The sequence below is a fragment of the Mytilus trossulus genome, chromosome 1 (genome assembly GCF_036588685.1).
Source record: "Mytilus trossulus isolate FHL-02 chromosome 1, PNRI_Mtr1.1.1.hap1, whole genome shotgun sequence".
NCBI lineage: Eukaryota > Metazoa > Mollusca > Bivalvia > Mytilida > Mytilidae > Mytilus > Mytilus trossulus.
Genome location: NC_086373.1, coordinates 33,190,952 through 33,263,040, shown reverse-complemented (window position 1 = coordinate 33,263,040; position 72,089 = coordinate 33,190,952). Strand labels below are relative to the sequence as shown.

At 31.5% G+C, this 72,089-nt stretch overlaps 2 protein-coding genes across 3 annotated transcripts; one reads left to right on the top strand and one right to left on the bottom strand.

Moving 5' to 3' along the window:
• Positions 1-13,800: 13,800 nt before the first annotated feature.
• On the top strand, positions 13,801-52,591 carry LOC134722108 (collagen alpha-1(III) chain-like). 2 transcript variants are annotated; one of them, XM_063585622.1, is made up of 40 exons: positions 13,801-14,020; positions 14,177-14,335; positions 14,662-14,721; positions 18,634-18,696; positions 19,582-19,723; positions 20,092-20,320; positions 21,225-21,395; positions 21,962-22,039; positions 22,646-22,675; positions 23,666-23,734; positions 24,930-25,028; positions 25,537-25,644; positions 26,132-26,185; positions 26,545-26,616; positions 26,755-26,814; positions 26,990-27,034; positions 29,562-29,615; positions 29,830-29,883; positions 31,109-31,156; positions 31,608-31,661; positions 32,218-32,262; positions 32,630-32,683; positions 32,874-32,918; positions 33,182-33,235; positions 35,279-35,332; positions 35,770-35,829; positions 36,019-36,072; positions 36,244-36,342; positions 38,635-38,688; positions 41,658-41,711; positions 44,793-44,855; positions 46,245-46,316; positions 46,681-46,716; positions 47,993-48,052; positions 48,279-48,311; positions 48,705-48,851; positions 49,280-49,334; positions 49,664-49,765; positions 50,543-50,710; positions 50,934-52,591. In XM_063585622.1, exons 3-40 carry the CDS (start codon positions 14,667-14,669, stop codon positions 51,140-51,142), a joined length of 3,003 nt encoding a protein of 1,000 aa, XP_063441692.1. In that variant the 5' UTR covers positions 13,801-14,020; positions 14,177-14,335; positions 14,662-14,666; the 3' UTR covers positions 51,143-52,591. The 2 variants fall into 2 exon arrangements, with proteins under 2 accessions (XP_063441692.1, XP_063441702.1); XM_063585632.1 differs by lacking the exons at positions 13,801-14,020; positions 14,177-14,335; positions 14,662-14,721; ... (4 more) ...; positions 21,962-22,039; positions 22,646-22,675 and adding an exon at positions 22,704-22,768 and having other exon boundaries at positions 23,652-23,734.
• Positions 52,592-57,887: 5,296 nt separating this feature from the next.
• On the bottom strand, positions 57,888-68,298 carry LOC134707572 (large ribosomal subunit protein uL13m-like). Its single transcript, XM_063567470.1, has 7 exons — positions 68,179-68,298; positions 61,372-61,495; positions 60,991-61,084; positions 60,340-60,400; positions 59,376-59,462; positions 58,675-58,796; positions 57,888-58,058 (listed from the first exon to the last, which is right to left on the bottom strand). The coding sequence occupies exons 1-7, from the start codon at positions 68,197-68,199 to the stop codon at positions 57,995-57,997; spliced, it is 573 nt and encodes a 190-aa protein (XP_063423540.1). The 5' UTR covers positions 68,200-68,298; the 3' UTR covers positions 57,888-57,994.
• Positions 68,299-72,089: the final 3,791 nt, after the last annotated feature.

The window sequence follows — 72,089 nt, the reverse complement described above, 5'->3', positions numbered from 1 at the left end:
TCGGGATCACCTATTTCAAAAACAACATTGTAATTGTTACATACAAGCTGTCAGAATTGCTGATACCTACAGCATTTTTCTTGTTTTGATACACCTCGGCTAACATATCTGAAAAACCTTCAAATTCCTCTGATAAAAGATAAGAAACTTACAGAAGTTTATCCATCACAGCAGATGTAACACCAAAGATGTGAAATTAGCGAACTTATTTTCTCAACAATATTGAATTTATGTAATACTTAACCTACATAGGTATTTTACATTTATACATTGTTGTGTTTCGTTATCTTTTTCATTTACTATTATTAGTATATTGAAAGTAAGTTTTTTTTGTTGGTCGTAGTTACAGTCGCCAAAACTATATCGTCATGTTCGCTGATACTATTTGTAAACATGGTAAAAATAATGTATATATACGTTTTGCTGTCTATATATTTCATAGTATTTTCTACTACTGGTATCAATGTGCAGTTTGATCTAATGTTTAGTCAAAATGATTATACATGATATTACATATAGCATGAAAATGACACCTTATAAATTTCGTGCATCGGTAGTGCATTGTTGGACTTACCATGTAAGTAATGCAGCTGCTCAAGTCGAAACATTTGAAAGCTATTAGCTAGGATGTATAAATACGAAGACACGTTATTAGCTATTTTACCGAACAGGGACTTAAAAAAAATAGGTAACTTCATTCTTTGATCATATTTTTGCCTGAGAGCGTTGGAACCCTAGTTTCTGACAACTTTCTTAACACGCGAAAGCTGGGATGGATAAATACGAAGCCACGCTATCGGCAATTTAACCGAAAAGGAACTTTAAAGAATAGTCAACTTCATTTAAGTTGAATTTTGCTTTGAGGGCGATGAAACATTGGTTTCTGAATAATTTCGTAATCTATTGGCGGGCAATTTTAGAAAATAGGTTTAAAATTATGTCAGTAGCGAAGCATCGACTACTGATATCATCAGGACTTGTAGTCTACCAGCAGTGGTATCGACTCATTGCTAGTAAATGAAAACAACACTTTATCTATACACTTTGTGCGTACGAAGCGCTGTTCTTGGTATACATTAAACAGGAGCGCTCAAATCAAAAGATGTGGAAGCTATGAGTGTATAAATAAGTGGCAATGTTATAAGCTTCATGACCAAAAGGGACTTTTACAAGAGGAAACCGGCTTCATCTGACTAAGAGAGAATACAGACATAACGGTCGGTCATTACATAAATCCTTTTCGGCAATATTATAGTATTTTAAAACCTGTCAGTCAGATTGTTGTTATATCTTTTTTAAACATGTATGTTTTTGTCAAGTTCTCAAAACCGTATGAATTTGACTAGACAAATGAACCAATCATGTTAACAGAATGTCATTTTTAAAAGCTCACATTTCCTTTGAAATCTGGCTTTATAAATAAAAATGTGTTATTTTCGATAACATTCGTGCATGGTCGCAGGTCCTGATAAAATTATCCTTTTACCTTGCGAATATGATCTAAAGTTCACGTTTTGCATGTGTGCTTTTATAAGAACTTTTACTGAATATAAGTCAACTAACATGCACATCTACTTTCGACATTACTTCCATACATCAGTAGTTTTACACAACTTTGATTCATCACCAAGAGTGGCCGTAAAATATAGAAATATGGTCATGTTGGTCTTCTTTCGATCGGCAGTAAAATCTCTGGAAAGTAGGACATCCGTATGGTTGTACAAAATGTATAAGTACGCAGCCACGTCGAGTCAGAACGCGGACGTTAAACCCGATGCCTCTTGTAGAGTTTCACGCTCTCTGCACGTTAAGAACCCTTGCAACAAGTCTTTGAGCGATGCATGGGTTGCCTGTTGGAAGCAAATTTGCTGGCTGTATCCAATATACCATAAATTTCACTAACCTTAATTCCGGACGGCCTCTGATACAGGACTTACCTATCAGATAAATTGGTTATTTGTTGTCGTCCCAAACAAGCATGAAATAATTGCCACTGAACCTTAATCAAACACCAGTCAAATCAATCACAACTTTGATTCAAAATCTCATTAACAATCTGCAATCTACAAACAGCCGAGAAACAAGACAACTTAATGAACATATGCATTGCCAATATATTTTTCCATTCTGAAATATGACATAAAATGAGTGTAAACTAAAGACTAATATTATAAGTTATATGGTTCGCTACTGACCCCCTACGGATCCATAGAGGGTTAGTAAAATCCATAGGGGGTGAGGCCGGAGGCCGAGTCCCCTATGAATTTTATTCACCCTCTATGGATCCGTAGGGGGTCAGTAGCGAACCATATAACTTATATTATCGGACCGCAGATGAATTATCACGTTTTGTAAAATCCATAGGGGTCGAGGCCGGAGTCCGAGTCCCCTATGTATTTTATTCACCCTCTATGGATCCGTAGGGGGTCAGTAGTTAACCGTATAACGAATTTTTCGGACGCTGGACTTTTTCTGCGGCCTTTTGTTGAAAAATAAACAATGAAACACAACAACATTAATAGATGACGTCGCCATTAACGCGTCATGAACCCCATATGAAACTTACTAACCCCATACGGTCTCATAGGGGGTCACCACGTGATGCCGTTTAACCAATCAAAACGTGATAATTCATCTGCGGTCCGATAATATAAGTTATATGGTTCGCTACTGACCCCCTACGGATCCATAGAGGGTTAGTAAAATCCATAGGGGGTGAGGCCGGAGGCCGAGTCCCCTATGAATTTTATTCACCCTCTATGGATCCGTAGGGGGTCAGTAGTTAACCGTATAACGAATTTATCGGACGCTGGAGTTTTTTTGCGGCGTTTTGTTGAAAAATAAACAATGAAACACAACAACATTAATAGATGACGTCGCCATTAACGCGTCATGAACCCCATATGAAACTTACTAACCCCATACGGTCTCATAGGGGGTCACCACGTGACGGCGTTTAACCAATCACAACGTGATAATTCATCTGTGGTCCGATAAAAATGATAGGATTTTCAAACAGACATATACGTCATATTGTAGAATACAGTTTTTCTCTCAATACATATCTCTTTTCCAGAGGGTATCTAAGCACATTGCACGTTTCGGTTTGAAGCCTCCTAATAAAGGTCTTTTTCTTTTAGATTAGGGTAAAGATTTGGGTGCTTGAATCAGTCTAATGGTTGTATGTATGGATAAGGTTTGTGATAGGCTTATGTTATAGCCTCAAAAAGGACTCAAAGAGCAATTCAAATATTCTGCCATGAATAAAAAATTATAATTGACGCCCGTTATTTTGTTGGGCTCATGTTGCTACATTTCTAGTTATCTATGTAGCATTTTGCGAACATTTTCGTCGTTCTTCGTTCTTCGCTTTTTGCGATGGCGTTGTCAGTCATTGGAATTGTGAGTTTTGATTGTCCCTTTGGATTATTCTGCATCTTAAAGTCCCTTAAAAAAGAGATGAAAAGATATAATATATAAAAAAGAGGCATACTTGTTGCCAGTTTTATTCCATCTCGACTTCATTTTGTGGTATAACGTTTCTTTTTTGTTAAACTGTTCAAAAAGGACAAACGGATGTGATACAAGCTTTTTTTTTAAATTTTAGATGTATTATTTGTAATGATTTTTGCGTGTGCAATGACATTGAAGGAGGGGGGGTGTTGTTGACAACATATATATAGCGAACTGGACTTTGGTCAAATAATATCATAACCGAAACTAAGGGACCAACCTGAAACAGATGTACTGACAGAAATTAAATAGTTATCATTCCAGTTAATATCTTTGTAAAAAATATTGAATTTTCTGCTTAGTTAAACTCATAATTAGATATGCAATATGGATCATTTGATAATGACAAATATTTAAAATGTTCAATTCATAAGAAATGCCAATATGAAATACAGGTCAAAGAACTAAACACCCTGCTTTGTTCAATCGAAGATGTCTTCTGCTCAAACCTTTGATGTCTACAAAACTAACCATTTCAACACCGTACGACAATAATTAATTATTGCAGACAGAAGCTCATTAATTACAGGTACTCAATTACGGTTAATTAGATTCAATTATCTCATATCATAATTAAAAGATAAACATGATTAATCAGGCGTGATAGTTTGGTCTCAGACGTGTGTAACCCAGACCAACCAGATATCGTTGACTCGTATACTATTTTATTCCCGCACACAAACCTTAAATTTCATATAAAGATATGTCCATATTTGATTTCTAGATCGTCCCTGGGAATTCACGTACTTTCTTAATCGATATTGTTGGCAATCACTGAATTCAATGTTTAAAAAGTCACAAAATATCTGTTTTTATTCGTTCACTCTTATGCGAAGTGACAAGGCGTAAAAGGAATCGCAATTTTAAATCTTTTTCACAGATGTATGTTATCATAAGGAGACCACGTACCTTAAGAACCTACAACCCGTAAAACTGCGGTCACCAATATATTCAAATATTTGTTACAATTGGTGTTGCATGTGATCAACAAACACCCTTTGTAAATTATAGACCTAAATAGTCTGATATCTAAATATGCACATATTGTTTTCAAATAAAGGCAAAGATATTAACAGTATTTAAAGAGAAATATGAAATATGCACATAAGATATTTCCTGTCTTTCGAATGTGATATATATCAAAGTTTTTAATCTCTATTGGCAAGAATTTTACTTGCGTGAGAAGAAAATATAAATTATCATACATTTGAAGAAGATAATCTTTTAAAAAAATATAATCAGACAGAAAATAAATCCCTCATATGATATACAATGATATAATATAATAAAGTAAAATACATCAAATTGAATAAGTCAACATAAAACTTGTAACAAAACATCTTTGTCTATACAATATATGATAATATCTAGAAGACAAAAACATGGAATGACCTATATCTAGTTTTACATTTTGAATTTGTGATATTTTTATATCTGTTACCAAATTGATAGAAGTTTGAAAATGGATCATCCCATACGAGTAGCATGATTTCACTCAAGACCAGACATCTACTGATAAACATCAATGATGCAAACTTAAATTTCATATGACATATCATGCTAACACATAAATCTCTCCAAACTTCCGCTTATTTGAATTTCAGCATCTAAGGGCGAATCTTCATACCTTATTGAAGTTTTTTTCAATGAAAGTGACACTTTTGAAATTCCATGTGTTTGCCGCGCTTTTTTTTATATACCATTAATCAGAAACTTAGCATGCTCACACATAAACTGTCTTCAAAATTCCGCTTGTTTTGATTTCAGCATTTTGAGGTAAAACTTCCAAGCTTATATATACGAAGTTTTTTTCAGTTGAAATATCACTTAAGAAACTGTGTACGTTTGCCGCGCATTTTTTGGTATACCTTCATCAGAAACACAAACATTGCTAAGCCATGGATGTATAAATACGTAGCAACGTTTGGAGCCATATAGGTGAATTTATATTATATTCATACCTTTTTTCTTTGTTTTTCCTTATCAATTTGAGTTTGGTATGATGATTTTTCGTTTTCATACGCCTTAAACATTTGTCACAAAGCGACAGAGACATCAACTGTATAATTTGTGCTCAGGTATTGTGGTTCAGGTATTCATTAACATACACATTTTCCTCGAATTTTCCGTTTATTTTGCAGTATATAGTTTACATGATGTTCTATCTTTGTGATATTAGTGTAATTGGATTGTAAAAAAATTTTGTTATGTAATTTTTCATTAGCACTAGAGTTCATAGATCAAATTTTGATTACAGTAAAGCATAAATAACTCTTATCAGAAGAAGATATGCGACTTGCTGATATGATAACAGTCTGCTTAAACCCCAAGTCATAGTTCCTATCAACAAGGTATAATATGCAAGCTTCGTTGCAGTATTCCAATTGGCTAAATTGTCATATTAGATGCATTCAATAAAATAGTAATCGAAGAACAAAGGGTTAATTGAGCATACAGTTGCATTTTAAAAATGGTGTATGCACAAATGTAGACGGAATTTTGCCATTGTTTTATGTTGCCATTGTTGTGTATCACACATTATAAATTCTTTGTTGGATTCGTGCTGTTGACAGCGAGTAACGAATCTGTACAACACACGAAGATTAAAATAAATAGATTTTAAACTCGCTGCATTTTGATTAATGTAACCGTGATGAGTCAAAAGCCTGTTGTTCATTGTTTGTTGTTTGTTGGTGTGGTTGGTTTCTCGTTTTTTTATATAGATGAGAGTTGTTTCCCTGTTTTAATTGTTTTACACTATAGTCATTTCGGAGCCATTTATGGCGGCTTGCTGTTCGGTGTGAGCCAAGGCTTCGTGTTGAAGACTGTGCTTTGACATATAATTGTTTTCTTTTATACACTGTGACTATGATGGAAAGTTGTCCCATTGGCTCTCATACCACCTCTTCTTATTTATATGATGGGTTTTTTATAAGGTTCTCTGTTAAAACATAAGTATGCAGGCAACTAGATGTCTTTTGCCTATTTGAATCTCTTTGTTGCTGATCAACTGATGGTTTTTTTCAACATTCCTTTTTATTTATATTCTGAAATCTATAATACATTTGTCATACAGGATTGCAATTTAGATTTATCAAAATTGACTGTACTTTTACACTAAGTGGTTGTATAGTTAGACAAGTATTATGTCCCTAAATTGGCTATAATATAAGGGTTTATGTATCTAGCGGATGTATAAAATAATTAGGAGGTAAATCAGATGTTATCGCGCCATAATTACGTCTATGTGATACACTTAAACACGGTCATTGATGCTTCAGTATTGTCACCAAGACATAAAATAACGCAATGAACAAATCAATTTAAAAAGGCGATAATTTGTCAAATTGATCATAACAAATAGCGTGAAATATAAGAAATTGGCCAACAAATTAGTCGAGTTATCAATACATGAAATACTACCCTAATGACCTACTCATACCAGTCTGTCCTGTCTCGTATTCAATAAACATTAACCGTTTGAAGATATCATTACAATCGTTTAATGTTTTAAAACAATCTAATGGCAGGACTAAATGGTATGAATTACTGATAACTAGTCACCATAGCCCCACTCCACCCTTGTGGACGAACTATTAGACAGTACCTTGGACCAGACAGTGCGTACATCGGATTCTTCTGAAGTACTATAGTGTTATCGACGGCCTTGTTCATAGACGTAACTACACCGCCCCTTTAATTCGCTGTTACTATTACACAACCCATTTAACGTAAGACTATATACCCATAACCGAATTTGTAAGAACAATATACTGAAACCATGTAGAAGTTAGTGAAACACTATATATTTATCTTGGCTGAACGGCTTCATGTTAGACATCTGCTTTCAGCTTTACTCTTTTATATTTAGTCATCTGGATTAATTGGTAAATAATATAAATAAATAGTTACATTTTTAAGTATTTCTTCTAAAGCAAAGTGCAATTTTGCACGCTAAGCAGCATGTTTCACGGGTAATATATGTCACCTTTTGCTAATAAATACTTATCATTTTAATGTGATACTCAGACAGAATTTCTCTTAAATCAAATGACTTATAGGAACTAAAATAAGAATTTTGAAACAAAATATAAACTTGATATTGGAAGACCAGAATATGATGCTTCTATCGTTTTCCTCAACAGACATAGGTCTGATTGTGAACACAAAGATTAAACTATCATTTCACATTCTTTTAGATACTTATACTTTTTGTAATTTGATGTTCAGGGATTGGAAGGACAATGTGAATTGTGTGGCCTTGGAAAGATTAAAAACAAAAGTTTAAGCCTGATGACAATGAAATTACTCTGACTGCTATATACATTAAAGAAGACGTGAGTAATACGTCAAAACTAAAAACATAAAAAATAATCGAATTCTTATGAATTTAATTGCTATTTTATTAAAAATTTAAAAAAAAACCATGAACAATTTGTATCAATTATGTCGACCACTTGTATTTCTGTGGTTTCATGAATATAAAATGTTTTGGTATACCCCGTAAGTAATATTGTTCTCTAGAAATCATTGCAATGGTAATAAACCAAACAGGCAAATAGTAGTAAACGATGTTATGCTGTCTGAATGTTTTTCTCCGTCATCCGTTTCCCCTTATTCCCGCCCGTGCCTTCACGTGTAAACATGCATGTTCAAGTTGGTTGTCAGCAACGTAGTTAGATTTATGGTTATTTCAGTAAATGATGATCTCGATCATGCTAAATATTGAAAGTCCCTTTCTAGTTGAACAAAATATTTACAGTTGAATTGCATTGAATTATCACCCATCGCAGTCAATTGCAAGGCGACGGTGATATGTGACAGTAATTCAAGTTCTCGGCTTTAAAGAATCATGTTTTGAACTCTTTTTTTGATTTTGTTTTGCCTGAACGTAAATAAGCCATTAATGCTTGTATTTCGGTCAATGATATTTCTAATTGAAATTTGCTATAATAAATGCACTGAACAACAAGACACATTTTACCACATAACCGAACGTACGCAATTCTATGATTGTACCAAAAACCAACAATGATAAGATCTACTTCATTCAGCTTTTCCTGAAAGAATTGCAACCTGAGTACGGCTACATTATTTTATTAACTGGCAAATCACAATTAAATCGTTTAAAAGCATGCACGTACCTAACTTTAATGCCTCACCGACTGTGGTGCCGATCCTTGGTAGTTCTAAAATATGATATCTGTTTCTAAAATATGTTTTTACAGACTGATATTCTTGAGGTCGGCATTTTTGTAAACCGAATACAGATAAAATTTTGCTCTTCAAACCAAATTTTTACTGACACATTTTCAACCTGATTTTAAGTACAGGTTCAGTTAAATGATACACAAAAACAATTATTAACAACCAAAATGTACCGTTTGAATCTGACAATTAAATGTTTTATTTTGTTTTTCATTTAATTTTTCTAGATGGTTAGTTCGGTGACTTTAGATCATGCTGATTCTTCTTTAATTATTCGTCATTTACTCTATAAACGACCGTTTTTGGAAAATACCATATCATTTTAACATTTGAAATAAGTAGTTGCCCTGTGATGGGTAGTATGCAGATGAAATTGTAAACTGTTCCAAATGGTTTACATGCAGTCTTTTACTGGTAACACTCAAACAATAAGATTGAGAAGGCCCATTGGTAACCTTCGGCTGTTGTCTACTCTGTGGTCGGGTTGTAGTCTCTGTGACATATTCTCCATTTCCAATTTTAATACTAGTACATGTTTTTGAACATCAGTTTTGTCGTTATATATCTATGATATTTTATCTCATACAATAAAAGCGGACAGACGAAAACGAACTTAAGATATAAGAACTATTCAGATAGTTGTAGATGGTTATATACATAGTTGTAGCCCGCCCCAATGTCACGTGCTCCGAAAGCAGGATTTTTGTATCTGCGCTGCAGACCTATTGGTGGCTTGGGTGTTTTCTGCTATTATGTCGAACGGTTGTTATCTTTGAAACATTTCCCGTTTCCATTCTCTATTCTATTCCATTGACCAAATATTGCTTCCATTGTGTGTTTACTGCTTTTATGTCGGGTTAACATGTTCAGTTTCCATTTTCTATTATAAATTTTTGACCAAAAATTGTTTGTTTTATGTCTGTAAATTTACCATATTATCAACTAAACAAGACACTCACAATTATCAGAAACTCTACCAAACTTCGAACAATGAGAATTTTGAAATAATTAAAACAAATAAACATAATCCTAATCTGCATTGCACTATGCCCTTATACAAAATTATTAGATTTCAACATGGGCGACCATGAAGATATGAAAAGACAATTTCCAGTCAATCGAATTTTTAACAATATCTTGATCTAAAAATATTTCTATTTGTGCTATATGACAGATCTTGTCAAAAACCTAACAATGTGTAAATTTGTAGAAAAGGGTTTTGATGGAACGGATGATTAAAAATACATGTCATTTTTAAAGTAATGTAGATAGCATAGGTCAAACAAGTTTGAGGTCGTTACAAAAAGAAATGTTCAAATCAGTTAACCCATCAGATAGTATTTTTTTTGTAAATGTTAGAAAGGGTCTTACCTCACAACAATCAAACATTGCCCCCTATCTTGATTGACACAATGTCTGCAAGAAATTATATAGACTAATTTAATCAGAAATAGAAAAGTATGTCAATATTAATTAGAATAGAACAACTAGACAATCAAAGATTCAAGATAACCAATATTTCGAAATAACTTATTTAAAACAAAGCAATGGTAACCGTATTGCATAACTATAATTTTATATATGTTTATAGATTGCGAGCACATTTTCAACGTAGTTAGTTGAACCTATGTCAATAAATCAATTTGTCTATGCACCATTCCAACAATCAGACGAGACTAAGCAAGCTGACAAAATAAAAACCATCAGATAGTATTTTTTTGTTAATGTTAGAAAGGGTCTTACCTCCCAACAATCAAACAGTGCCCATATCTTATTGACATAATGTCTACAAGAAATAGAAAAGTATGTCAATATTAATTAGAATAGAACAATAAGGCAATCAAAGATTTAAGATATTTCCAATATTTTGAAATAACTGTGTGTAAAACAAGGCAATGGTATTGCATAAATACATATATATACCTATTCTGACATCGAACTCGGACCTTTTTATATTCTACATTGGCTAGAGTTATAGGGAGTTGGTTGAGATTTAACAAAACATGTTTAACCCCTCCGCATTTACGCCTAACCAAAGCCAGGAGCCTCTGGCCTTTTTAGCTCACCTTGCCCGAAGGGCCAAGTGAGCTTTTCTCATCACTTGGCGTCCGTCGTCCGTCGCCGTCGTCGTCCGTCGTCGTTAACTTTTACAAAAATCTTCTCCTCTGAAACTACTGGGCCAAATTAAACCACACTTGGCCACAATGATCATTAGGGTATCTAGTTTAAAAAATGTGTGGCGTGACCCGCCAAACCAACCAAGATGGCCGCATGGCTAAAAATAGAAAATAGGGGTAAAACGCAGTGTTTGGCTTATACCAAAGAATTTAGAGCAAATCTGACAATGGTTAAAATTGTTTGTCAGGTCAAGATCTATCTGCCCTGAAATTTTCAGATGAATCAGAGATTCCGTTGTTGGGTTGCTGCCCCTGAATTGGTAATTTTAAGGAAATTTTGCTGTTTTGGGTTATTATTTTGAATATTATTATAGATAGAGATAAACTGTAAACAGCAATAATGTTCAGCAAAGTAAGATTTACAAATAAGTCAACATGACCAAAATGGTCAATTGACCCCCTAAGGAGTTATTGTCCTTTATTGTCAATTTTAAACAATTTTCATAAAATTTGTAAATTTTTACTACCGGTAACTTTTTCCACAGAAACTACTGGGCCAAGTTCATTATAGATAGTGATAATTGTAAGCAGCAAGAATGTTCAGTAAAGTAAGATGTACAAACTCATCACCATCACCAAAACACAATTTTGTCATGAATCCATCTGCTTCCTTTGTTTAATATTCACATAAACCAAGGTGAGCGACACAGGCTCTTTAGAGCCTCTAGTTTAGTCTTGTTCGATTTTTGTTAATTTTGTTTCATTAATATGTTTCAGAGTTTAGTGTTACATCTATATCACTGAAGTAGCACACATTTTAGTTAAGGAGCAAGCTAAAGCCCGCTTCCGGATGCGGATTTTTTTCTCGCTGTGTTAAAGACTCATTGATGGCCTTCGGTTGTTTTTACGTTGTAAGTGGCAACAATTCAGTATTCATACCCAAGCTTCGAATACTGTTTACTGTATATTTCAGACTTTGATTTTTTTTTTCGGTTAATTTTTCTCAGCTTTTAAAGACTTTGCACCTGTTTTCACGTAAAATGTATGCTGTCCGTTTGATATAGTTTTGTTATTTGTCTCGTTGGTGTTTTATTGACTTTATCAATTTATTTATTTTATAACACGAGACTGAGCAAGCTGACAAATCGAAACCATCCATTTAGACTTAAACGAAAATATATACTTGTCTTTACTCCTAAGGTGTAATACCACCATTGATTTTTTTCCTATTAGTCTTTGTTAAATGCACTTTTAAAAACATGTTCAGATTATTCTTTGTTTCAAAAAAAGAAATACCACAGAAGAGTAGAGTTTATCCTCCCAGTCCTACAGACAACATTTTACATAACATTTCATTGCAATGTTGAAGGCCGTACGTTGATATACAGTTGTTAATTTCTGTGTAATTTGGTCTCTTGTGGAGAATTGTCTCATTTGCAATTATACCACATCTTCTTTGTTTTTACATTTATAAGTAACCATGTTACTTCAAGATTCAAAACATTTCTTAGAAACAAAATAATATATAAAATTGTAAAATTCAAGAGAATATGTTTTTTCGATCTCATTTCGTAAAATGATAAAATTTGGTAGTTCGCAAAACAATCGACCGGGATAAAAAGCACGGAGTTTGAATATCAACGAAAAGGGGAGTATTTGGCTGGACTCGCAGAAAAAAAACCTTCATTTTGTCGTGAAAAGACATTCAAATAGTTATTGCAAACGGGTTCTATTTCGTGCAAGACGTGATGGTATCACACCTATAGTTTTGGTGGGATTCATGTTGTTTATTCTTTAGATATAGGAAGATGTGGTGTGAGTGCCAATGAGACAACTCTCCATCCAAATAACAATTTAAAAATTAAACCATTATAGGTTAAAGTACGGCCTTCAACACGGAGCCTTGGCTCACACCGAACAACAAGCTATAAAGGGCCCCAAAATTACTAGTGTAAAACCATTCAAACGGGAAAACCAACGGTTAGTTTTCTTTGTTGTGTCATGTGTACTATTGTTTGTCTGTTTGTCTTTTTCATTTTAAGCATTTGCGTTGTCAGTTTATTTTCGATTTTTGAGTTTGACTCTCCCTTTGGTATCTTTCGTCCCTCTTTTACTTCCTATGCAACCCCGTGTAGACGACAACTTAAATCGGACTATTTTCAATGAGTACCCAGAAACGCTGTCGCGAAAGGTCACAATTGTACCCTTCAGAGTTGTTGCAAGGGTCTTTTCGTTCTAAAAATGTGAAAAATCTCTTCCACGTCGTAACGTAAAATATCTAAGTAAAACTAACAAGATGTGTCTTTGTTTGACGTATTTTTAATTTTCTCGGGGGCGTTGGTGGTCAGTAGATCAGATTTATTTTTGTAATTACTGTTATCTTTTTTGCGTATTATCTATGGAATAAAGATGTCTATTAAATTTCAAGCATATATTCATAAAAACATTATCTCTCACGAAGCTGTTTGAGAGATGTTTGCTTTAAGTGCATACTTAACTGCATATAAATAACGAGAGTTCTTCTGTATACATGACGGTTCTAGATCTGCGAGTATCGCTTCACTGATTCCTAATGTATGAATATTTTTTGTTGTAAATGTGCAAATTGCTTGTTTCAATAAAAAAAACCGAGAACATCGTAATTGTGTTGGGATAAGGAGGGTTAGGAAAATAAGTTTTTAGAGATAATAAGCGTTAATTAAGATGTATCTGAGGTTTATAGGAAGATGATACGAAGAGGTTTGTGCACATTTTGATGACAACGTAGACATAAGTGTATGTTTCAGTGCTTGTCAATTAAATAATCATTCATCAAACAGAAAATTTCCGGCTAGCTCTGCAGTCAACATGCTTAAGATGTTGACCTAACTAAAAGTATGTTTATGTTATTACGCTATTCTACGTATTTATACTGGAAAACACATCTAACGCAAAAATAAAACTGTCTGCAACTTCAAAAGAGTGTACAACTTTGGCTTGTAAACTTATTAGATTGATGGGTATTTTACCATACAATCCTTGTAACATTGTCTGCCGATATATATTAATACTAAACGGGGACATTATGTTACGATTAGTCAATGGATTTTAATAGAACGTAGCCAAAGCTTAAATTTCAAAGGTTGTCTGTGTCATCTGTAATATCTTCAACAAGGATCAATGTTTGAACTTCTCAATTTCGAGTAAGTCATCCATGCTGCTTCGAGTTACTTTTTTTCATAATTATTGAAGCTTGATTTTTCTTGACTTTGATTTAATATTGTCCAATCAGCGTACAAAGTTATGTTACCCATAGTTATAAATAGTACAATTAGAATTAAATGCTACCTCTTTTGCAGAATAGGTGACAAGGGTTTGTGACATGGAATTGTGAGCGTTGTGGATCTACTTGTGGAGAGATAGTTTGCTTGTGCTTAAAGTGGTATTATCAAACTTTGATTCATAGGATTAATTCACATGCTATTTTGAGGGGAAATCTTAAATATTCAAATAAAAAGGTAAGAAGAAACTAATTTACAATGTACACAAACAGAAGAAAAGAGACATTGTACCTATTCGGAATTCTCTAATATTGTTAAACTTATTTGATTAGCTCGATATTTCTCTTTTTAAGATCAGAGTTTGAACATTATCAATTTTATTTTATTTTATAGATTCTAATATTACTTTGATAGTTTTAAATTACGGGTTTCATTTATTAAAATTTTTTTTTTTTGTATTTTAAACACTTACTAATTATATGTTTGTAAACTGTAACTTTGAATTGGGAAATTGTTTGCGTGAGATCAAGTAGAAGTTAAAAGGGTTTTTATTTCACTTACAGACCAAATGGATACCCACCTGTGTAGGGGAAGTCACCTCCTGGTCCTAGTTCTTTGTATAGGTAAGTACAATTAGGTTGTCGTGTTCATTTCAATTAACTATAGCCAAAACCTTGCGTAGAAAAGCGGAAAATTTAACTTGAAGGATATCTATTTTATCCGATTGTTCGGTGTTTAGTTTTCTCAATGAGTTTGATTTTTCACACTTGTTGAAATATTTAACTGTTGAAACGAAAAACATAATAGTTAAAATGATATTATATTTGTTAAAACGTTTAGGTTGTCAATAGCTTTCAATTTTATAGTCCATTATATGGGAAATGACAGCTTGTTACTTCTCGTTAAATTGTATCGCTGTCACTTAATATGATTTGGTGTTGGAAACTTTACTTAAATATTTGTTACTTCTGATACCAGTCTAGACGCAGTGTTGAAATTAGTATTTTTATTCTTTCGGTTTATATTTCAAAAAGATATGATTTGTAACTTTGCATACAAGTTCAAACTTTTATATTTTGTTTTAATAACATTCGACATAGAAGTGATAACATTCATTAACAAGAAAAACACATGTTCTATGAATAAGATGGGTAGAACAGATTGAAATCTCAAGAGTTTTGTCTAGAGCATTGATAACATAGACGCACGCTGTCTAATATGATTGTTAGAATGATTTGATACGTTCGCTCCCAGTATGAACTTTCAATAGACATAGCCATTATGTTTATGAGAGTGAGAAGTGTGCCTACAATCGGCGCGGACAGCTGCAATTGTTTAAATTCTTTTCTATACTAAAGAGTGCAGAACTTTTTTTTTTCGCGTTTTTTGGTTTTCACTTCTTCTTGATTTTGTATCCCTATCTTAATCGGCGCGGACAGCTGCAATTGTTTAAATTCTTTACTATACTAAAGACTGCAGAATTGTTTTTTTGTTTTTCGCGGTTTTGGTTTGCACTACTTTTTGGTGATTGTGTATTTATTTATATGTTATAATTGATTAATGTTGTATTATCGTCTGAGAATCAGAAATATTATGAATACATTGTTGTTTTTTTATCCTGTTGGTTGTAACTTCTCGGTTCCATCAATTATAATGATACGGTGTAACACATTCAGTGTGTAAATACAGACATTATATCGAATAAAAATCTATATAAACAACTGGGAAGACATAACAATGTGGAATATGAAGATAATGAGGTGAACTTCGATAAAATGCAGCAAACCAACAACATGATAACGTATAGCAAATCAGACGATGTGTAGAACTTATAAATGCACAGATAATTTTCAAAAACAATTTGACAACATATGTACATTATATTTAGCACATGACTATATGAAAGCATTTGACTTTTAGCATCCATTTACTTTTTGGATATCTTTTCGTAATAAAAACTCTATATTATTACCGTTTTAATAATAAAAAAAAAATAGGTGAATAATGAAGTTTTGTATTAACGCGGTTTGATACTCTCAGAACAAAATTTGTCCCAAATTCACAAATTGCATTTAATAAAAAGAAACAAAGAGTTAATTGATTTTTAAAGTTAAACAATACTTTTCCACATTATTAGTCTTTCTAGGTTAATTTAGACTGACAAGCAATGTAACAATATAACCTTGTGACGACATTTCTATTCTTTATAATGAAACTTTTAGTGCTTAACTACTGAAAAGTATAAATTTACTGTCTTAAATTAATTTATTGGCTTTCATTGACGCTATTAAAGCTCATTGTCTTCATTCGAAAATACTAGAACGATTTATGATCAATAATCATGTGAAAGACAACGGGCCAAACGGATCACCTTACATCTCACCTATCTGTGAATATTATATTTACCATTGACACGTATTAGCAAGTTTTCCTATCCTTTAAATCAAAAGCATAGTATAAATAAAAAGCTGCTTCATGTGCAGCATTTGGTCCTCACCCCCCTATTTTTTTTTTTAATAAAACCCCAAAATCTCATGTTTTTCACGATTTGAATAATTTTTATCATTAATTGTCCAAGTTTTTGTTCACCTCGTTCCACTCCACACTTTAGTGGAACTACGCCCTCCTTTCAAAATTAAGGGTTCCGCCTCTCTGGATACTGTCAAAGCATTTCGATTAGAGAACATTAGGTCAGTGTATATTAATTCACGATAAATATTAAACAAAAACTGGAAGACCAAAATATTTTAGGTTTCCAGAAACAGTTTGAGAGCTCTTCCAATAAATTTTGTTATAATCTGCAAAATAAGACCAATAGTAAAAATGGTTCAGTTGGTTTTATTAAAAAAAATGACAAAAGTGCTAGTAATAATTGTGACTAAAATCGGACGACACCATCATTGACCCATATGCATATCAATACGTTGGGAAATGACTTTATTATGTACCTAAACTGACCGAGTGTCTCACATTTTATAATATTAACTCCCTCCCTAAATCAAATGGTCAGCCCATACCTCTTTTTTTTTTTTTTTTTTTAAGTTTCGAGTTGTATAAAAACCGATATGATAACCTTCGTGAATTAACTTAAGGTTTTATTCTAACAATATAGAAAAGGTCTGATTTACGATTTGACAAAACATGCAATTATTTCATATGCCTGGTAAATTATCAGTCACATGAATGGCATAGTATAAGAAATTTATGAGGTAATAGTTTATAAATTCTTGCGGACCTCCATCCTTGTCAATATTTACGCATTTTCAGCGTGTTATCGCCCGTTGAAAAGGGGATTAAAATGCCTAGGATCGATATCAGATAACAATGTAGTCGTGAGTAGTTTGATTTAGTGAGGAGAACGAATCCTCAATAGTTCAGTAGTAATTCATTTACTAAGATCTATGCAATTATAGTGCGCAGTTTTTTAGTCGTTCATCAAAAAAGTCAAAAACAGTTTTTCGCAAATCATTGTTACTAGTTTTGCTGATTTGACAATTTTATTTAATGGAGAACACACAAGTGCACTGATAAGATTTCTTTGAACCCTTTCCAAAATCAGTTTTATTTTGAAATACTGTCTGCGGTTAAGTAGTAAGATCATTATTATAACCACATAATAGTAGCAAATCTTTTATAGAGCTGTGCAATTACATAGTGATATGCAGCTGTTAAATTTATCGTAAATGTTTAAAACTTAAAAGAAATCAAATTCTTGTTTATAACTTTTATTCTAATTTATAGCATTAAAAAACTCCACTATTATTCAAGATTAAAGAATATCGTTGTGCAACGGAACAACCAAAACAGCGTTATTTTATTTTAATGCATGTGTTTAACTGCATGCCTTTTCAGCACGAGCTTTATCAGTCATCAAGCATCAACGAGCATGCTTTTCCATAAAAACCTTGAAAACTGATTAGTGAATATTATCACTTAAATATTTGAATTAGATTTTGTAAATTTTAGAATAAGATACGAACAGCAAAATCGTGGGTGCTTACGTGCAAATGTCTTCGTCTATGACTTATACACAAAACTAAAATGATTCTGAAAACGAATAATTATTGTTTATATTGCAATTATAATTGTGAAATTAAAAGAAAATAAATGCTGCATATTGTTTTCACATAAATAAACCTATGCTACACTGAGTAATAAAACTGATTCCAAGTTATCTCGATACACTTGTCCTTGAAGCATGAGAGCTCCTTATTCCCAAGATAGCGATTTTTCTGAAATAAGTGTGTTAATTGGTATAAAACAGAATATGGGTTTTATGCTGAGTAATACATTACAAGTCGAGACAACTGGAATTCCATATTGGTGATATGATGGTTCTGTGTTGTGAAAGTTTGATGTGCAAAAGTAACGATCTCCTTGCAAAAAGTCTGCATGCATGTTAATGTTATCAATGTATCTATCTATTCGATATTCAATATGCAAAATGATAAATGTTTGTATACATTTGTATATATGCCATATTAACCATTTTAGATAAATTTTGAGATATTGCATTGTTATATTATTTCATTTAGGTTTTATTTCGGTATCAGCAAGAACATGCCCTGACAACGTCGAAGGTGATGAAGATGCTCCTGGTAGGTATTATCTGGGATTTGTTTCTCTCAGTCATATGATTCTCAAACACATGCTGCTGTTGGTCTGTTTATGTCCTCCTCTCTTGACATTAAGCAATGAATAATTCAGTTTTCTCTATTTCTCTAATCTTTTACACAATAATTACCAGTTTTACACAACATTTAGTCATATATACTTTTGTCTTACTAAATAATAGTATTCGTCTCAGACTTCTTTAATTTTTTAGGCATTACCTTTTTAATTAACTTGATGTGTGCACATAAGTCAGTAGGTATTGCGAAAAGATATACATTACATAACTTTTCAATTCAAAGAACGCCAAACTTGTATTAATGACACAGCAAATAAAGATTGCGAATTGATTTTTTAACTTCAACATCATATTAACATTAAATTAGTATCTCATTTAATGTCAAAAATGCTTTTGAAGAAATCATGGTGTAATGTTTTGTATGTGAATTGCATGCTGCCTATCAAGGGCCCTTAATTAGAGCAATAGATAATCTTGTTTTTCTTACTTTATGACTAAGTTTTGTGCGAGTCATACTTCTGTCTATATATATAGCTAGTTTCGTTATTTCCTTTTCTGTTTTCACAAATGAATTGGTTGCATAACTAAGTCACTTTACAAAAAAATAAGTTGCAAATAAAATTACGTTTAGGCTAAATATAAAGTATAAAATGTACAAAATATGTTGCATATAGTTTGTACATTTGTACGTTGCTTCATTTTCTTGGCTCATTTGAGATAACCTTCTTTTCGTGTTTTACATTGAATGTATTTAAAACTACTGCTATGCTTACAGCATGGTACCAAATCTGACTTTTTGTTTTAAGTAAAACAAATTCCCATAGAAGCTCTAATAACATAACTTTTCTTTTAGCGTACGATTTCATTTCTGCTTTAAACTTTGATGACCATAGTTCAAAACGAGGTATCCGAGAAGAAAGAGGGTCTTCACCTCGACAAAAAGCCTACAGGATATCACGTCGTACCGATGCCGATCTTCTGACCGTTTCTACGAGGTATGTTATGATAGTAGCATTTGTTGCATTTAGATAATTTAAAAAAAGTTATGTCGAGCCATTCACAATGGTAATTTTAAGCTTTTGTTACTTATCGAAATACTGAAGATGACTGCCACACTTGAACATAGTTTAACATTGAACACTATGACCGAGATTTGGCCAGAAATAACTCTTGAGACAATTTAGTGGTGCAGAACGTATAAACTCTGTTTCAGAAAACACTGTCAAATATTTCAATGCAAAAAAACAATTACTTATCCACACTGATATGCGTCCACACTTGTTGCATTTAGATAATAAAAGGGGAATTGTGAAGACTTCTATTGTTGCTTAAATAATTTATCAGTTACTTTATCATATTTCAGTGATGTTTTTCCTGATGGATTCCCAACGCAATTTTCTTTTATCTCGACTTATAAAATGGCGAGTAAAACTCGAAGTGAAACTTGGGACCTTGTTGACGTTCAGGATAACAGAGGCGAAACTCAATTTGCTGTTCGTTTATATGGAAAAGGGAGAGAAATTCAAGTGATTTATTTAAACAACTATGGAAAGATTTCCATTGCCAAATTCAACAAGAAGGATGTTAGAAACGTAAGTATACACAATTTGAATAAGATGTTGACAGATTACTAAAAACGCAGAAGTGTAAATGATTGCATAGAGATTAACATGCTGTTTTATAGATACAAATTATGCAATATTCCTACTACCAACATTATAATGTATTTTCTATTTCGCAATCTTCACTTAGAAAAGATATAAACAGGCCATAACCATAACAGAATGCAGATTATGCTTCGGTACGATAAATTTGTTACACAGTATGCAAGTGACGTAATACGATTTATACGTTGACAATAAAATCCTGTACCAAGTCAGGGATATGACGGTTGTTATCCAATTGTTTGATGTGTTTGCGCTTTTGATTTTGCCATTTGATCAGGGACTTTCCGTTTTAATTTTTCCTCGAAGTTCAGTATTTTTGTGATCTTACTTTTTTTCCATATGGTTTGCTCACAAAGAGATGTTTTATAAAGACACATATTATGCAAGCTTCTTACTTCCAGCATTAGAATAAACAAATTACATAAACTATAGATGAGAACATTGTACATAGATTTAGCAGAATAAACAATCTTTTATAACTGTATATACAAGACTTTGAAGATTGTAATTTGTTTTTGAATCTGTTAAGCAAACTGTTTAACCCTGCCGCAATTTAGCGCCTCTCCAAAGTCTTTGGCCTTTGTTAGTCTTGTATGTTTTTTTTTTGTGTTCATTTATAAATCTTTCGTAGTTTAAAAGTATGAAGTTTATTTTCGCTGGAGCCCGCCCCCGGGTATGGGATTGTCTCGCTGTGTTGAAGACCCATTGGTTGCCTTTATCTGTTTTCGGTTCTTTGGTCAGGTTGTTGTCCGTTTGACACATTCTCCGTTTCTATTCTCAATTAGGTTTGATTTGTAAAACGAGTACATCATTTTAATTTTAATTGCAGGCTTTCCAGAAAAAGTGGCACAAACTGATCATTGGTTTCACAGAGAAGAAAATAACATTAGTCCTTGATTGTGAGCATACATTTGTTTTTGCTACAGACAGTACAATGGGAAGCATAGATAACACAGGAAATATAGTCATCGGACAAGCACAGAAATCAAGAACTGTTATGGTAAGGATATTATGATAAACTTTTTTATGACAGGGAAGGGCCAATCCGTACACACAAATTGGAGAACAGACACATACTGGCCAAAAGCAAGACGAGTTGATAAATAGGCGACAAAACATTACATATAAAACAGATAATAAAAACTAAAATGCGACAGAATGACAATTAAAGCTCTTTCTGTTTCATTTGGAACACAATCATACAGCTCATGATTAGTTCAAAATCCAGTGAAAAGTTGAATTCAGTGATAACTTTTATAAAGAAAGAAAAAAAAACAGGGAATGGAGGTAAGTTGGGTAGGTCCACTATCTGTGAAGAGACGAATAAACTTATTTTAGTCTTGGCATGTTACTGGAGAGAAAAAATACATATATACCGACCATCATGATTTACTTTGAACACAATTTTCTAAGTTAGATTTTCTATGCTATATATACTTTTGAGTTCCGTATGTTTATACAGTTTCATGTAAATTAAATAGTTTTCAATGATTATGTACATTATAGTAGACTACTAGTGTAGGCTCAAGCTGACAAACATGTTACAATATTTATTTTTTTATTTAGTTTGATTTACAATGGATGGTAATGCACTGTGACTATTCTAAACCATCCAGAGCCTCGTGTGATGAACTTAATCCAGTGGTAAGATTGAACAGTAATGAGGAAAACTATTTTCTATTTTGAATTTCTATATTCAAATTGCTTTTTTTAAATTTTAGAGATTCTTGTTCAAATGATTACTTAGTTATTGTTCTCACTTTTACTTATATCAGTAAAGATGTAAGTGTTAGTGATTCAATGTGCTTGTTGTGTAGGTTCTTCTTAGATTTAAGTGTTCTGTTTATTTGCCATGATAAATTATGGTTGGTTGTAATTTTTAAGTGACTATAAATTTGAAAGACAGTTGTAAGTGAATGTGAAAGTTTTTTTTTATCCTATGACAGTTGTTTCACAATTGTATTTGTCTTTATTTATGGCATATAATTTAGATGTTCCAATTTTTAAATCTCGTTGAAATTGAGAATGTTTGATATTAGCTGCGGAACCGTAGACTTAGGTCCTTATGATATTTATGACAATTTGCGGACTACGATCCGCAGCTAGTTTGATATTGCTTATATGAGATGATAAACATGTATAGACTATTACTAGTAATCGTTTATTGATATATAAGTTCCAGTACCTGTTTTTTTTTTTAATTTTGTGATTATATTGTAATGTAAAAATGTATTATATTTATTCCTGTAGAACTTTTGGGATGGATATCAGGCAGATAAGGTACAGTAATGATGCACTAATATTTATTTTGTCTTTTTCTATAATGCACCGGAAACTACCACTGCAAAGCCAAGCTATCCAAGCTACTGGCAGGTACCACACCAAATAAACAGGAGTAGTCAATCTGTTAATTAGTAAACCTAAATCATAATTGATTTGATTCTTATAATATTTTTTATTCAAATTTTTTTTTTATTATTTTTTTTTATTTAATTTTTTTTATTTAATTTTTTTTTTTAATTTTTTTTTTTTAATATTATTTTGAAATACAGTTTTTTAAAGGCCAACTACTCTTGTTCATTTTGTGTTCCATATAGCTTTTCATTCTTACAAATATAGCTACTCACAAAAATAAAAAAACAATACATTTAGCAACTAAGTTCAGTATCCAATGTTAATTGATGACATTGACGTTTAAAGATATGATCTGAAATTTTTTCGAGGGTCTGGATGGTAGAATTACTGTATTCTGAATAGATTTAGGGCATTTTACTTAATCTTTAGTAAATAACGATTCTATTGACAATAGAAAATAATCACTGTTGATATTTCATGTAATTTGGAGATTTTTTGTTAATCTGTACATCGCTCAATTCTGTAATCAGTATATGGTATTACTTTATTCTTTATAACGCTTATTCTCTATTCTCTTTTTTTGCCATCATTTTTTATTCTGTAAAAATCATCCAGATCCCCTATAATTCTTTATTTTAAGATTTCATTGAATTGGATAAATCCAAAATATATTTATAAAAAACAAAAAAAATGGTTCCAATATAATCACCATATACAATAACAATTCTCATATATGTCTTTGTGAAACTTAAAATGTGTATATAAAGCTTTTCTTCATGTAATCGGATTAGATGTGTGATTCACTATACTAACTACACGGCGGCTAGATTTACTCACGATGGTGACGGTACTAGCAACTAACCCACTTTAACACTATGCTGTATTTCTTTTTAACATCCAGTTCCTTTTATCCAGAGAGGGGATACAGATCCAGGATGTGACACAGTTTGCCCTGAAGGTCCACCAGGCAAAAGCGGAATGGATGTAAGTTTGCAATCATTTTCAGTATAGAACATTCTTAATTGCTTAAGACAAGTTCTGTTCAACCAGGCCTTTTGAGCCTTTGGTGTCTTTTTGTTTTTGATTATGCGATATTTATAGATTATCGGTGATCATCTCAACGAGATTGATTTTCTCGCTTGAGCTGGTACAGCGAAAGTGAGAAAAGCAATCGAGTTGAGATGACCAATGATAATCTGTTTATCGCTATTTTACCTATGACGACGTTGTCAATTTCATGTCAATTTCGTTAGCAACGCCACGTGGCCTCCTTAGTTTCTAGCGATAATTTTTCCATCTCAAGCGAGAAGCATGATATAAAAATAATCATAAAAAAAGATCAAAGGAAAAATGCACAAAATAGCGATAATAAACATTATCACCGGAAATACAAACTATTTACAATATAATGAAATTTCATGCGATTGTCATACATGAGAGGTTTAGTTAGCTACCAAACCAGGCTTAATCCATCATTTTCTTCATGCGTCATCAGGAAATACCTGTACCAAGTCAGGAATATGACACTTTTTCCATACGTTTGATATGTTTCAGCTTTTGATTTTGCAATTTGATAAATGACTTACAGTTTAAAATTTCCTAGGAGTATTTTGTTATCTTTCTATTTATTCTTCCAGAAAGGGTGATTGATAAGACTCGTTTATGTCTAGTATTTAGGAAAATATAAATCAGTATTTTTGTCTACAGACAAAATGCTTTGAAGGGAAACTACTAAAATGGTCTCGTTATCATATGTGTTTGGAAACCATACAAATGTATAGAAACGATGAGAAAATGCAACATTTTTTATTGATTTTGATGACTGCCATTTTAATTGTATTTAACAACAGATAAAAACCTGAACTCACTCCTGGTATTGATGGCATTCGTTTTGTGCAATCTTTAGTTTTATTATATATGTCATGTTTTGACTTGCAGGTTTTTTGCATGTATTTTTTCTAGTTTATCTTCGGCAATGTCAGTTCGTTTATGACTAATATGTGTTCCAAACCCTCGGGTATCCCCAGATTCTTTTATTTTTTTTATCATGTACCAAATGTTTAAGTGGAATAATAAAGTCTTTTTTGCGACCATTCAAATGAATATCACTTAAAATTAAATGCATTTTATGATTATTTTAATCTTTATAAGCCTAATTCAAAAATCTGTAAATTTGTAGGGACTTCAAGGAACAAGAGGCCACCCAGGTATCCAAGGTTTGCCAGGAGATGCAGGCCTTGATGGACAACGAGGACCCCGTGGACAGGATGGCTCAGATGTATGTAAACGGAATACTCAACTGTTATAACCTAATAATCATATTTTTCTCATTAAAAAGATCATCATGATATAGGTTTCCATACTAAATATGAGGATCTGCTCTGGGTTTACAGAATAGGAAATAATGGGTTAATACCGCAGAAAAATGGGTAAAAAAAAGAATTTGCAAAAGAAGCAAAAAGAAAATGAAGACAGAAAAATAACAGGGGGATGTTAAAATATCAATAATAGAGAAAAAGGGTCAAATTGTTAAAAATATATATAGGGAAAACGATTATAAAGAATAAAGACCATCTTCCAGACACTTCCATATCAAATGGAAAATTTTAGAAGTTGGCAATGTTACAAGGTTCAAATGTATGAATTTACAAAATAAATGGATATTGTGAAAATTTAGAGATTTCACACATTTTCCAAAAAATAGCGTACTGATGTTCAAATGTTAGTTTGCATTCATTATTTAAAAATTTGGAAACTCAAATTAAGATGAACTATTTAAATATTAGGGAAAGCCAGGAGCACAGGGACTCCCAGGTATTGATGGTCTAAAAGGAGCACAAGGCGAACCTGGAAAAGATGGCTTAGCTGGAAAGAATGGAATATCGGGTGCAGATGTAAGTGGATTAGTATTTATTATGACTTATTATATATATGTATACTTAATTATTTACCATTATATTCTTCCTTATGCCACTATATAGCTAAAACATAATTTTTTACTCTACATATTTTTTCAATACGTATAAATCTTGGTTTGGTAGGCATCAAAGAAGTTATCATAGCAGACTCATTCTATTTTCACTAATACTTAAAACTAATCTTGGTTGCTACTAACATTTTCTTCCAACAACAATCATCTAGGCTTATCTAGCTATAAAACCAGGGTTAATCCACCATTTTCTACGTAGGAAATGGCTGTACCAAGTCGGAAATATGACAGTTCAATCCATTCGTTTGATGTGTTTAAGCTTTTAATTTTGTCATTTTGTCATTTTCATTGACTTTATGTTATGAATGTTCCTTTAGGTTCGGTATTTTTGTTATTTTTCTAGACATTTTATGTAAATACCAAGCCTTCATAACATTACTATTCTATTGTAGGGAATGGATGGCAGAACAGGACCAGCCGGACCTAAAGGAGTTACAGGCGAACGGGTAATAACATCTTTTCCATCTTAACTAACTTTGAGTTGTCTGATGTATTGTTATCACAGCACATAACGAATAACACTCAACTCATCTTCGACTTGAAATAATTGTTCACACATTGTGAATGAAGCTTAATCTTGTTAAATATTTCCAAGCGCAAATAGCTAAAATGGGCATCGATTGTCGGAAATCATTTCTGTTTACAAAATGTTTATTTCATTGATTGATGCTTTTAAAACAATTGAGGTGATTAGGGACTTTCCGTTTTGAATTTTCCTCGGAGTTCAGTATTTTTTTTTATTTTACTTTTTACAACAGTTTTAATCATAAGTGTTTATCTTATGTCCAGAGTTTTTTCTTTGTAGGGACCACATGGATTGGCAGGAGCAAATGGTATTCCAGGAAAACCTGGAAAACAAGGTCAACCAGGAAAAAGTGTAAGTTGATATTATTATGGCATGTATTGATGATTTAATTCAATTTTCACTTTGAATATTTGAGAAAACAATTAATGAATACACGACATAGTTAAAATCAATTATCAAAGTATATCAATGTTTATATTATATTTTTAGATTACTGGACCACAAGGACCTCAGGGGCCCGCTGGTAATACTGGAGCTACTGGCCTAGATGTATGTATTTTTTGTCTACAATTTTCAACTTTGAATAATGAAATATACAAGATATATTATAAAATGACAATTTAAAAATTAAAAATGCCACAGACTTTCGAGTGTTATGACCATTTCAATATAATCCTTAGCTAGTTTGCTTTTCATTTGAAAATATATTGTTTTCTTTTGACAGGGCTTACCCGGTTTAACTGGTATGAAAGGTGACCAAGGCGAAAAGGTAACGATTTAGTTGAAACAGTATAAACATTTTTGTCTAGAGCACAGTGGAAGGTGGGAAGTCCTTATCTGACAATTTAAGATCCACCCATGTATCAACTTTTACACATTATCAAAGGATAATTTTATATTGAAATAGGAACAAGAAAAGATATGGAGTATATGGCTGTCAATTTCATCTAATGTATTGCCTTTTACATAACTTTGTTCATTTCAAATACCTATTAATCATCGGGGGAACTCTTTAGTGCAAGGATAGTTTGATAAATTTACAGATTTGTGCAATATCAAATTCAATAGTGTGAAATCCACACTTTAAGCTTGAGATATGTTAAGTTTTCATACAATTAACACACCTGTAACGTTGTATTCTATCTTATCAACCTAATCATTTATCATGTTCTGTGCCAAAGTTGTGCTCACTGAAAGTTTGACAATTGAGTGTTGATAACGATCGCGTGTTTAACGCTTGTTAATACTTTGTATGGATCTTCAGCTTGTCAACGGATGTTATAATTACACAGACCCGTTCCTGTTTTCTGAACTTTATTTGATACTTTGTGCAATTTCTTAACAGATGTGCATACACCAATCTGTTTTAGAAAATGAAATAATTTGTTAATGATCTTTATTTATTATGAAAGACATTTAAAAAGTTTTTTTAACACCTGGCTGGTACGTTTGAAGTTTATATTAAATTTGATAATTTCAATTCATTAGTATATTTTCTGTGTCAAAAATATAACCAGGACCTCCAACTTAGCAGATATATGTAAAAGATTTTTTATGTGAATTAAATAATTACCCACCAGTACATTCATGGTACGATCAGATTTGTTTTAGGTCATGCTAATTACTAAACTTTACAATTAATTTCAGACATAATTTATTTGAAGTTTTGTTCATTTCTGACATACCATAGCAAATTATGTATATTGATAACATTTTTTTAGTAGCAATCATTTTATCAATATAGTTTTTGCAGATTTGCTGGTATAAATCTTTAACACTCATAACAAAGAATTGTTAGCCAGTTAACTATACAGTTCTATGCGTCGAGATGAACCGATAGATAATTTTAGCCTGTCAAAATATTGTATATAAAACACGTATATGGTTTAGTGATTATCAAATAACATCACCAGACATAATAATCAAATATAAATATGGTTGATTGGTTCTGTCAGCGAGTTGATTCTTTGATCGCACTCTGGTGATTGCATTGAAAACTATATAATGCAGCACGCAAATGCATTTAACAGCAAAGTTTGGTATTTGATTACATTATTGTATCGTGAAGTCACCAACGATTAAAAATAAAAAATGTAAGTTGTCAAAATTTTAAAAGACTTGCACTTTAATCTTCAAAACCAATGTTCTTTTTTCGCTTTTAAAACAAAGGATGACTAATACTAAATTGAGTCTTTTATCAAAATTCCACAGCCAAGGGTATGAAATAACCTTACAGTTTCACAAGATCCAAATCAGTAATAAAATATATGAATAAGTGTTTAAACTCGTGTTTATATTCCATTAAACCATCAAGTTTACTATACATTCGTGTTGCACACCGATTTTATCTATAAAAGACTAATTTGTAAAACGATAACGTTTCCAATTAAGAGAAAGTGATTGCTATCGATATATTGATTGTAAATCGAACATCACATAGTGTTACAATCTAAGAGGTTAAGTATTTTGGAATTGAAATAAAACATTAAACCTGAAGCTATTTCAAAAATACTAATTGACAAATAATATTGCTGATCAGAATCACATGACATTTACCATTTTACGTTCCTGATAATGAGAAAGTAAGGACATTTTATTTCATTTTCACATATCTATTTCTTTTTCTTTTCACCTTCATTGTAATTGATGAATTTTGGAAACTCATACTACAGGCTTGATTGTCGATGGGGACACCATACCTGTATTTTTTTGTACCAATTTTCTGCTATTGAATTTCTTTTCGTAATATCACCCATTCATTTTTTTTGTAGTTTCATGTCTAATTATATATACCATTTATAGATGTCTTTGAATTTCAACATTAACAACGGAATACAATGTTTATTTAAATAGGATTCACACCTTGCAGAGTCGTGGAATGAGAGAAAAAAAATCATCTCTCTTTTCAGACCAACTTAAAAAGACTTTAAAACCATAAAATAAACTATTGCCAAGTATTAAGTTTAAACCAAAGACTTATGTTATTGATCAACATCTTCAAGTTGGTTGATTGTCTAAATGATAAATCTGTACTCTTTTGATATCTGTTTTCAATTAGTCTCTTCTAAGTCTACATATTTTTTAAGCAAACACGACATGGTTAATAAAGCATAGTTTTTTATAATATGAATCAGCGTCTTCAAAACGTAGGTTGTTGATTGTCCAAATAATAAATGTGTGCTCTTGATTTTTTTTCAAATTGTCACTTATAATTATAAATATATTTATTTTTATACAGACATGACATGGTTTGCAAAGCATATTTTTATAATTTTTAATTTCATACCTCTTTGTAGGGCGACACTGGTGATAAAGGAGACCATGGATCTCCAGGACCAAGAGGAATGGAGGTATGCATTTATTTCACTTGGTTATATGATTTTCAGAAATTAAGATATCATTCATTTTTTTTTTTCAAAGTAATAATATGCTTTACTATATTAGGCAATGAGACAACTATACATTCATTTAAGGGATCATCTACATGTCAGGTGTACAAGTTTGGAAATAATGAAATGTGTTTTTCGTGACAAATGTCAATTAACCATTTTTTTTTCATTTTAGGGACCAGAAGGACCACAAGGATTACAGGGGGCCCCAGGACCACCTGGTCCATCGGTGAGTGTTTTGCAATTTCAAAATTTCGTCAGATTTACAAGTGAATTTACGTAATTATAGTTTACGAAAATTCAATTACTAGTAACTGTTTTCCTGTGCAATAGTATTTGATAAGAACATTTTGACTACTATGTATTCATTCATTTACGTGGATACCAATTTCGTGGATTGAGGAAAACTTGCATTTTCATAATTTCGTGGTTAGCTAAGTCTGCATTCAGTGCCATAGAAAAAAATCGTTGATCATTTAAATTCTTGGCTTTCCTGTACAAAATCAACGAAAGTTGGTATCCAACAAGTATTAACGAATTCCCAGTATCCTAATAGATACTTTTTATCCACCTGTTTCTCCGTGTATAAGTAGTGTTAACCAAACATTTTACTTTTTACTTTAACAAACATATCTTATATAAGTATAGCGTTTACCATCTGCATATAAATATTAAAAATATAGGGAAAGATTACGTTTGATGTTTACAATTTATGAGATAAAAAAAAGGTTCTAGAATACGGAACTAGACCACCTGCATTTGGAATACTCTAACTTTATAACTGTCATAGTTGCAACATGAAACGAGATAAGATAACCCTTAACATCACCTAAGTTCTTTAGGTGTAAATGATTATTGCAATACATTGCATATTATTATTCAAATTGTAATAAAGTGTAAATGCCTCTCATTGATTATATCTACCCAACAATTATCACATGACAAAACGTTTATTATTAATATGTCTTTTAGACCTTTATGTCAAGTTTGAATGATTCCTTTTAACATCTGTCAAAATTATATTTTATGTGCACACTGAATGACAATTGAAGGATCCACCCAGGAGACCTTTTATTATTTTGTGACACATTTGAAGATTTGTAGATTATCATTCAATGATATCTGTATGTGAGACGCACCTGCAGAATTTTGGGATTTTTATAAAATCAGTCATTGATATGCATATATGGTCCAAATCTGACAATAATTTTTAAAAAAATATATGCCAAATAATGATTGTTATAATTACGTAATTATTTACCCATTAATATTCGATGGTTTTAATTATTGAAAAGTGTAAGTTCTCAGTAAGTCAGGAATATGACAGTTTTTCCCTTTTGTGGCGACAGTGTTTATCGTTTGATTTTTTCTGTCTCCGACTTCCACTCATTGAATTAACTTTAGATTCCAGTACTTTTTCTATACTTTTTCATACAGTTCCATGAATATTTTAGGTACCAGTTGTTCAAGGTGAACTGTCCAATGCTATTCAACATGCTCAGGTATCTTCTATTTAGTGGTTTTTCTTTAGACAAAGAAATAATATTCATATAAAGCAAATTATCTGAAACCAAATGAATCTACCTGAACAAGGCGCAAAGAAATTTTAAAAGAAAACTTCTTGATACTATCGTAAATATGCAGTTGATACTATTCTAAATATGCAGTTGATACTATTCTAAATATGTAGTTGATACTATTCTAAATATGCAATGCACAACAAAATTTTATGTAGCTACCTCACTATTTAAGATTCTAAATCTTCACTACTTTTTGAGAATATTACCAAACCAAAGTCTAATTAGTTTATGATATTTATATAAAAGCATCATAAGGGATAACAAAAATACCTTGCAGTATAACATACCCCAACAACAAACAACATCCGACTCTTCCATAAACAGACATACAAATAAAATATTACAATTACTATATATTGTTCTTTTAATTTAGGGCCCAGCTGGTCCAACAGGCTTGAATGGACCCCAAGGACAACAAGGGAAACAGGTATTATCACAACTTTAATTTAGACAATATGACCTTAACTCTTTTTTCTCATGTGGCAAAAGGGTGTTGCAATTTGAAGTAGAAGTAAAGAGAAAAAAAATAAGAAAAAAGAAAAAGATAGACATTCGAATATAGGACAATCTGAAAATTATTCAAGATAAAGACCCATGGTTAGAAAACTAACGGGAAAATCTCCATCAATTTAAAGCTTTAACGTTATATTGGGTCAATATTCTTCAGATAGTGTGATATTCTAACGTTTCAAAGAACAGGTTAAAAAAAACATGTAATAATATCAGGTATTGTATACGGGCTTGTGAGCTATATCATCTGTTTTCAAAGACCTTAATTTTGGAAAAAATATCCATGTAAAACATTTATGAGTGAACTTATACCACATTTAATGAAAACTGCATGGGACTGATTAGAAAAACATACAGAAAATTTTGTTCGATTTTATAGAATTTCATAATTCAAGACAAGAAGGATAAAAATAATAAAAATCAAATGCTTGTGGTATAAATGTTTATCAATATCTATTGTATATTTCTAACAGGGACCACAAGGTGAACAAGGCTTTCCAGGAGAATATGGACCTAAAGTATGTATCTAGATCATGCTGAAGATTTACATTCCAATAAGAATGTGTATTTAGAAATAATTGGTTGTATTATAATTCATAACTAATTCATTTCTTCTATTCTTGTTCTCTATAAATATCTAACGTTCTACACACTGTATCGATAATACATCAGGAGACATGTTTATCACTTTATCAATTTTAGCTTAAACGTAGAATCATTATATAAAGTTATATATTATTGTAAAAGCGAATGTTCGTGTCATGTCTTGTAATTGCGGTATCTGACCTTGAATGATAGCGGTTAGAGTTGTTTTGGCAAAATTACGTTTCCATCACAAAAAACCCAAATTGAAATATTGAATCATTGTCATACTTTTTATTGCAGGGTGATAAAGGGGACCAAGGATTTGCCGGCATACCAGGAAATAATGGTTCACCGGTAAGATTGATGAAAGGGGAATAACTCAGATATGATAATTATAGTACAAAACTATATTTAATACTTTTTTTTAAACTAGACAAAACAAATGGAAAAAGCGATATCTTGAATTTATCAAATATTATTTAAAAACGAAATATAATGAGCTTGCTTAATAATTAAACCTATGTCTATTTTTCAATTAAAATAGGGTGGCCCTGGAGTTAATGGTCTACCCGGAAAAGACGGAAAGCAAGTATGTATCTTTAATTTATCTTTTATTTTAGTATAATAAATATTCAGAAGAAAAAAAAAATCTCTTAACAACAACGAAATTTTCTTTTGCTGTTAATGGTAAAATATTTTACTTATTTTTGTCAGATTCTTAATATGAATACTGTATTGCATTCATAAAAAAAGTGATCTAGTGAATCTTTGTGATTCATCAAACATTTACAAAAGGTTCAATGTTTGAATCTATTTTTTTAAGTTACTAAATGATGATTATTATATTTGTAGGGTCCAGAAGGAATTCCAGGGCTTGATGGCCTTGCAGGAGAACCTGGTGAATCGGTAAGGAAACCTAAAACAAACAAAAATACTTACATTTTGTACATCATTTTAATGTTGAGTTGACCTCTGGTTAAAACATTTGACCTGGAACTAGTTCACTTAAGAACACTTAAAGAGTTGATAAAAAGAATGTGTCGCATTACCTATACGAGGCACAAGTGTTACGTCACATTACCTACGCGAAGCACCGTTGTAATGTCACACTAACCTTGTAAGCATATTTTTGCTGCAGATGGATGACCAAGTCGCTATTCCCAACTGAACCATTGGGTTATTTCTAGTATCTTTTAATATGAAACTTATCTTAGGTATCTAAAGTAACATATTGTAAGTTGATAAGGCTATATAAAAAGCATTGTCACCGAACTTCTCCGATCTCTAGTTAATCGATGCTAAAAGTAGGTGTGTTTGACTTTTTGGTACCATTACGTCCTGCAATTATTAATTATACAAGTTTCATTAACAGCTGCATTGGTGAATCTCTTCTTTGATGTCTTCCTCAGTTACAAGTTTCATCATACATAGTTGTTTATTAAAACCTTTATTCGGTACCTGTTATATGCAATTAAAGATAAATGTCATTTTTTTTTTTAAATTGAGACAAACAGAGCGAAGGAAGCCATACTTTGAAGTTTTATCAATGAAAGTGTAAATGTCTCTTGGAAGTTTCTTTTAACTTTATAGTTTAATGTTACGTAAGAAACCTAAAGCTTATGATTAAATCACCTATAAGTCACATTATAGATTGTAAATGTGCATCACATTTACCCCATCTTACTTAGACGCTTTTTGTGGTTTTACCTTCTTACTATTCATTTCGAATACATAGTATCAATTTTTTTCAAATGTATAATTTGACACATTTAAAAGTAAGTTTATACAACTTATTGAAACACAAATACGTTTTCCCCTAGGTAAAGATATCTTTATTCAGATTTGGCACGATGTTAAGGCATATTTGGTTTTAAACTCTCTTTATTCGTTTCGAGCGCCACTGAGGAGAGTCATGTAAATATACATGCGTTTAGCTTTCAGAATCTGTTAAATATATCATTTATACACGTTACCAATTGAGAACCTTTGTAATTATTTGTTGTGATTGAATACCCTATTATTAAAGGTATTTATTTTGTCTTTACCTCTTAAATTTTAATATTTATTGTCAGGAGTGTAAGACAAGCTTATACATTATTAACTTTGTATCTTTGACGAGAATATTAACAACCACTGTGTCATTGCAACTGTAAGGGAAGTTTCATCCCTGAGGGTATCACCAGCCCCAAATCAGCAGTTTTGTATTTACATGAATTGTCAATGATATTCTCATATCTATAAAAATAATTGTTAACAAAACTTTATATTGATCGATATATTAATGAGTTTCCTCACCAGAAATAGATAACCTGAGCTGTATTTGGCAAAGCTTGTTGGAGTTTTAGACCGTCAATGCTCTTCTGCTGTATTGATCTTAAACTAGTCCCTTTTTTATTCGGGCGTCACTTATGAGTCTTTCGTAGACAAACACAAGACTAGCGTAAAAGTTTGATATCTTTAATGAGTTATTTTCTTGCACCACTGGTTGAGGTTTCTACCCCGAGGGTATCATCACCCCAGTTGACATGAATTATCATTGATATTGTCATATCTATAAGTTAAATGTTTACAAAACTTGCATTATTTAAAAAACTAAGGAGTTTGTACCCCAGCAATATATGATCTGAACTGTATTTGCAAAACCTTTTACATTTTGGCCCTAATGCTAGTCAGATCGTACTTTATTTTGCCGTTTAACTTTTGTATTTGAGCGTCACTGGTTAATGTTTTAAGACGAAACGCACCGCACGTCTGGGGTGCATAATTATTAGCATAGTAGCTTTCATGGGCTCTTCCTCTTCCTAGATTACGCAAATTACGCAAATTGTCCTTTTCATAACCTGAATATTTGTTATTTTGTTTTGTTTTATATGTGCTATTTGTAGAAGATTGTACGGGGATGTTTTTTTACATCATAACTAAAACATTAAAATTAAATGATAATTTTAGGGCCTTCCAGGTAGAGATGGACAGCCAGGTCAGAAAGGAGATACTGGTCTAATGGTATGCATGATTATTACGTATTCGTTTAAATTTTAATTAGAAAAGGCAATTATATTAGAGAAAAAAGAAGACATCATTTTTTACCAGATAGGAAAAAAAATCTATTTCATTTAATAAGGAGGTATTTTCTCCGTGTTAATTTCCTATTCCTAAATTGATTAAACAATCGTGTATCCTATTGTCTCTTTAGCCTCTAAGAAAAATGAATAAAATTCCAATTTAGCATTGTATTTTACAATTGAACAACACACTTCTGCAATTAAAAAGTTGCGAGATACAAAGAGAAAATCATAATCAAAATCAAAATAGAGAAACGTTGTACGTTGTATTTGCTGCTAAATTGTTTATCTGGAAACTAATGGTAGGGGAAAAACAGACCGAATACTATAAATCCAGAAAATGTGTATATTTGATAAGTATATACGATGTATTTGTAGGGTCCTGCAGGTCCACCTGGCCCAGCTACCTCATTCTATAGAACACAGAGAGATTCACGAGTGAGTATTCTAAATATTAGTTAGACAACATTTTTACACATATGTAGCATAAATTAACAGAATACTTTTATCTTAAATTCAACATTTCTTCACTAAGAATATTTTGATTTAATATCAATCAGTTATAATAAATAAAAAAAGACCGAATGTATTTGAGTACTGACCACCATTTTGAAATACTTTTTTCAGGGATCACCAGGGCCATCAGGACCTTCTGGAGAACCGGGAACTAAAGGAGAATCTGTAAGTGTGTTCATATATTATGATGGTTATATAAATGGGCTTTTTATAATATTGCAGTTGAAGTAATGTATTTCCTATCATGGAATCTGTACTATGAAATTGGATTTATAAGTATGAATAAGCAAACGGATCTATTATGTACAAATTGAATGAGACATAAAATAATTTCAGGGATCACCCGGTCAATCTGGACCCGCAGGAGCAGATGGAAGACCCGGGGAACCAGGCCATCCAGGTGCTAATGGTGAAGCTGGCAGGGAAGGACCACCTGTAAGTCAATACGTCAAGTTCTAGAAACAAGCCTCTTTTGTACAACATCCAAAGTGATAAACAAACTGTTAAAAATAGAAATTGCAGAAATGTGCATTTAACTATTAAAAACAACATCTAAAATCTGTGTTAAATTCAAGAAGGAACAAGGTGTGCTATAAATATTTGTATCTTTCGTTGATGAAAGAAAGTGTACTAAAATAATGACTTTTATAATTTTTTTGTAAATGAATACCCACTTTTCATGCATGATCCTCATTGCAGTAGAAATATTTCTTGAAGTTTTTAACAGTTTTTTTCGATTATCTAACTTGGAAGACTTCTATCGACGGATCTTGACGGTACTCTGATCACCATACTTGACTTGTAAATGAAGTATCAATATTTAAAAGGACAATTGGATCATACTCCTGAACTTACAGAAATACTTAAGCATCAGACAATGCAATTGCTTAAATCTCCACTTTAAGGTGGTACCTAACACTACAGGGAGATAACTCTGTAAAATCAGCTAAACGTTTTAATTACGTTGTGTTGTAAGGGGAATATTAAGCTTCTCAATGATCAAAATTGTTGTTTGTCAAAGTGCTATATAACCAGTGTAATTTTTCTGACAAAACGGTTGGTTAAAAATTTTTGAAATTTTTGTATACTTGTTTTAGGGTCAAAGTAAATACTTTGTCAAAATTTTAGGAAAATTAAACGAGCCAAATTAATTTAAGTGAAAGTGTTGGGTACCACCTTAAAAATCAGATATTCCTAATTTTCCCGATTATTCAAATGGGCAATCGTCTACTTTTCTCTTTAACGATTTGACGATTTGTCCACGATAAATTGCAGCATAACACAAACTGTTGGGATTCTTGATTATAAGGTTTAGAATATATTTCCAAATTATACTCAAATTGATATTAAAATTCCAAGTTGATTTTCCACGTACCATTTACAGCATGTTAATTTGCAAACATATGATCCTTTATGTAGAGGAGAAAATGGTATTAAATGATGCATACTTAGATCGACAAATAAAGGCAACAGTAGTATACCGCTGTTCAAAACTCATAAATCCATGGACAAAAAACAAAATCGGGTAGATCGACATGCGATATAGTTAATTCTAAAATATTTTAATCTCTCTAATAGTTCACATTGTTTCAGGTATAACAAAATATACTCTTAACTTCTTCGTCAGCTAAAGTACAAAGCGAGAGTTAAATATAAATTTACTGAGGCTTTCATATACGTTATCTACATTATATATTTACGTGTTTTTCGTTGTTATTACGTATATTGTGTGCTCTAGATTCGTACGTACAAAATGATAGATTGGTAAATTATTTATTACAAAGAAACATTTACTAATATATTTCGTACAGCACTGAGAAAATGCATTAGTGAACAGACCTATGCATATTTCATTTCGAATATTATAAATGATTACGTACGATCTGTTATTACACATCATAAATTGTAAATAGTATGAAAAATATGATTCTCTAATTTTTGTGCTATTTTCACATTTCCTAACCGGTGTGAGAAAAATATGCTCGCGGCAAATGGTTGGTTGAAATTTAATTGTGACGTTATATCTTCTTGTTTTCTGCTGAATTTTATTATTGTGACGTCAGGAATAAAGGGACCATGCCTAATGACGTCACATCAAAAGTACACAACTTTCCTTAAATCTGTAACTCGTGTATTACGATATTTCTCCACTTTCAACAGTTAAATTTTAATTATTTGAAAAGCTCGGCAAGCCTTGCGATTTAAATATTCAAATTTAACTGTCTCGAGTGGGAAAATATCGCAATAAATTTGTTGCAGTTGTGGAATCTATATATATAATGCATTCAATGCAGTTTAAGCTATTAAAATGAAATGCATAATCATACTAGTATCAATTGAAACTATCAGCTCCAACTTACAGTGTGCATCTGAAAGGATTGCATTGCAGTATAATTCATCGGTCGTGTCCAAATACCCAAACTGTTATTCTATTCCATCCGGATTCTGAGTTATGTACCTTTCTGGAAAGCAATCAGATCTATTTTTGTTTGTTAATAATTTAGAAATTTGCGGGTATAAAACTGATGGCTTCACATCGCAATGAATAGCAAAAGAAAGAAGTTTGAAAGCATTAATGTCAAACGAATTAAACAGAACTGTTAAAACCATCATTTTAAGACAACTTAGAATTATTTTTCGAAGAAATTGTTTGCGTTAATTTTTTTGATTTGATATTTTGTTCTTGAATATTGTGTAAATAATCTGAATATCTATCTTTTCCAATAGGGACTTGAAGGCGAGCGAGGACCAATGGGTGATCCAGGAGAACGCGGTTTACCTGTAAGTTAAATAATTTATATATATTGTGTTGAAGGTTTTACTGTAAGTAATACGTTTTATCTGTACTGAAGGTTTTACATCCAAACACTGTTTGGGATGTACTAATTGTATAGTTAGAAAAGATAACAATTAATGTTTCTTAAATGTTCCTTTGATGTTGTTTGGTTTCCTGACCTAAATAAACCGTTCTTTCTAAATTCCAACGAAGCTATATTTTGATTCAAGATGGCGTTAATTTGACCTTATACCATATCATTTACTGACATCAATTCTACTAACCTGAATCCGAATGATAATTGCTTGAATTCCTGGTCTATGTTATGGTTCTAACTAAGGCTCAACGCAAAGTACAAATAGTTTAATACTACTTTGTAACATTGAAAATGTAATTATGTAAGACAATATTGAATAATAATGTTTTTAAAAAAATTCTTTCGGTTATTTAGACACGATAGAGTGAAAAATATAGTTAAGTTTTGTGTTTATTTCTTAAAACAAATTTCTAATTTAATTGAAGTTTTAATTTGGTAAAGGTCAAACAAATCCCTAAGAATAGATTGCGAAATAATAACAGAATAAACAATAATATTCATCTCGCCAAAATACATGATCACAACCCAGTAGTCAGTACTACTGTACTGACATGTATTATCATTTATGTAGTCATAATTATACAATAACTGTTTATAAAACTTTAAATTTTTGAAATGCATAAAATTTCCTACCCCAGGAATAAAATACAAAAAAAATGAATTTTGGTTCTTCAATGTTCTTCAACATTCGTACATGTTTAAATTGCCATTTAACTGCTTTTATATACAAGCGTCACTGATTATTTTATTATAGACGAAACGCGCATCTACCGTACACATTTTTTATCCTGATATATATAATGAGTTCATTTCAAGAGATGTAACGCAATATTTAGTTTATGTTCCCAACTTTACTGCGAAGTAGAAAGAAAGATATAAAAAAAAATCCTTTCGTCTGTCCGTTTTAAACAAATTTTCAACACTACTCCTTTAAGACATAGTACTCAAAAGCTTTCATTCTTTAAATTATTGTTTGTCCAGTAGGTTGACTCGTTGCGCACTATTTTTTTCTTAAAATATCCTGTACCAAGTCAGGAAAATGGCCATTGTTATATCATAGTTTGTTTCTGTGTGTGTTACATTTTAATGTTGTGTTTCTGTTGTGTTGTACTTCTCATCATACAATTTCTTATATTTGATGTGTTTCCTTCAGTTAAAGCTTGTAACCCAGATTTGTTTTTTTTTTCTCAATCAATTTATGAATTTCGAACAGCGGTATACTACTGTTGCCTTTATTTGATTCTAAACTGCATCCTAATTTTTTAGTAGAACGTCATAAAAAAAAACCTCATATTTACCTAATTCCGTTTTACCATACAAAATATCATTTTAAAAGTTCTGAATAAAAAAAACCTGTATTAGTACTTATATATACGTACAACAATTTGAGAGGTAATGGAATTCACAAATTTATTCTAATTCAGTCAATATATTTTCCAACATGAGAATTAAGAATTAATGATATATTTTAAGCATTACCCATATAATCAACCTTGAATAATTCGACCAGACAGAATTCCTATAAATTTACTTTTATTTGCGATAATTAAATTAAAATTAACAGACGATTTGAAATTCCACTTGATTGCCTATATAGAAACAAACTCATGTAAGTTGATAAAAAGCCTTTGCTGGTTGCATAGAAACGTGAACTTAAGAACCTGTTACTTTCACCTTGCAAATCTTCAAAGTTAAATGCAAACCATTCGAAGATCGCTGCATTGCTGGAATAGATTTCTTACAATAAATTAAGCATAAAATTCTGCACCATCGATAAGTTTATAAGATAAAAATTAACAAGAAGTTTTGTAACGGGAACATGCTTTCACAGATTATAGAACTCACAGCAATCATTTTGTCGGTATGCAAAGTGCATTTCATGTCTTGGAATTATGAGCAGCGTCTTCAGTTTAAAGACTCACGACATGTTTACGAGTGATAGATTAAAATTGAGAATGGAAATGGGGAATGTGTCAAAGAGACAACAGGTCTTCAATGCAACGAGAAATTCCCTTCCCGCACCCGGAGGCGTCCTTCAGCTGGCCCCTAAACAAATATATACTATTTTACTGTTTGTTGTACTTTTATACTAAGAAGTCTACGATGAAAATAAAACATTGAAGAAATCAAACTGTAAAGATTAAATGAAACTGAATACATATGATACGCGTCCTGATATTTGATCTAGGGTTGTTGTCTGTTTGACATATTTCCCTTTTCCATTCTCAATTATTCATTTGCCTCATATTTCTCAGCTATATATGCACGGTTTCACTTGGATACTATTAAACTAAACAAAAGTACATATTTCTTTCAAGTAAACGGAAACTTATTGTCAATGATACTGTATATATATTTCTTATTCTTTGGGTTTTTATTGAATTATACCCAGGTCATTCCACTGTCGAAATCAAAGTAAAAAGTACAGATAATTATTATTCTTCAAATGCTATTTTCTTTAAAGCAAAATGATTGCACATACAGTTGAAAATTATCTAAACCTGATAATTGAAATATGATTCATGTCTTTTATTAAAAACAAATCAATTGCTGTTCTATGTATAACAAAAAGTAAAGCGATATGATGTTTATGGTATAATGTTGAAGCAGTAACAACATCGTATCTTTCGAGATCATTGAATTGAAGTTACGTTAAAAACAACTGAGAAGAAAGTCTGAATATAATGAAATAATAAATATAAAGTTATTCAAATTCAAGGCAAACGTTTATACCCGTATACAATAATAACGTTCATATAACATATATTAATTACCGGCACATATACAGCCGGTTACATTTAATACTAAATAATGTTCCGCGATTGTTTTTAAACAAATGCACTATTAAGTAATGATGTATCCTTTGATAATTTATAGGGAGATATAGGAAATATTGGTGAACCAGGTGTGCCAGGAATGGAAGGAGAAAAGGTAAGTCACATGACCAAATATAGATATTGACAATGTTGCCTATTGATTTTGATATGTCAACGCTCATGCTTTGATTATAAAACTTAAAAGAAGATGCCGTTTCCATAGTCAGATATCAATCCTTCTCGTGGAACTTTTTACCAGACCAGATGAATTTTGCTGTGTCGCTATGTTCCCCTAAAAATAAACTCCATAAGACAAAAAATCACCGTAGACCTTAGGTGTAATTGATTATTCTTTCAAGGTCTATTTACTCGCATACCCCTCAAGTTATCAAATATTTATACACATTTGGTTGTTCGATCTATGAGTTAAGCGTTGATGCTGAAGTTATTTCAGAAAATCTCTTCAGACGCACCAAGTTTTAAAAATGTAATTTTCATTTTAAAAGCTAAAAGTGAAGTTTTATAAACTTGGGATTTCATTTCAAGGTTATTATAAAATTAGAGGCAACAGAACTTTATCGATGTTCAAAATAGGAACACGGATTGATCGACAGGAAACTGTGCAATGCTAATTTGCCATTTGCTCTTTTTTAACTTGCAATAAAAATGCAGATTTTCACCACGTTATCATTTATTGCATTATATTCTTAATTCAAAAGGATATATTCTCTTTACTTCAATTAAAAGAAAAAATATAGAACAGGTGTGATCATAATTCAAACAGTACATATGTTTCCTCCGGAAAACAGATTCTAACAAGTTTCGAAATCTTTTGTATGAAAAGAAAAAATAACAGAGATACAATTGTTTTATTAGGTTTAAGGTTAATTACTAGGAGAGTTTAGGATGTGCAACATTACGCTGTATCTGGTCTTAAAGGGACTTTTTATATAATACTATTAAAATAAATGCATTATACAATCATATTGTCCATCCTGTAATTTGAGAGGCAACAGAAAAAAATCTTTTCTGTGCCTCTGTGATGAGGTCTTTTGAAATGTAACTGTAAATTATAATTATTTGAAATAAATAGAATTACTAAAAATTAACTTCCCTTTTAACAAAATAAGAAATACGAAGGAACCATTTGACGGTTAGTTATGCATATTGTTAATTAAGTTTAAAATGTATGCAACTTTTTAAGATAAGATTTACAGAACTTTAATTCAGTTCATGATTTGTTATAAGAACTATTTGTGTTGTCACTACTTTTTTAAAATGTTTACCTTACTATCCCATTAAATGTAAGTCGAGTTTGTGTGTTCCATCTTTATGTTTTTGTTTGGGTTTTGTGAAATGTTGTTTGTTTGGGTTTTTTTTCTATTCGCAATGATGTTCCGATAAGTGTATCTTTTCATGGTACAATAGGAGAATAAAAAAAACCTGTGAAATATTAAAATATTTTGCAATTATCTTTTATTTTCTAATGAATATTATCATTGCTCTGAAATTTTGAACTCAACAAGGTGGACGGACATTTCCACAATTGTGATTTGATACCTAATGTTGTCAATATAATGTAAACAACTGTAATACGGAAGTAAGGTTTAGTTAATCCGCCTTTTTTTTTTAGAAATACCTGTACTAAGTCAGGAGTATGGCAATTATTTTTAAATCGTTCCGATGGGTGATAAATATGAAAAAGTGAAGCGTTTGATTTTGTCAGGTTGTATGGAATTCCCCTTTTTTAATTAACCTTGAAGTTTGGTATTTTTTAAATGTTTTTGTACTATTGTAGAGTATTTTTTCCTTAAGATTCCAAAATTATTTAGCTACACGAAAATGTGCAACTTCTTGCTTTGCATAAGTCATTTGCATCCTGTATTCATTGACTTATGAAAAGTCGTTATTGGTTGAATTTTAGCTTGATATAGACTATACATATATATCAATCAGTCACTGTTGTGCTGTGGACTTTACATATTTGTTTCTTTTTCCTTTAACCAATAAAGAAATGTAAAAGGAAAGTGTATCATGTTTTGATATGTGCCTTCAATTCTAAGTTGGAAGTGTAAAATAACCGAAACTTCTGTTTTGTTTTTAGTTTTGAAATTATAACATATTTGATTGATAATGAACTGTTTCATAAACTCTAAATTGCACATGAGACAACTCGGATTTCCTCGTTTATGAATGCTTACTCTCGTTTGTCTAGGGTATGCAACATCTTTCGTTTGTCCTGAATGATGTCTTATTGTTGTTCTAATGTTCTGCTTTTGTTGGTACAGAAGTTACGTGTTCTAATACATAATTTCGAAGTGATAAACTTTGATATTATACAAGCTTTGTTATCAAATACTGTTCATTTAGCCAAAGTTTTAAAATGGTCATTGTATTTATACAAAGCCTTAAATTCAAAATGCATGTCTTACGAAACAGATAAAGTTTATACCTTTGTGCATGCCTTCAAATTATTTATTTCTACTTCTTTTAAAGAATTTCATTAATTTGAAAAGAGTGTAAAATTACCACAAAGACGGTTCTGGACAGACATAACAATTAAATTAGCCTAAAACTGTTATATCTGTTTCGTATCAAGCATTTCTCACGATATAAACTAGGGGAGTATTTTATGGTTGATATCTGACACGTGAAGAGAAAGGCTAATTAAAAAGATTTGTCTTTTCTAGGTCTGGGTGTATCTTTGCAATTCTAACAATTAAGGAAATCCTTTGATTTATTTTAGTCTTCGAATATTATTTGCTAAAGTTTATGCACATGCGTATTGCTAAAATAGACCTTACATAATGAAAGTCCATGGAACTAAACTGTCATTTTTACATAACATCTTTAAGACAATCATCGCATTCCATATTTTTTATTCGTTAACTTTTAAGATTTGAAAATGAAGTTCAGTATAAGAGGACAATCGTTAGTTTTTGTTATAGCAATTTTCTGTTTAAACTATTTTGAATGTTTTCATAAACGGGAGGAACGTCTTGCAAGAAAGCAAAAGATGAGATTAGAAAGGAAACAAAAGTCGAGATTACAAAGACTAGAATTAAAAGCTAAAAAGCATAAGGAGTTAGAACAACAATTAAATCAGACTGTAGGAAAATTAGAAGAAAAATTAGTTTTAAAAGAAAATAGTTTAGAAAAATACTTGAAAGATAGTGAATTGTCTTTATCAATGCAGGGTGATCAAGGCGCTGCAGGACTTCCTGGGATTCGAGGACCGTCAGGACCGGATGGAAGGCCGGTAAGTCATTATGTATCTACAAAGATAAACGTATCTTCAATCTTATTGCAAATTATAAGTTCTACAATATTCTGACTGCATTGGGTCAGCCGATAAATAATGGTTGTGTATTAAAATAGATATATGTATGTAACGTTCATCTCATCCAGTCTTGTATTCTAAAATTAATGTTTGGATATAATATGTATGGTCATTTCATCGTAGCCATTGTTTAAATCTTAGAATTGATTGAAGAATATTTTGTAAAAGGGGTACTTTTTTTTCTTCAAAAATTAGTATTGGTGAAAAGCGACATTATTTGATTTTAAATAATCATAACAAAACTGATGAAAAAGCTTTGTTCGCAGTGTAATTAAATGAAAAATTAATGAAAAATTTACTTGTGGTTTTGTTACATAATTTTCTTTCACGGGCTATTTTTCAGTTAAAAATACCAAGAACTGTTACTCTGGTTAATAATTTTGCAATCGTATTTTCCGGGATTTTTTCATTCAGTTTTATCTTTGGACAACCATTAATTAATTGATTTATTGCGTTGGTTCTGCTTATTCGCAGGGTAATGTCTATTACTGAAATGTGGGGACAAAAAATCAATATGCATACTGTAAAATAACCCATAACTGGGGGTCTCTCACGGAAATCATCAAAGTCTGCTTTCAAATTATTAAATTACTCGCAAAGATCAATGTTCTCACAATATGGACATCAACATAAAATAGAAACTTGTTTTAAAATTACAAGGTATGGAGCTATTATCGACTTGCTCATCTATGAATACCTCGGTATGGTAATACAATTTTTTACCAGAAACCATTCGCCTGAAATTTTGAAAAAACGAGAATCAATGGTTTATTTACTGTAAATAAAGTATATATGAATAACACAAGGCCAATAAAGTTGTTAGTGTTAACCTTATCACAATTCAATAAGTGTAAAACAAGCTAACAGAATATCAGTATGGTATTTATAGACAATATTATTTGCTTATCAGCTGGTTAATTATAATTTTTTTAGAAATCGGATCTTATCAATTTTTTATATATATCTCAAAGGGTCCAACGTATTTTTTTTTTAATTAGTTTTCTTTTCAGCTTGGTAGTTCATTTTTAACCAGAGTGCTCATGAAGAAATCTGAACTACAGGAACAACGACAATCATATTCAATTCAGATTTAAGTCAAACACACTTGCCATGAACAGGGTTCGAACTTACAACCCAGTGATGAAATGCTAGTGATGCCGTATTGAACCACTTAAAATACTTGACTCATTAGGCCCTCCGAATATACAAGTTTGTTCTACGATCAAAATGTATAATAACGACCAGTTTTACAACTAAAATGTATTATTTATAAAAAAAAAATTGTTTACATATGTTCTTTTATTGCAGGGATCAATGGGACCAATGGGACCGAGTGGGCCAATGGGACCTGTTGGACAGCCTGGTGGTTCAGGTCCACCGGTATGTATATCTTATCAATATAGGCTACTCATTGTTATTTTTATATCCCTCACAAGTAATATGTGTGTACCATATTCAATGCTATTTTTTGTTTGATATCTTTATTTGCTGCTTTACGACTGTCATACCAATGAGAGGTTGAGCCAGCTATAAAACTTGACCAAATCAATTATTTTTTACATGAGAAAATACATGTACCAAGTCAGTGATTTGACAGTTGTTATCCATTTGTTGGATGTGTCTGAGCTTTTAATTTTGCCATTTGACCAGGGACGTTTTTAATTTCCCTCTGAGTTCGGTATTTTTGTTAATTTACTTTTGTGGAACATATTTTCATCTATTTCATATTCTTTTTTTATTTTAGGGTCCACCTGGACCACCCGGAGATAAGGTTGATTGGGTAAGTAGTATTAAAGCATGTTTATATACTTATAGTGCAAAATACTTTACTTTTTTATCATCTTCTCGAAAACGAGTCGTAGACGAATGCATTGTGGATTCACTTATTTTCGTGTGTATCAATATTCGTAGATTGAGGAAAGATGCATTTCTTGAATATTTGATTTCGTGGTTTTGACAAAGTCTGCATTCAAACTTTTTTTAATCAAAATTTAAATTCTTGATCAACTTGTTACCACGATATCCACGAAAACTGGTAGCTTACGCTTTAATATGAATCAATAGTATTCTGCATGAATTATTATTGTTTCAGATAAGAAAATGGTTAAGTGTACTCAACTTTAAAGCAGCTATATGTTATGGGTATACAAGTTTTAATATTTGGAAGATTACTAGTAGTTAGAATGTCAACACCTGAAAAGAGTGAATGAATTGATGGAATATTATCTCTGAGACATCGATATAGAAAGTATTACTTTATCAATAAATAAACTCATCATAGATACCAGGACTAAATTTTATATATACGCCAGACAATTAAAGAGCTGCAATTGCAATCTGATTTTGTCCAGAAATTCAATAACGATGTCAAAGCAACTTCATAAATCATCCCTTCGTAAATTTTACGGACGCCATCACGAGTTGGTTGACCGTTATGGAATAACCGTTTCACAAATGATATCGGATATGTTCCTTACGTCGTAACTACAATCCCCTTCCCTTTCATGAATTTGACCTACCGAATTAGACTATTTACCGGATTTGTAATCACATAAGCAACACGACGGGTGCCGCAAGTGGAGCAGGATCTGCTTACCCTTCCGGAGCACCTGAGATCACCCCTAGTTTTTGGTGGGGTTCGTGTTGTTTATTCTTTAGTGTTCTATGTTGTGTCATCTGTACTATTGTTTTTCTGTTTGTCTTTTTCATTTTTAGCCATGGCGTTGTCAGTTTGTTTTAGATTTATGAGTTTGACTGTCCCTTTGGTATCTTTCGTCCTTCTTCTCATACATGTATCATTTTCAACAATACTTTTCTCCAAAAAAAATTATTAGGTTATAAGGTTAGCCTGATGCTTAGATACACAATTAAATCCTGTTATCTATGATGAGTTTATTTATAATCTTACATCGATGACGAATATGGCTTGTTTCTAATGTCATCTTATTATCTTAAGTGTAATTTTATAACATTTATGTGTTTTATCCATTGATACTTTCGCCTTTATAAAAGGATGATCTTCATGAAATGCTATAGTCATTGTTTTTATTTTTCAGACTGCTTTCATTAGTCATGCAGATAAAGATGTCGGGTTACGTGGACCGCTAGGACCTCCTGTAAGTTGTATTTGATTTCAAGAACCGCTTTGTTTTTTCTATGAGAAAAGGAAGTGATTTCAATATATTTAATACATATGTTTATGAACTTTATTTCAATAGTTACTGCAGCAATTTATTATAACTATGTTGACATCTTGAAATATATGAAATATAGTAAAATATGACATTCTGTGTTTCATTTTAACTCATGAACAACATAGTAACATACTATTATATTTTACAGGGTCCATCTGGTCAAGCCGGAGCTCCAGGTGTGGTAAGTGGTTTTTTTTATTTCTTATGGAGTTGAATATGTTTATGGAATCTTTCGGCTCTGATCTATCAGGCTTGAACATTTGATGAGTTTGTTTCACACACAGATAGCTTTCTCAGAGACACAAAGAAAAGTCTTGCAATTTTTTTTAAATTTTCTTCAAGATGTACAGATGATGTACTGTCAATCCAAAATCCACATTTCAGTGAGTGATTGCATCTCAAATATAACAAACTGTGCAAAATCTAATACATTATATAGCATTACAAAACAATTTTATCTACAGATTATGCAATCGTCCATGACACTAATATATATACATATTTTGGATCATATAATTTAATATATTTTTATTTTTACTTCAACTTGTATTCAAACTGATATATTGTTTTGCAGCCAGGTGTGAGAGGTCCTGGAGGAAGCCGTGGACCAGCCGGAGGACAGGGAGCTCCAGGGGTTCCTGGTCTTTCTGGACCACCCGGTCAAAATGGACCTACAGGCTTAAGGGGTCAAAATGGTATGCCAGGCATGCCAGGATTACCAGTAAGTTTTATACGCAATGTCAAAAGAAGAAATCGATACTGAAACCGTTGTATTTGTAATTTCCGGAATGTGCGCGATATGTTTTGCATGTGTTCATATTTTCTGTATCTTTATTTGTCCTATAAACAATCTAATTTCGATCATATGGTATTCATATTGCAGTAGTGAAAGACATTTTATATATTTATCCATTGCTCAGCCAATTTTTTTTTTTTTTATTTGGAATGAGTCAAGATATAAAAAGCAAATCAATTTTTTTTCAAAAAGAGAAGAAATTAGAATACTTGAAAAAAAAAACATGAAATAAGCTAGATTAGCTCTGAATGATTTGATGCAATAAGAAAATGCATGCTATATCCATCTAAATTGAAAAAAAACATGACATATCTAATACATTTATCTAATGAATTTTTCGATGTTTGTTTTAGGGGAAAAGCATTCCAGAAAGCGAAATAAAGGAGTTATGCTTCCAACTATTAAGAGGTAATATACACATCAATTTAATAATTTATTGGTGATATCCATTGTAGGTATGGATATGTTAAATTTCAAAAGCTATTATAATAGAGATTAATGAAATCTATGATACTGATAACATCAAAAAAGGGATTTTCCAAGTGTTTATATTATATTTTTGTATGTAAATTAGAATGGAATGAAGCTGTCGTCGAATATACTGTTCTTAATTACGTACACAGCAGTCTTAGCATGTACACGTGTTACTAGTATGAAAGTTTTGAAACCTCATACAATATTTTTAAATGAAATTATGTTTCACATATTCTTAAATTACACTGTTTATTTGTTTGTAGAAAACTATGAAGAATTGGTTGCAGGTCTAAAAGGTCCACCAGGTCCTCCTGGAGTTGGTGTGACAGGAAAACAAGGTCCACCCGGCAGATTTGGAGAACCAGGTTAGTAAAAAGTGTACATAAAGACCTAAGAGGAGACGCATTAAAACATAAATTAAGATTATTTGCTATTAATGTGTCTACATCTGTTATTGAATATTTAAAAAGATACGGAGCATACCAACAGGACAATCAATATTAAGAAATCTAGGAGGGATCGAGATACAACCGCTAATAAAAAAAAAAACACATGGAAAATACAAACCACAAAGACTACAAAACTCTACCTAGAAATTAAAGACTGTGCATCATGAACCCCACCAAAAACCAAGGGTAATCTCAGATAATCTGTAAGAGTAAGCGTATTCTCAACAGATCCTCGGTGTCAGTTTCTAAATGTTAGTCAAAATATGTTTGGGTTTTCCTTATAAAGTATACTTTGTCTCGTCAAAAGAATTTCAATCTACATTGGCCATTCTTTAATATGAAACTTAGTAATCATGATAAGAACGGGGCATCACAAAATAAAAAAAATAAATGTATTTGATTAACATTTTATTTACTCAAGTAATGTAACTATGCTTTTCATATTACGATCAGGAGTACCTATTTTCACTCTTTATTTTACTTCGTGACGGCAGTCAAAAAATACATTATAAAAATATTAACTTGTATCGTAATCCCTTAACATCATTTCTTAGACGAAATAATTGTTTTCGAGCGCCACTGTTGAGCCTTGTATTGGCGAAACCCGTGTATGACGAACTATACTATGAGCCCGATATGATTGAAGAGGTTGTACAAATTCATGTTGAAAAAATAACACTCATTTTTTTCTAGGCGAAAAAGGACCCCCTGGTATGACTGGTGAACGTGGACCAATGGGAGTACCTGGTGTTCCAGGATCTTCAGGACCAGCAGGACCTCCGGGACAACAGGGTCCTATTGGAGAACGGGGCGAGACAGGCGCTGGAAGAGATGGAAGAATGGGTGAATCCGGTGCACCTGGTAAGATAGTTAACATTTTCCATGAAATACGTTCACATTTGTATTTATTAATAACAGATTTAATGTCACTTTTATATTTTAAGATATTATAGTCCAATTTAAAGACCATATTTCAACTTAATATCTTTTATAATCTTATCCGGTGATGGCATTTCTTTGATTTTACCCATTTAAATCGATGCCTTATTAGACAAAAGCTTAATAATTCATCTGTGCATTGCAGGTCCAGCTGGACCGCCTGGTGAAGGCGTCCAGGGTAGACCAGGTGAACGGGGAGCACCAGGTGTGCATGGCGTTCCAGGCAGAAGAGGTCCTATTGGACCATCAGGTCCACCAGGATATTGTGAATTTTGTAACTTTGCACCAGGACAAACAGGAGGACCAGCGCCAGAATATATACAACTTGGACGAAATGATATCAAGAGACCTTAAAAACATTAGAACATTTTGATCAATAATTGTGATATCTCCTGTAGCATTGTCATAACTAACTATCCCTTTTCCTGCTTTTCCATTGGAGCATGCGAATTTTATTTATTAAGTGCCTGTACTAAAATGTCCAATTGTAGTTATGTTTGAAATATATAGTATGTTTAGAAAACCTGTGTGTTGGATGTTTTGCATTAGATCAGTTTATTATGTTACTCTTTTACATAATATATATTATTTAATATAACATGTGTACTAGATATTTATTTTACCTCTCTTGCATGTAGCTTCCTATCATATGATTTTTTTTTCATTTTATATTTGACAGTTTTGTATGTTTTCCCAAGCTATTAGTTGCAGCCATATTTTCATTGCATGCATGTTGAACATTATAACAGCTAGAAAAGATTGATATCATTTTAATCATTGTCAGGCCAGTATACCCAGTAAACAAGCATGCTTTCACCATACAAATCTCAGGGATAAAAGAAAGCAGAATACTGAAAACAAAGCCGACCTATGATTGATACTGTTAGTGTCAATATATAGGTCAATTATAAATGTCATATGCAAGATTTTCAGTATTCTCGATGCAAGCCTATGTTAGTATTAAACAAGACATGCTACAGGAATTAGTTCTCGTGTTCTTAAGGAACCTATGGGTATCACCGGCACACACGTCTTTACAAATTAAAAGCATTGACTCTAAATGGAAATATTCATATTCATCACAAATTGTATGCGCATGACTAATATATGTGATGTATTCATGTGGTTGTAAAATGTTCTTATATGTTTGATTATTTAAGAATATATGAATTTTGTTTTTTTTATATTTATTACTTTCTATTGTTTTGTTGTTTATCTAATGAAAGTGGACGTTATCAATTTTAATCAAAGTTTTAGCAAAAGAGCATAAAAATCAATATTTTATGTATGTTAAGGGTTCAAAACTATTGTATGAAAAATTAGTCACTTTTTGGGGGAAAAGTCATAGTGAACTACCAGATAAGAAATTAATTTCATTTTACATACGATAACCATGGTCATTAAATTAAAGAGATGGACATTTTTCTATAGTTATACTTGTTATAATTGTTATATTTTTGTATTGTATATATAGATAAAAATATTGCTTTTTACGTATTTTTCTAATATATTTGTTAGATGTTTTGTACTTATTTTCTACTAACAATAATGTAATTTCTACTGTAGTTGGCTTTTTTTTAAACTTAAAGTTTGTAGAATCGAATACGATATACCAGTATTACAATGATTATTCCAAAATTGAAACTTATGTTATGTATTGCTTGCAATCTGATAATTTCTGTTGAATTAGTTTGTATGATTCAAGGCCAGTGAACAATTAACATCGATTTTCGGTTATTTTTTTATTTGTTTTATACGAAATTGATCTTAGCAACTTTTATCAATAAAATGCTTACAAATACACTTGCTGATTTTTTAAAAGGAATATTACAATTTATATATTACAGGTTTGAACGTCGTTTTCGATGAATACTTGTTTTTGTTTTTATCGGTTTAGTCTTGTTTTATATATATTTCCTCCGGTTTATATAATTCGTTCATCCTATCTCGACTCTTTAAAATTCAAGAGTCTATCCTAAATTGAGGTAAATTATATGGCCTTTCAAATACCATTTTGATCCCTACCATCATTGAAGAGACATTAATTGTCAAAATCTGGAAATGGTCTACTAATTTTTACATCTCATGTTTTGTGGTATAACATCTTTGGCGCAAGTTTATTGGTTTTTTTCTGTTTGGTATTAAATTAATATTAAGATCTAGTTTGTTACATCTTGTGATCAATTTATTTGGCTATTGTCAATGCCAGTCAGCAGGGTTTAAGAGCAGCAGTTGCTGGACCTGTTAGTCAAATGCGTTTTGTTAAAATATACTTTTTCCCTTTTTGTTCTTTGGTTTGATGTTGTTTCTACAACGAAAGGACAAGGTACGATACGGCCTGTTTTTGACCCACCTTTTTTCTCATTTTTCAAATTCTGTTTTTGAAAGCTACTTATTGTGTTAAAATATTCCCTGATGCTTGAAGTTATGGTATCCAATTTATCCAACGCAATCATAGGTTTTAACATTGTTTTCAATTTAGACTTATATAATATATTTATATATATATATATATTTCTACAGCTGATCCGATTTAAATAACAATATTTATCAAAGGTACCAGGATTATAATTTTATTTGCAGCTTATGGAAACAGAGCAGACAATTCGTAAACATCTCAACATGGAAATTCCGCCATCATTTAGATATATGAACTTCAGAAAATTTACAAAATGGTGACTTTTTCCATATCTTTTACTGGAACTACTGAATGTAACAAAATTGTGTCATTTTCAAGTACCAAATCAGGAATATGACAGTTGTTATCCAATTGTTTAATGTGTTCGAGGTCTTTATCTTATCCATTTTATAAGGGACTTTGCGTTATAAAGTTGCAAAGGAGTTCGGTATTTTTATTATTCTAATTTTTTCCTATATCGTTTACTGCAATATGTTCTATTCTTTTCGATTATATTTATTCGGATAAGATTGTTCATGAATTGATAAGACATTTTCTTTTGTGTCAAGAAAAATAGCTTTGAAAAATAAATGGTTTGATTCAGTACATGTCTTTCGTCGATTTTGAGGTAATTTTTTTTGTAATTCTTATTTTCAGCAAATGAAAAGAAAGGAAACAGTAGTATACTGCTTTTCAATAGTCATAATTCGCTATAGCAAAAACTACCCGGGTAACAATATAAAGCTAAAAAATGTCATCAACTATAAGAGGAAACCAACAGAAAAACAGAAACACTGAACAACATCAAAAGTAAACGCCGCAACATACATCATAGAAACGGATAGTAGATACTAACTGTCATATTCTTGACTTGGTACAGGACATTTTCAGAAAAAAATGCTAGATTAAACCTGGTTTTATGGCTAACCATACTATAAATTATCATTGAAAAGGCAATTGTGTTCATATTATGTTATACAATTGGAAAGTTTAGAAAATATGTGGACCAAGTTAGGAATTTGGCAGTAATTAACACTTGTTCCAATGATTGATATCGTTTAATTTTATTAGTTTTTACAGGTTTTTTTCTTTTTGAAATTGCCTTAAAGTTCTTTTTTCTTATAGATTATCGTTGATCATCTCAACGAGAAAAGCAATCACGTTGAGATTACCAATGATAATCTGTTTATCGCTATTTTACCTGTGACGACGATGTCAATTTCATGTCAATTTTATTAGCAACGCCACGTGACTCCTTAGTTTCTAGCAATAATTATCCATCTCAAGCGAAGAAGCATGATATGAAAAATTATTACAAAAAACGAGCAAAGGAGAAATGTACAAAATAGCGATAATTTTATATGTGTCAGCTTTCATGGATGTGACCTACCGAACTAGACTATTTACCGGATTTGTTATCTCATAAGCAACACGACGGGTGCCACATGTGGAGCAGGATCTGCTTACCCTTCCCTAGCACCTGAGCCCATCCCTAGTTTTGGGTGTGGTTCGTGTTGTTTGATCTTTAGTTTTCTATGTTATGTCATGTGTACTATTGTTTGTCTGTTTGTCTTTTTCATTCTTATCCAAAGCGTTGTCAGTTTATTTTAGATTTATTTAGATTTAAGTTTGACTGTCACTTTGGCGTCTTTCGTCCCTCTCTGATAAGTTATCGCTGTAACAACATAATTGAAGTGGTCAACTTACTATAAATCTCCATATAGCAAAGAAAATAGGTAACACGCTTATAGATATGTTTTTGAATTTTCATATTTTGTGAATCAAAGAGCTTTTTTACGTCTTTCAACCGATATAAAAAAAAATGTGAGCATCCACAAGAGAGTAAAATTCTAGGCCATAGTTAAACTGTCCGAAATATTTAAACAAAACAAATGATCAATCAGAATTATTTACTAAACATGTAACACAGGTTCCTTGTTTAAAAAAAAAACGGAATGCTAAAAGGTATGCATTCTTCTAAAAGAGGGGCGAATGATACCAGAGGAACAGTCAAACTCATAAATCGAAAATAAACTGACAACGCCATTGCTTAAAATGTAAAAAGACAAACTGACAAATAATAGTACACAAGAAAAAACAATAAAGAATACTGAGCAACACGAATCTCACCGAAAACTGGGGTGGTCTCAGGTACTCCGGAATGGTAAGCAGATCCTGCTCCACAAGTGGCATCCGTCGTGTTACTCATGCTATGACAAAGCCAGTAAATAGTCTTATTCGGTAGGTCACATTCGCGAAAGGGAAGGAGACTGTTGTCACGACGTAAGAAACATATCCAATATCATCTGTGAAACGGCAGTGGCGAATTTTTAATGGTGGCAAATAAGTACATGTTCATAGGAATTCCTCAGTCGTTGTGAACAGACGTCTTGAGGTTTGAAATGGCATTGAGAGTAAGTTTTACCTTTGGAAAAAATGCAATAATTATCAATTGACTGGAGTTATAACAGTTTGAAATAACCTGTTAATATTACATCAATTCAGTGTCAGATTCTTTAAGCCGTATTAGATAGATGATTATATATACAATGTTAATACGGTCACATCACAGGTGCTTTCTACTTTTTGACGTGGTTTATGGTGCCTCACCTGGGATATTCATCTTCATGCAGCCAAATATACAAAGTGCGGAACTGCGAAGGTACACGCCTTATACTCAATTCAAAATCAAGTTTATATCTTTTTTATTGCGAAGAGAAATCTAGAATACTGGGGATTTGAAACAAAGGCTTTTTAACCACAAGAAAAGATTAAATGTTTGAAGTCCATATCTAAATCATATCTCTTTTGCATGTAATTTTCTGTAAGGCATTATTAACTCATTCAATCAAAACTTTTATCAGAAGCAATTTTCACCTTTTGTCATTTTTAAATTGTCATTTTCTCCAAAAAAAAATTGCAAAACTAGTCGTTGTTTTACATAAACAAATAGTTCACATAAATAAAGAGTTATCCTATCCAGTTTTATATTGAAAATTCACACACGATTTGCTTGCATATATCAAAATAACAAGCACCAGAATGAAACCAAGCAACTGTTTCACCTACCGAATTAGACTTTTTACCGGATTTGATATCACATAAGCAACATGACGGGTTCCACATGTGGAGCAGGATCTGCTTACCCTTCCGGAGCACCTGAGATCACCCCTAGTTTTTGGTGGGGTTTGTGTTGTTTATTCTTTGGTTTTCTATGTTGTGTCATGTGTACTATTGTTTGTCTGTTTGTCTTTTTCAATTTTAGCCATGGCGTTGTCAGTTTGTTTTAGATTTATGAGTTTGACTGTCCCTTTGGTATCTTTCGTCCCTTTTTTCACTCTTTGATTCCCTGTTTACAATCTTGAGTAACCTGGTGATCACAAGCTTCCAAAATATTTTATTGGGACATCAAATTTATAAGCCAGGTATTTTAAATGTCTTTTATAAGTTTTTATTTCCACTGGGGTCAATGTAATTGCTGCTGGACGTCTTGTCCCCATGCGTAAGCCCAGTAGTAAGAAGTTTTGTGTTGACATGAAAATTCATTGATTTATCATTTTTCTGTAAATTTGCTTTATGTAAAATTTTTAATAATTTGAAACATTAACGATTTTTCTTACACTAGATTAGATTGCCTTAGACTTTTTGTCACTAACTTTCAACAGTTTCGGTTTTTAAATCTTTGTCACTTTGTATTTGACTGAGCCAACAAACTGAGTTAATTAAAGCCCATCGGATAAGTATAATGTAGACAACATGTGAATGTAACATACAAAATAATAATAATAATCTGATATCTTTGATGATGTTTTAAAAAAAAAATGGATCATGTGAGGACTATTCTGGTAATGAAAAACATAATTTCATTTTGAGCTGCAACTAGCTTTGCAAGAATGAACAAAGTACCCCTCTTGAATGCTGGAATTATCTTCTGTTTTCTACTAGGTTTTGTGATGCTTATTTTTTGTAAGTTAACAGTGTATTTTTTGTGGACTGTTTTGTCTTGCAATGCCCCTGTAACAGAAAGTTAGTGGCAAATTGTTTTACCCCTATCTGTCTGTCTGTCTATCCTTCTCTCCCTCCCATGTGAGCATAATGCTATTTCAGACAACTCCTCATTTAGTTTGAATGCTATGAATTTTTCACTTTGCTGGCTGTTTGTACATATATTGAAGGTAGGCACACTATTGAATTTGGATGTTTATTGATATTTGCTCCTTTGGTAGATAGTTGAACATTTTTGGAGTACATGTATATTGTTGAATAACCATGCATAGTGTTTCTGAATAACTCCTTTACAGTTAAAATGCTAGGAATGTTCACTTTGATGGCTGAATATATTGAAGATGAGCATGTTGTCAGGGTTTAGATTTTTATTAATATTTGCTATTTTGGGATATAGTTGAACTTCATAAATTTTTGGAGTATTTACTTGCATCAGAGGTGCATAGCGCTTCTGGATAACTGCTTCTACAGGTAACCATAGACCTATATGCTCAACTTTGATTATACTAAAATAACATTTAACATCTGCAGGGGCATTATTTGTGCCTTGAAAATCTCAAAGAAAGTCCTACATTGACTTTCTTATAATACAGTTACTTCAGAGTGGAATGCAGGGGCAACACTTTGTCTAGTTTTGCCATGTTATTAATTGCTGTGATGACAAAAACATATTTGTTGACAAATGAAAATACATGCTTGATTTTTAACACTTTTTTATCACAATTATACATTCAAAACTATCATTCAACAGACATTCTTTAAAATATATAGATTTCTAGATTCCACTAGTCTTTGATAAACCTTCACGTATCCTCAGTTTGCAGAAGTTCTGGTTGTTTCTTTTTTGGCATCATTTCTTTCTCTGGCCTGAAATATTGAAGGATAATTGTTCTTTTATATCAGTTTGTTTGGCAATATAAGAGGAATGTCACTTATATGTGATGCCATTTCTGAATAGTGTCGATATAAGCACCAAGAATGATATAATAGACTAGATGGTATTTGATATTATTCTAAAAATCTTCTTTTAAAACATGTAAACTATTAATATTATTCCCTAAACATTGTTTTCAAAAAACAGTTACAGTAAGTCAACTACAACAAAACTAAACAAAATTGTGTAACTGTTTTCCCATGGTATAAAATAATCAGCTCATAATCAGCAAGTAGGACACTAGAGGTTAAAAGTAATTTTTAAGAAATAAAATATTTGACTGCAAATAACACTTATATCCTATAGGATTATTGTTGCTGTGTTCAATTTGAATTATCCAAGTGTTTTCAGAAAACAATTTCCTTTCTCAGTTCAAACAAATTAAATTGGTTGCTTATATCAATGATTGGTTAATAGCAGTTTGCTTAATGTCCAGTGTCAAATATTACATGTATATTAAAGACAAAAAAAAAACAGAAATAAATATTTGGTGACTATAAAGGACATGTTAACCCCCTTAAAAGTAATATGAATGAAGTGTATATATACCATTCAAATATCTCTGGGAAGTTATCTTTCTCTAACTGGGAATAGTCTTCTAATTGTTTAGGTACTATCTGTATCTGTTGTATCTGATCACTTATATTTGCCATTATTTCATCAGGAACATTCTGAAATATTTATCAATAACTAACATTTATAACATTAAGTATTCATGCAAATGTAATGTGAGAAATGCATCAACAAATCCATTATGTTTAATAATGGGTATTCCAAGAAAGTATTGTAATAAATCTTCTTTTTTTTTTTTTACGAAATGTGAAAATTATATTTTTCTTCTTGATATACATAGATCATATATAGCAATGAATAATTTGATATGTTACTTCTCCCTTCAAGATAGAAACATTTTAATGATTCAGACAATATGAAAGCAAACTTAACACTTCTTTCAAAGATCTGCGAAAAGATGTGTTCTTTCTATTTAACTTTGCATGCATGGTCATCTTTTTTCCTGACATTTGAATTTCGTTGCCACATCAGAGTTTAAAATTTAGAGGAATACAAGGAGATCTTATGTCATAATGGAGTTTCAACCAATGACAAACTGAGATCAAACAAACAACATGTTGATTAACTGAAAATAATCAACAGGTCACTTGAAGGCGAAATCTGTTAAGTATTAGAGAATTTACAACAATTGTCTTATTTTTCCTATACATTTGTATACTATACATGAAAATACTTACATCATCAGGAAATAAATGCAACCGTCTCATGATGTTTGGTCTTAATAAGTTTCCCTTGATTCTTTGATAACAAGCTTTGTACATAACCTACAAAATTCACATAGATCAAAGAAAATGTGGTATGTGCCAATGAGACAACACTCCACTCAAGACACAATTAGTAAAAAGTAAACCATTATACATTTAGATCAAATTACAGCCTTCAATATGGAGCCTTTTCTACATGCAATACCAGTACACAAAAAGACATACATTGACCTATAATGTTTCTTTTTTTTTTAAATTGTTATTTGGATGGAGAGTTGTCTCATTGGCACTCCCACATCTTCCTATATCTATAAATATCCATTTTCACTGAACTAGTACACAATTTTGTTTAGGAGCCAACTGAGGACCACCTCCCCATGCTCGATTTTTTCGCTGCAATGAAGACCCATTGGTGGCCTTCAACTGTTGTCTGCTCTTTGATCCAGCTGTTGTCTTTTTGAAATATTCCCCATTTTATTCTCAATTTTGTATTTATATAATCCTGGTACCTTTGACAAATGTTTGATAACTATTATACATACCACACAATTAAACAGTCATATTTAACATACATTACAGACTGAAAATGAAAATACCAGCATCTCCCAGACCATGCAAGGTTAAAATCATGCAGTTAAAGGACAAGCAAGTATTAAACAAGTTCATGTCACCATAAAGCCTTCAGCAATTAGCAAAATATTATATTCAGCAAAATTTAAAATGCCCTAGAACAAAAATCTGCAAAAGTCTTTGTATAAAATGATAATACTCTTTCTGTTACATACAATGTATATAGATATAGGAAGATGTGGTGTGAGTACCAATGAGACAACTCTCCATTATATAGTTAATATAAATAAAATTTCAAATAAAAGAACAAATCTCATGATCAAAAGTTGAAATCATATTTACTGTTTTACATATTCTATTGTTATACCTTTGTAGGATCCATGTCATGTAATCTCCATGCTGATGCCCTGGAGAATCCTCCTGCATAGCTGTAATTAGAAACAAAAAGAATATAAGCACAATCCTTCAATTTCCTTTATATATATCGCTCACTAACTCATCCTCTTTGTGCCTGTCAGCACATAAGGCCTCAACTAGTACTTACCACATTTGACTGTCTCTTTCCTTCTCCTCAATCTCCTTTCTTGATCCTTTCTTGATATATACCGGTATATAAATGAATAAAACTGCTAACTTCCTTTAAAAAAAATACTGAAGACCAACTTATCTTCCCAGATCCTTTATTTCGCATTTAGTCCATTGAAGATCAGATTGCGGCTATTTGATTTCCAGGTTTACAAACTACTTAATGTAGTTTAATAAGGGAAGATGCTAGTATTATATATTCATGCCAATTTATATTCGTGTTATTCTTCTACTCGCAACAGTCATGAAAATAAATCTATGAAATTAAAGTGACAATGAACTTTATATCTTACTGCTTTGATGAGATTATAAGGTAGTGCAGTAAGACTTTAACATTACCATGAATTATACTCAATTGTTTTCTTTTTACTGTTGTTTAATGTATTGGTTTGAGTACAAGTGGATGATGATCTATAGCATAATAACAACTTACCCTGTATGGTGAGGGTATGTAAACTTTCTCCATCTGTCGTCTCTCATGGCTACTAATTTAGTATTTATTACGACAACATGGTCACCAATATCACCTGTTAGTATAAAAATTGTGAGAATCAAATTTCAGATTTAAATAATTGAGCTTTATATTATTTTGGTCTGCATGTAATTAAGCAGTACTTCTTTGCATGACAAATGCAACTTGACATACACTTGTATGAATCTCTTATACCATTTTGTGTAAAAATTCTATAGTTTGTAGATAAGAAGTGATTTTTATATCTTATGCTAAATGTACATGTAGCATATACACTGATTTTTATAAAAAATTATGATCAAATTATTAAAAACAGTAAACTCTAATTTAAAAAAAACTTACTAAGAGGGTGGTATATAGGTTTATGCTTTCCCTGTAGATAGTCAACAATTTTACGAGCTGATTTAAAAGCACACTGGTTTTCTGCATCATATAACCACCAGGATCTTGTCATAACAGACCATTGCTACAATACAAGACATAAGAATAAGTTGAAGTGGAAAACCAATTTCAAACAAAATAAATATTATATAATACTCAATTTCATCAAGTTTTGGGGCCAGAAAATGTTTCCATCCCTCATGATCCCCAAGAACCTAACTGAAGGACTCTAAAGTTTTAAATAATGCATGTACAAATGTATCCAGATTGGTCATCTTCTATGAGTTTTTAGTGCAAATCCCTACATATAAATCAGAAGATATACTGACTGTGACTGTATAAATTACAAAAGTGTATACATAATAGGTTTAAACCTTTTATACATGTAGCTGACTATGCGGTACAGGCTTTGCTCATTGTTGAAGATTGTACGGTGACCTATAGTTGTTAATGTTTGTGTCATTTTGGTCTTTTGTGGATAGTTGTCTCATTGGCAATCATACCACATCTTCTTTTTTGTATTAAGTTTACACTAGTAAAAGAAAAATATCATTCAAAACCATGTGTGAATATATAACACCCCCTGAAAATAAATGTTTGCCTGTCTGCCAGTTTCATTTGACAAAAATATTTGATTTGTTCCAACTAAAACAATGAAGTTTATATGCATGCAAACTAAACAATACACAAACACATATTGTCTTTAATATAAGACATTTCAATTTGGCAGAGATTAAAGTTAATCTTTAAAATAGATATTTATTTAGTTTTGTGTTGTCGTCAGTTGTATTTGTATTCATAATATACTGACTCTAAAAAAAGCTATATGTCTTATGTCTGTCTTCAAGTCTAAGCACATCTTTATCATCATGTGGTATTATATGCTATTGTAACTACATCAAATATAAAAAAGAAGATGTGGTATGATTGCCAATGATACAACTATGTACTGCCTTCAACAATGAGCAAAGCCCATACCACATAGTCAGCTATAAAAGGCCCCGACAAGACAATGTAAAACAATTCAAACTAGAAAACTAACAGCCTTATTTATTTTAAAAAATGAATGAAAAACAAATATGTAACAAACGGCAACTACATTAAGTACAATGTATAGCAGTGGAATATGAAGTCTTGCAGCATGCACAGATAAGTGAAAGTAGAACTAGATCAATAACTCAGTCATTTTTTCACCAGAAATAATTTATTCAGAGCTCCAGATAAAAATTCTCACATTGGGGTTTTTACCCAGTGGCCACCATATTTTTCTGTAATTGGGTGATATAAAAGTTTTAAAATTGCATTATCAGTTCAGTTCACCCCTAAGGCAAATATCAAATTGGGTTTTTCACCACCAAGCTCCTTAATGTATTGTTTTTTTGTCATCAACACAATATTGAATATTTAGGCATGTTATAATTTCATTATATCAACCCCAGATGTCTTTCCATCTTAAATATGTTTCTTTCTATGTACATGTATATGTGCAAGCTGTTTACAAATGTATTCGGTCTATGAACTGACGAGTAATTGTATGTTTAATTTGTGTCCCATTTTTAACGTTCTCTCAGTGTTGTATTTTCTCACAACTTAAATAAACTCCAGCTGGTATAACAAGTTCAACAGTAAATGTAAACTTTCTAGATCCCATATGACCAGGTTTATAGGGTGGTTTAATGACGGAGACCACATTCAACTTACATTTACAAATAATTCTGCAACATCAAATAAATAAATGACAATGTTATACTGTCAAATTCAGAATTTAGCAAAGACTTTATAGATACCTTTGACAAAGCTTCAACAAAATATGATAATATTTTAATGTTAGGTGATCTCAATTATGATATGCTAGTAAATGAGAAAAGTAATACTTTAAAAGATGCTTGTGATGTTTGTGATTTAACAAATCTGGTCCATGAACCTACATGTCATACAAAGGGGAATAATCCAAGTCTGATAGATGTTGTACTGACAAATAAATCTAGTTTATGTATGAATATAAGAAATTTTAATACTGGTATTAGTGATGTTCACAATATGATCAGTGTACAGATAAAGGGTCAAATTTCAAATAAGACCACAGAATATAAAACTTATAGAAGCTTTAAAAAATTAGATCAAGATAATTTTATTTCAGACTTAGAAAAAATTGAATTTTCTAAAATAATAGATCAAGATGATATAAATCAAGCATATTCAGATTTTGAAAAGGCTGTGGTAAATGTTTTAGACCAACATGCTCCATTGAAAAAAAGAAAACAATGTAAACAACCAGCACCATTTATGAACCAGGAGCTACGAAAAGCAGTGTACAAAAAAAGACAACTGTACAACAGGTATAACAAACAAAAATCAGGTAATACCTGGGAACTCTATAGACAACAGAGAAATCTAGTCAATAAAATAAAGAAAAAATCCATTAAAACATATTTTTACGTACGCTGCATAGGCGGACCAAAAACATCTGATTTCTGGCCTACTATTAAACCTTTTATCACAAACAAAGGTAGCAACTTCACAAAAAATATCATTCTATGTGATGAAGAAAACATAATAAGTGATCAAAAGAAAGTAGCAGAACACTTCAATGCCTTCTTTATAAATGTGGCTAAAGATATTGGCAACAACACACCTGCTAATAATAACCATCCAAGTGTTAAAAAAATACACGAAAACAAAACTGCCACACAACAACTAGAATTTAGTGCCATCTCAAATGAATTTGTAGATAAACAACTTAAAAAATTAAACATAAAAAAGGCAACAGGAATAGATGGCATATCAGTTAAGGTTCTAAAACTAGCACAACCAGTTATCACAAAACCAATAACTGAATTGATAAACAAGACTATTAAATCAGCCACTTTTCCAGACAAATTAAAAGAGGCACAAGTTGTACCATTGCATAAAAAGAACAATGTACTTGATGTGGGCAACTATAGACCAGTAAGTATACTTCCAGCAATTTCAAAATTTTTTGAACGAGCAATTTACAACCAGCTAGTTGAATACTTCAATACACACTTTCATCCATACTTATCTGCATTTCGACCAAAATATGGATGTCAAACTACTGTACTCAAGATTATAGAGGACTGGAAAATGGCACTTGATCAAAATAAGTTTATTGGCTCAATTCTAATGGATCTATCTAAGGCTTTCGATTGTCTCCCTCACGATCTTCTACTGCTTAAGCTTGAAGCATATGGTCTTTTAACTTCCTCATTAAAACTCATTAAAAATAACTTATCTAACAGGAAACAATGTGTTCAAGTTGGCTCTAGTCTGAGCAATTGGCAAAACATATACAAAGGAGTACCACAAGGTTCTATTCTAGGTCCTATACTGTTAAACATCTTCATTAATGACATATTTCACTTCACCACAAACAGTTCACTCTACAATAATGCTGATGACAACACATTATCCTATGCAAATAGAGATATAGACACCGTTATCTCCACACTTGAAAAAGACAGTTTGGCTCTAATAGAATGGTTTTCTTCCAATCAAATGAAGGCAAACCCTGAAAAATTTCAAGCTTTGGCAATTGCAGTGCCTGAAATGAGGGCCAGCCAAAGGCTGGCCCGAAAAAAATTTTTTGGGCAAGTAAAATTTCAGGATAACTGGCCCAAATGATATAGTGCAAGCCCAAATATTTTTGACAAATTTTTGTAGTAAGAAGTAAAGAAAAAACACAAAAAAAGACCAATAATTTTAATATTATTATAATTTTCTATTCCTCAATCAGACTGAATTGGCAAAAAAACAATGGGCAAAAACATTACATTTGATCTAGCAGGTAACAAAATAAAATGTGAAAAAGAGGTCAAACTATTAGGCATCACCATTGACTTTGAACTAAATTTCAACACGCATATATCAAACATCTGCAAAAAAGCATCCAAACAACTAAATGTATTAAAAAGACTTGGCAAATACTTAAACAAACTTGGAAAATTAACAATATATCACTCCTTTATCATGTCAAACTTTAATTTCTGTTCATTGTCCTGGCATTTCTGCAGCGAGGCCAACACTAAAAAAATTGAAAAAGTACAAGAAAGAGCACTTCGCTTCATTTACCAGGATCACAACAGCACATATGAAGACTTACTTTTAAAATCAAAAATGCCATCACTTAAAGTAAGACGCCTAAGAACCATGGCAATAGAGGTCTTTAGAACACTCAATCATGAAAATCCAGTATACCTCCATGACCTTACATGTATAAATATTAAATCAAAGAGCTGAATAGCTCTGAAGGGAAAGACGGCCCTTGTTTCTATTTAATGATATTTTTGGAAAGGGGGGTATCTTTTGATAGTTTCCATATGAAGAATGAAAAAATGAACAGCTAGAACATGTACAAAGGTTGACAATATTGAAATCAATTGTTGTTTATGTAATTTCATTTCCTTAGTTTAGGATTCAATTTGGACCAATGGAAGAGATCTGCATCTTCTAAATCTAAACATTTGATTAAAGTTGATAGCTAATTATAAAACTCAACTGAATTCTGTCATTTCACAACAACTACAATATTTTCTGAAATCTTGATTGTGTACCACTGAACTGCAGGCTCATTTCCATTTTTTGTGACAGTACTCTTGGATTTTAAAGTTTTTTCTTTAGAAAGTGTGGACTGAAAAATCTATTCAGTTTTAAATTTCCATTGTTAAAGTTCCGAGTTATAACTCTCATCACAGAAAACAGGTACTAATAAAAAAAACAATATGAGTGATGTAAACTGTGTGTAGCTTGTTTCCAAATCTTAATTTTGAAATATTTGTAAATAATAAATATGTTTAAACTATAAAATGCAAATTTTTATTATTTTTTTTTTACCATTACAATGATTATGTAGGTATACAAAAATTTAGTTTTAATAGAAGACTACTAATCCAATGAAATGTCACATTTGAAGTGTTTTAATACATTAACTTTTATTTTAGTGGATAATTACTCATCAATTGAGGTGCTCCTGAATTGGAGGAAGATTCTCAGAATTTTTACAGAAAAAAGTGGTCTCACTAATTAGCGACAAGAAGAATTTTAGCGACAAGAAGCGACAAGAAGAATATTTTTTTCTTGTCGATAAATAGTCTTCTTGACGCTTCTTGTCGCTTTTTGTCTCTGATTAGTAAGACCCGAAAAAAGTAATAAAATCGTTTCTTTCCCCTGTCTCATGTAACCCCACGATCTTTGTTTATTTTGAAAGTTGTTGACCTACAAATTAAAGTATTGTATGTTGATGTTTAAATCATCTACAGTAAACAATATTATGTTTAGATTTAACAAATACAAATTTGTAATTAGTGCATGATCTCTAAGAATGATTGAAATAACCAGTGAACTGGTGAAGGATATCCCTGCTTCTTCCAAGAATGACGTCACTATAAAATGCAATGTAGGTTGGATATATTTAGAATATCTCGTCATACTAATTTTTCCGGATTGTAAAATAAACGTAAATAGTGTAAAGGAGAGTTCAAGATACGACAATTTCGTGAGAAACAGAAGGGAAATGTGTAAAAAAGTGTTTAAATTCAAACTATTCATTTCTGGGTCTCCTTCTCTTCAATCTAAGTAAGATTTGTTGGGGGTTTTCCACACTATAACATGTATAAAAACAAAATGAATGATGTGAGGGAGTGTCACTCTGGTCAACCCCATAGGGGATTGACGGCTTGAAGCCGTCTTTCCCCAAAAAAAAAAATATTCTTTCAGATACCAAAATTTAGCTGAAATACCAGACGTAAGAACAACAAGGTATGGCTTGAAATCTTTCAGATATTCTGCTGCCAAACTATGGAATGAGTTGCCAAACCACTTTAGAACTGAAACATCTTTTACCCAATTCAAGAGTCTAATAAACTCATGGAATGGCAACTCATGCCATTGCAATGCATGTGCATAGTTTTATTTATTTTATGTTATAGCTTGAAATATAATAGTGCTGCTTCTTGTGAATGTTTGCTAAGCTTTTTATAATTTGTGAATGCTGTGCTTTAGTTTTTATGTTTGCTTTTAGTGCTTATGCATGTGTATAAAATAGTATTTAAAAGTGCAGCCTAAATGTGCATGAAATGTATGTTCTATGTCTTTTATGTTTTAATATTTGTATTGTGTATGATTGTTATGTAAATGTATGTGTTTGTCGGTTATAAAAGCTCAGAGAGCTTATGTTTATTTGTTATATGACATGCCGACTATAAATAAAGCTTTGAATTGAATTGAATACTGCACTTGCCAATAAGACAACTACATGTATCTTTTAAAGCATACCGAACAATTAGACCAAATTAAAAAAAGGGTCAAGCTGCATTGACATAAAAAACGGATATATATATGTGTATTCATCACTCATAATAATGTGTTTAGATAGCAATGTTCTCATTAAGGTACGTAAACAGCCTACGTGTTCGATTGACACTTCCTACACATTACATGTAGCTGAGTCCAGAGCTGAGTCGTGTTATCATCAAAACTTTCCCTCAGCTACGGAAATAAAAAAAGCTGAAAACATGGTTCTATTCAATATTTTTACCAGACATTTACCTTCGTTCTTATTCAATGTACGTTAAAATATATCCATGTATTTTTTACAATAAATCTTACTGGATAGTGGCCGCTGAACAGATAAACAAACCTTCATGATTCAAAATGCATGAAATGAATCAGAAATGTGATGGGTGAAGCGTCTGAGAACATATGTTTTTTTCCCTTACGATAAACTTCAAAACTACCAATTTTCTGACTTACTAAAACTCTGTTGTATGCCATTTCAGATTATTTGTTTCTCAAAGTCATGTTGATATTTATAAAATTGTTTTCATGTGCTCAAAACATACTTCCGGTGTTGAAAACTTCCAAACAACAAACGGTTAAGAAATGTCACCAAATCCGGACTGCATTGAAATAACGTCAATAACGAGGATTTTCTGGACCGTTTAACGCTTATAGACAATTCAAAATTTTAAAAAGTTTAGAATTTTCATGTTTTTTTTTAAATTTTTGATCAGAGCTGAGATGGTCAATTCATTTCAATTCAATTCAATTCAAAGTTTTATTCAATTTGCCATATCGATAGTTATGAAAGGTACCAGGATTATATTTTAGTACACCAGACGCGCGTTTCGTGCATGCATAACTTCATCTAAGTTTTCAAATATGAACATTCTCAAATTTTCAAAATTTTATGCCATGGAAACGGTTGTAATTTTCACCAGAATATGTCCGTCTGCTTTCACCAAATGAGTTTTATTTGAAACGGTTCATTCGTATACAGAGATTAGTTAAATTACTAATTGTTGTGCAAGACCGTGAACTCGCATTTCATGGAATAAAAATTTCTAAAATTAGGGGACATCTGAAACATGTTCCCACAGTAAACTTATTTATTATGGCACCTTCTGGTGAAAAAAAAAAAAGAGACCTCAAAATCAAGAAAAATTTCTGAAACATCAAATTCATTTAAATCAAGGATTTGTATATTAAGTGGGTTTTTTTTCTGACACCTTAAAAACCTTTTCAAGCTGTACACAAGGTCATGATGCTCAATTTGACGACAGACTTCTCTTCCGGATCTTTTTGTCGGTATAACTTCAGAAATAAATCATATTTTGTGTTTGTTTTCGTACCGGGTAATTAGTCTTTTTAACTTTCTTAAATATTTTTTTTGCCTATATATGCCGGAAAAATAAGGAGATGCGCAAGATTGCCAATGAGATAACTGATCAATTGAGACTTCAAAAATAATTAACGGCCTTATTCATGACAAAACAATTTACGTATCTGGCTAAACCCATTCACTGGGATGTTGCCGTGTCATGACAAATTGACATTTTAAGTCTTCGATTTATGATTTTTTTATTAGTTGGTATCGAGCGATGCGCGTCAAATTCACTTTAATGTCCAAACGACGTTAACTTTCAATTCGTATTCACAAAACGTGTTTCTAATTCGAATTGGTTAATTCTAAAATAGACTGGAGAGTGTGAACGTGATTAGCGAATTCGATTTGCATTCGATTCGAATTCAATTCGAATTAAAAGTTCGTGTGAACAAGGCATAAGAATTTGACTGCGTGACAAGGCGGTGGTATCATGATTAAAGAATTTGCGGACGTTTTACCACTGACAATGACGTATCATATATATACTTTTAGGAGCAAGTATCAATATGAGTAGGTACATATTGTTATGTTTGTAATATTTCGTCTACTTAAACCTCCACTTATATTTTTTCTCTCTCGTAAAATGCACATATAAAGATTTAAAGTGCAAATCTATATAATATCTGTTTTAAGTTAAAGGATCTTAATTTTTATTTTATTTCATTTCATTAGCTATTTTTATGAATGGGTAGATAGTTTGTGATATGCTTTGCATCTTTTTTAAACAGCAACGTGCACTTTCAAAATAATGTTTTCATTTAAACCATTAAAGTACAAATGTTAATACATTTTAAATATTCATTCAAACAACCATTGCATTTTCTACTGATAAATTTATTACTTTCAGAAAAAAAAATCCTCTTCATTTAAGGTAAAGGGTGGTTAACATCCTACACACTTGTTTTTCTTTTTTTAAAGCAAAGCAACACATTTAAGGTTTATGACTTTATGTACCCTTCTGTAGCCATTTTTGTACGAACTTTTCAAACTTCAATTGTATCAAAACTACAGATATAATGAATAATAGAGATAGACCATTTTTTGCATATTACAAGAGGAAACTTGATGCAAAGCATCATTTTTTACTGTTCCATTGCATTTATTAGAAAAAGAGGACTTTGTGGCAAATAAATCAAGATTTTTGTAGAAAATCCACACCCTTTATCCTTGTACTCTCATATTTGGCAATTTGATGACTGATAGATATAGGATTATTGCATGTAGTGCTAGCATTGATTTCCTTAAAACAAGTTTATAAATGTAGTTATTGGTTAAAACAATATAAATATGGCCAAAACCAAGTACACCTTTTAGGGTGCGCTCGACTTTAGTGGCTCAGCACGAGGTGTTTTGGAATTTACAGGTTGCTAATAACTTTTTGTAAAAAATAAAAACTAGCACATCATAGAAAATCAAGTGAGTAATTTATGTTTCAAATTTTAAAACAAAAATCTCTGTATTAAAGGCTGTGGATTTTCTACAAAAATCTTGATTTATTTGCCACAAAGTCCTCTTTTTCTATCAAATGCAATGACACAGTAAAAAATAATGCCTTGCATCAAGTTTCCCCTTGGAATATGTACTAAATGGCCTATCTCTATTATTCATTATATCTGTAGTTTTGATACAATTGAGGTTTGAAAAATTCGTACAAAAATGGCTACAGAAGGGTACATAAACCTTAAAGTGCAACATGAATTTACCTAAACTATTATCAATCTTTAATACTACATATGTATATACTAAACTTCTGATCATTCAATTTTCTGAAACCAATAATCATTAAGTTTAACAAAATCTATTTAATTTGGTTGACATTCGAGAGAAACATATTTTATCAAATGTATACAGTAACACATATCATTATGACACGTTCACCATTCATCATCAATATGATCAGTACAAATATATATAGTGTATGATTGCCAATGACATGTTGAAATTACGATTATGTATTTTAAGCAATTATGGGTCGCCACTTGATAAAGCCTTCACTGAACAACGAACAAAACCCATGATTCTGCATATTAGTCAGCTATAAATGCCCCGGCATGATAAATAGAATCAGTTAATCACGTATAAACGAGAAAACAAACTGCATAATTTTAAAATAACAATTCAATTTAATATAAAGGTGTAAAATATACCCTGCTATTTTTTGGCAATGGGATGGTCTGTTTTTCTAATCGTTATTTGTCAACAAATCAAATCAACTTGAATTGGCATAAATATAATAAATAATAATAATAATAATAATAATGATTCTTTATTTAAAGAGGGTTACACAGTTAGCTATAAAGCTAATCTTCCCTGAAGCCATCATGAAATACAATGAAATATTACAAACAATTACAAAATATCAAGCAGACACACATACATGAATAATGAAATAAAAATTGTCATGAAGCTAGTATACAATTTTCAAAACAGGTAAAAATTACAAATTCATATATGACATATATATATATATAGTAATAACATCAACAATAACAAGTTTGAGTAAGTGTGTAAAAATTATTATGCATATAAAAACACACAGCTTCTTAATGATGTTCCGACCAGTATTTTTTAAAATCTTTTTTGAATGAGCTTGTACTTGATGTTGATTTTTTCAGGGATATTGGTAAATTATTCCATAAAATAGATCCTGAATATATAAAAGATTTCTTATAAAGCTCTATTTTGGCTTTTGGAACTTGTAAATTTTTGCAAGAGGCATTTCTCAAACAATATTGGTTTATTTCTGGCATTTCTTTATTTTTTTCAGTGAGATATACAGGGGCTTCATTTATAAGGCATTTTTGCATCAAAACTGAAGTATATGTAACAAAATACATATCATAATTGAGCAATATATGAGGGTATTCGTGTAAGTACTTCATTTCTGTATTCGTTATTTTTTCGCTCATTGTTCTCTATTTAAAGAAAAGGGAATTTTCTGTAATTCCCTGTTAACTGAATTCTGGGAATTGTTCAATTCTGTAATCATTATAGTTTA

What these genes read in the sequence shown, in the direction of transcription:
- LOC134722108 (XM_063585622.1), top strand. Translation starts at nt 14,667, where the DNA reads ATGGATACCCACCTGTGTAGGGGAAGTCACCTCCTGGTCCTAGTTCTT. An exon ending in CCGGAGATAAGGTTGATTGG is followed by an intron (nt 46,717 to 47,992) that starts GTAAGTAGTATT and finishes TTTATTTTTCAG; the next exon opens with ACTGCTTTCATTAGTCATGC. An exon ending in GGGTGAATCCGGTGCACCTG is followed by an intron (nt 50,711 to 50,933) that starts GTAAGATAGTTA and finishes TGTGCATTGCAG; the next exon opens with GTCCAGCTGGACCGCCTGGT.
- LOC134707572 (XM_063567470.1), bottom strand. Translation starts at nt 68,199, where the DNA reads ATGGCATACAACAGAGTTTTA. An exon ending in ACCTATATACCACCCTCTTA is followed by an intron (nt 61,085 to 61,371) that starts GTAAGTTTTTTT and finishes TTATACTAACAG; the next exon opens with GTGATATTGGTGACCATGTT. An exon ending in ATGACATGGATCCTACAAAG is followed by an intron (nt 59,463 to 60,339) that starts GTATAACAATAG and finishes TGAATTTTGTAG; the next exon opens with GTTATGTACAAAGCTTGTTA.